The 71551-nt window shown below is 41.9% G+C and overlaps 3 protein-coding genes across 5 annotated transcripts; 1 reads left to right on the top strand and 2 right to left on the bottom strand.

The window, feature by feature from the left end:
- Positions 1 to 9099: 9099 nt before the first annotated feature.
- Positions 9100 to 16489, bottom strand: PDP1 (pyruvate dehydrogenase phosphatase catalytic subunit 1). The gene is made up of 2 exons (XM_084306894.1): positions 16411 to 16489; positions 9100 to 13125 (listed from the first exon to the last, which is right to left on the bottom strand). The coding sequence occupies exon 2, from the start codon at positions 13079 to 13081 to the stop codon at positions 11474 to 11476; it is 1608 nt and encodes a 535-aa protein (XP_084163020.1). The 5' UTR covers positions 13082 to 13125; positions 16411 to 16489; the 3' UTR covers positions 9100 to 11473.
- A 15960-nt stretch (positions 16490 to 32449) lies between these two features.
- Positions 32450 to 60163, bottom strand: TMEM67 (transmembrane protein 67). Its single transcript, XM_084306900.1, has 28 exons — positions 60000 to 60163; positions 57909 to 57997; positions 56311 to 56404; positions 54805 to 54904; positions 54188 to 54257; positions 54019 to 54093; positions 52993 to 53055; positions 51706 to 51860; positions 51477 to 51585; positions 48961 to 49047; positions 47510 to 47575; positions 46584 to 46740; positions 46082 to 46205; positions 44734 to 44839; positions 44345 to 44401; positions 44152 to 44250; positions 43538 to 43636; positions 43087 to 43173; positions 42595 to 42694; positions 42355 to 42494; positions 39823 to 39963; positions 39255 to 39335; positions 38054 to 38170; positions 36715 to 36831; positions 36515 to 36619; positions 36057 to 36159; positions 33146 to 33288; positions 32450 to 32729 (listed from the first exon to the last, which is right to left on the bottom strand). The coding sequence occupies exons 1-28, from the start codon at positions 60136 to 60138 to the stop codon at positions 32649 to 32651; spliced, it is 2904 nt and encodes a 967-aa protein (XP_084163026.1). The 5' UTR covers positions 60139 to 60163; the 3' UTR covers positions 32450 to 32648.
- A 2113-nt stretch (positions 60164 to 62276) lies between these two features.
- On the top strand, positions 62277 to 68584 carry RBM12B (RNA binding motif protein 12B). 3 transcript variants are annotated; one of them, XM_084282228.1, is made up of 3 exons: positions 62277 to 62362; positions 64995 to 65040; positions 65758 to 68584. In XM_084282228.1, the coding sequence occupies exon 3, from the start codon at positions 65786 to 65788 to the stop codon at positions 67895 to 67897; it is 2112 nt and encodes a 703-aa protein (XP_084138354.1). In that variant the 5' UTR covers positions 62277 to 62362; positions 64995 to 65040; positions 65758 to 65785; the 3' UTR covers positions 67898 to 68584. The 3 variants fall into 3 exon arrangements, with proteins under 3 accessions (XP_084138354.1, XP_084138353.1, XP_084138352.1); XM_084282227.1 differs by having other exon boundaries at positions 62281 to 63384; XM_084282226.1 differs by having other exon boundaries at positions 62281 to 65040.
- Positions 68585 to 71551: the final 2967 nt, after the last annotated feature.

The following is a 71551-nucleotide window of genomic DNA, read 5'->3' as shown; positions in this document are numbered from 1 at the left end:
GCCCACACAGCAAAGGATTACTGGAGTGCACTGATGAGAATTCCCTAACAAAGGTGACCATGTGCCCTGCTGGACCCCACACTTACAAAGAAGGAAGGCCTCATCAGGGATGTGAAGGTCAGGGGCAACCTTGGCTGCAGCAGCCATGAGCTGGTGGAGGATTCTGCAAGGAGGGAACAAGTCAGATTCACATCCTGGGTTTCAGAAGACTTTTTCAGAAGACTTTGGCTTCTTCAGGTATCTGCTTAGAAAAATCCTGTGCGAAGGATCCATCCCTAGAGCGAAGGGACCACGGGAGCCAGTTGTGGTGCTTTTACTTGGTTGGGCAGCCAAGTTCCACCACAGCCACTCTCTCACTCTCCCTTCTTGAAGGGGGAGAAAATAGGACATAAAGTGCTCAAGGGTTGAGATAAGGATGGGGAGATCACTCAGCAATTACTGTAATGGGCAAAACAGACTCAGAGCAGGGAGGCAGTAAGATTTATTGCCTATTACTAACAAGCTAGAGTGTGGTGGAAGGACTTCTACATGTATATCAGCAGCAAAAGGAAGCCAGGCCTGCTGCTGAATGGAGTATGAAGGACATGGAGAAGGCTAAGGTACTCAGCGCCTTCTTCACGTTGGTTTTCACTGGTAAAACCAGCTTTCAGTAATCCCAGGCTCCTGGAGCCCGTGAGAAAGACTGAAGCAAAAGGGGTTGAGTAGGGTGAAGTTAAAAAACACTTGGAAAAGATGGGACACACACAAGTCCATGGGACCTGCTAGGATGCATCCATGCCTGCTGAGAGCTGGCTGATGGTAGAACTAGATGATCTCTAAAAGTCCCTTCCAAACCAAATCATTCTACATTATGTGACACTGAAAGGTCACGATGACCAGGAGAGGTTCCCAAACAAATGAAAAGTGAAAATGTTTCTTCTATCTTCAAGCAGGGCAAGGAGAAAAACTCAGGAAAATACAGGCTGGTCAGCCTTGGAAGGCGATGGAGCAAATATTCCTGGAAACCGTTTCCAAGTGTATGAAGGACGAGGTGACTGGGTGCAGTCAGCATGGATTTTGTAACCACAAACCCTGTAATACTGCAGAATTGGTAATAGAAATAGCCCATAAGCTTTGTACTGAGCTTGCAAGGCCTCAGGCTGAGGCTTGCTCTCTCTAAACTACTCCTGACTTGCCTGAAGCTTGGCTTTATTTGGTTTGACTAATTTGTCTAATTGACATGGGAGGGTCGAACAGATTTGGGCTGGATGAACCCCAGCAGTCCCTACCAACCCCAACTTTCTGTGATTCCATGAAAATGAAGCCTAAAGAAACACACCCAGAGCTTTCTTCATGTTAACGATCAGCAAAGACAGTTCTTTTTTATTGTTTGAATTTTAAAGAACATTTCAAACCACAATTTCCTCCTTCTTCTGACCTTCCTTCAAGTGACTAATTACAAATCATGAAGGAATTAATGGTAAAGAGCTGCTATAAAGTGTTTGGGAGGAGCTTACGGATTTAGGGTCATTTATTCAAATTCTTTAATGACAAAATACTGTTTTAATTTGACTGAGTGTTTTAGAAAAAAATGGCAACAAAAGAATGTGAAAGTACTATTGTTCTTCTGCACTGCTTCTCCACACAATGACTCAGAAAATTCACATATGTGAATGCTCACAAATGGATTTAAGCATATGAAAATGAATGCACATTTTGAATCCAAGATGCCTTTTGCAAGCATCCTCACTTTGGCTGCTTCTTAGTTTCCTCCCATAAAAACAGCCGGAAACAATGTCTTGGGTAGGTCTGGTGTCTTCAAATCAGGAGTAGATCAAAACTAATGTCAGTTTGATCAAACATTTTCTATGTCCTCATTTTCTCTTCTTACTCCTCTTTGTATAAAAAAAAACCTTTGAATTTAGAGAGGATTTTTTTTCCAGATGAATTGGTATTTCTCTTCACATTTTACAAACTTTCATCCAGAAAACAGTGTTTTATTGACATATTATATATATATAGCATTGCCCATTAAGTTATTATGTCTAAGATCTGAGTCCATTTTGTTATTGACTGGGTTTTGCATTCCTGTTCTGCCTTGCTGCCAACTCTTGGCATATTGTCCATGTTGATCTGATATTCTAAAATGTCATTTTTCCTTTCTGCAGAGTACGAAATGTCAGTTTAATAATTCAACAATTCACTACTGCAAAGTCCAAATGTATTTTGGAGGTTTTTTGTTGTTGGAGTTTCTTGCAGTTTTCGCCCAAATTATCACATCCTCAATGCAGACTTACACACACTGTTCTGCCAAACACTCACTAGTGGAGTATTTTAGGAACTAAATATATTTCAGAGGGTGTGTCTGGAAACAAAATGTCACAGAAAGCTACCTTATGATATATATCGAAGGTCTTCCTCTGGGAAATCCCAGCTGCCAGGAATCACGTGATGATCCCAGTTTTGCAAACAATGCTATCACCTGATGGTTTACTGCCCTCGGGGTAGTAGATGACGTGGTCGTTTGATGTTCTCTGTGGGACTGGCAGGGTCTCTCAGTGCCCTCAGATTTTGTTTGAAGTACGCCCACAGACAACATGCTGTGAGCATGAGCTGGCACTTCCATTGTATTAAAGCAATTCAAGATGGACAAAATTAACTTTCTGTACTTTGTCTTCGGGACAATAGCTTCACCCAAGGTATAGAGAAGTAGAAAAATTTGGTGAACAAGGGAATGCCACAATTAGTATTCATTTGGGCAGCAACTGGTATGAGAATGTAAGAGAAAAACCTCTGTTTTTGCATTATGACTGTAAAAATGTCAGTGAATAGCTGCTTTTAACTACACTGCAAGCCAAGCATAGCTTTTAACGGTCTACAAGCACAGCCTAAAGGCACAAACATCTGAAATATACTGCAAACATTCAGATTAGAAGACTTTGGAGGCTGATGGAAAAAGAAAATGAAATGACAAGATGATAAACAACAGGGAATGGAGAAAAATAACCCTCACCAGGCTGTGACACGAAGACAGATATGACGGATTATCGACTGCGCACTATCATTGACAACGCAATAAAGAAGCTAAATGAACTCTCATGTGCCAGCTGCTTTCTGTATGTGCTTTTCTACTTTTCTTCCATCTTTTCTACAGGTGCTTCCCAGCTGTGATTTCTTTTCTCTGTTTAGTCTGTTGTTCTTCTTTCCCCTGAGCTTTCTTTCTCCCTTCTGCACTGAAGGGTCATAGCAATATAAAAACCAAAAAGTTATTATTCCTTGATTTGCACAAGCCGTGTTTTTTTAAGTTTCCTGCACTCATAAATTCATCTTGCTGACTTGTCTGGTTTCAGCTCTGGAGACAAAAGTGGTAATGCAAGCCTCATTAGAAATTAAAACAGCAGCACCTGTGTTTTGTTCAGTTTTGTTTTGGTTGGAAACAGCAGCTTTTTAGTCTTTGCCTTAGCCATTCAGCTATTTCTGATCATACATTCATTCTGCTCTTTTTTTTTTTTTGAGCAGGACCATGTCACCACTGTAACTGATAAAATCTCTTCTGACATTGTTATAGTTTGTGCTACATTTCTTTTGTTTTATAACAGATTTTATTTCATGTATATAATTTCAGCTTCAAAGACATACTATGGTGTTATTTCCCCCCTTAGGTCTGCCTAATTTACTTTTTTAAGGATTTGCTCTCACTATATTTGTGTACTATTGAAAAAACACACATTCTGCTGCTTTTCTGAAGCCACCTAACTACTTGCTGCCATTTCATTCACTGCCTTAGAGATTATGATGTGCTTTTTCTGTCTCTTCATTAGCTAGACTGTTTTTTTTATTTTATTTTTAAAGGTAAATAAGGCTCTAAGTCAGAGCTTTCAAGCACCCTCTGTGTTCGTACACTGGGAGGCTTGATCTCATATCAAAGTTTCATGATTGCCTGACTTCGGAACTGAGCTTTTAATCTCACAGCTGTGACGTTCTTCAAAGGCTCCTGCAAGAAGCTGCGTCAGGAAATTGGGCGCACAGCACTCAGATTTCTATTCCATACAGGTTAGCAAATTCAGAAGGCGAAGTTGTCTGAATCATCACTGAACAAATTCAGTAATGACACATTCCACCTGTTCAAACCCTTGACATACCTCAGGCAATTTTCCTTCGTAAAATATTGTTTGCTAAGGTGGCTTTAAAAATGCAAGGAATATCAGCTTGAATGCTTGCCAGCTACCAACCTGGAGGGGAGAGAGGGAAGTATTTGCTATTTTGGGGACCTAGCCTTGTATTGTTTTCTCTCCTCCTTGTACTTTCTGGTCTGTTGGCTTTTCACAATAGCTTCTTATCTACTTTTGTCAAAGTACCAGGAGCAGTCAGTAGCCTTCCTCAGATGTCAGAAATGAGCACCTCTGGCTTCTTTTCACCTGCCTGGAAAAGATTCGGATGAAACAGCATGAAGTTCACATAAAGGTGGTCCAAACCTCACAAAAGAAATACTGCCAGCTAGCTCATCACAAACACTCATTATGTATTTTATACTTAGCTGCCTTTCTGACACTGAGCTAGACAGCTCCTCAGACTCTTTCATGTCAGTGTTTGCTGCAGTTTCACCAGCAAGCCCGCCCTTCTGGGCAACTCCCTGCTAGAAGACTCCCTTCTGTACTATTAACTACAAGTCAAGGACTGTCGTTAGGGATTACAAGGAAGCCATGTATTCCTCACTTAAAACTGTTTAGCAGGGAAAATAAAGGGAGTTCGATGTAATAGCAGCCTAGGAGGAAAAGGGATGAAAAACCTACAGCCCAGGAGAGCCATGTCCTACATCTGTGTAGGCCAACATAAGAAATATTAAGGCAGTGGGCATGACAGGCACTTCCATTTATCTAACAGACCAAAGGGCAAAGGCAGAATAGGGCTACTTACAGGTACGTCAGGTACAACGCTGAATTCAAAAACCAAGATGTGTGTGTTGCTGTGCAGGATGGGCAGATGCAGGATCCGCAGACTGACCGTATCCTTGAAGGCCCTGGAAAGGAAGGCTGAGGCTTGCCTCCAGCGAGCACCTGATGGAGCTGCCTGCATGTGAACAAGGTGACCAGGCTGGTGCAGTCAGTGGAGTTGAACAGAGGTGTTTTGGAGTGGGCTGGAACAGCTCCCACATCAAACCTCCATGGCCTGTATTCAATACAGCTCCACCACCTGCAGTAGGAGCTCAAGACACTCAGTGTATTTGTACATACATGTGCACACAGATATAGGGGTCTTAAGCTAAAGCTGGTATGGATCTGTCCACAAAACTTGCACGTAATCCATAAAATCTTGGGAAACAGTAGTCCAGGTGGTAGCCACCAACATGGCAAGGCAGCACCAGGGATGGGCAACAGGGAGCACCTGCAGAATTAAGGGTTATGGGCTTGCAGCAGTTGTCAGATGAAAGTCATCGGGGGCTGACTCATTTTGTGAACTCAGAGTTTTTGGAAAGAGCTGGGCTTAATGCGTGGTTGTGTCAGCTCCTGGGGTGTTTTCCTGTTAACGTCACCATTTCCCTGTTTTTCATTGGGTTTTTCCTGTTCTGAAAGCTAGCCGAAAGGCATGTGACACCGCACACAGGCAGACTGAACTGGATTAACTTCACGATTATGTGAGGCACTAACAAATGCTACCCTTAAGCACAGATACAGGATATTAAAAACGGACTGTTTGATCATGATGCCACATAAATAGTTTGGCAAGTTCTATTAAGCAGAACTTACTAGTTAAGAAATTTAGAATGAGAAGTCAAGGACAATTTTCCAGGTCAGAAAGAAAGACCCACCATGACATCAAACAGCCAGTCACAACACCACCTGCAATCTGTAAAGCCAGTTAGCTGATTCAGACAGGAACAGATACACACCCAGCTGGTTTTCAATCTTTTTTTCCCTGCCCAGTGAGATGAAAGGATAAAGGCAGAACCATCTCAAAACAATCAGAAGTCTAAGGCCATCCTCCACATTGTTGCTGAAAGGGCCTGATTTATTTTTTGGAGTCACTTTTTAGTCTACTCCTTTTATTAGTTCACATCCAAGAACCCTAACTTCCTGGTAATTGCCACCAGAAAGTAGTTTGCCATTATCAGTCCAGTGCCTGAACTTCCTTATGGTGCATTTTATGTAATCTGAGAAAGTTTCACAAGCGATTAGGTGAGTCACTTGCAATAAATGCAGTTTTTCCAGAAGACTTGCACGCTGACATTAGCACACGAGACAAGGTTTGTAACACCACGGCCTTGCAGCACAGCAAACAGATGAGCATTTATTCATCTCAGATTGCTTTTGTATTCACAATGCAGTGCTGCTGCCAACTCAAGTTCCATTTGTGATCCAATTATGAAGGTCAGAAAGTTATCCCTGCCCATTACCCTGCCATCTATTGTTTAAATAACACATACATAGGGACAGAAGTAAGACAGAAGACACAACCAGAAGGAAAAGCAAAGAGGACAGGTTAATCTACTGCATCACAAATATGACCCTGGATTTATCAGGGCATTAACATGGGGGACAATTTATTATTACTGAAATCTGCCAAGTGACTGAGTTCAGTTCTTCTGATTCTTCCTTCGTTCAAGCACTGTTGATGTGGGTTCAAAGGATCAGAATTCAGACTGGACTGTGTGTTTAAAGGATGCGGTACTTACAAAATTTAGTCTATTTTCTCTCCCCTCCACCAGGAACATACTTCACATGATACAGGCAGCTTGGGATTAGGTCCAGACTTGGCTTTCATAAGACAAGAATTAAAATCAGTCATCAGTGTTTAATACCAGCTGGCTAGGATAGGAAAAAAAAAAAAGTGAACTTCACTGCACAGGTATAACATTTATCTCTGAACTACTGACTAATTAACAGGGTATGTTATGAGATTCATCTAAAAGAAATAACCCCCTAATCAAGATCCGGTAAATCGAGTTAATACAACTGAGAAATAGTGATAATGAGCTTGCATTTAGTTAATAATGTTCCCGATGAAGGGACATCTACTTGTTTGCAGAACAATTAAATACGCTGTAGCTGTTAAATGAATAATTTAATCCAGAAGGCATCAGCAAGCCTTTTTCCTACACAAAAAACACCTAAGGGTAGACAGCTATATCACTGGAATGACTTTCTGTATTCACTGCTGAGTAAATGGCAAAATTCTGGAAGTGAAACCATTTGGCAAAGGCAGGCTTTCAAATTAAAACAGAGAAGAAAGGACAAAACAGCTAAACCACCATTTTGAGGCATGAATGCATTCATTCTGAAGCCTGCTTTGTTTAAAGCTTCTTTGTATTAAGACAGGAACCGATACACAGCAATGAAGTATCTCATCAGCTTCTACACTTAAGCCTCTGAACATAACAGAAAAAGGCATCTCCCAAAGCACTATCACACTTGAAGCACCTCTCAGGAGGATGCAGATCTCTGCAAACCATCACTTTGGGCTCATTTCAATAAGTTTAGCTTAACTTCTTCGTTGTTCCGTACAGTAGGGTAACTACATCAACCTGCAGCGTGCCAGCTGGCAGGCTGCAAGAAAGCTCCTTCTCATCCCACCCCCAGGATGGGCTTCATTCGCAGCTTCCCCAAATTAAAGACAGGACATTTTGACTAGATACTCCATCTGCACAGATTGTTTCTATTTACATGTTACTGAACAGCAATGAGGAGCTTCCTGCATAGGAAGAGAACTATTAACTACAAGAACTATCCCCCTGGCATGCCCAAACGCCTCGTGCAGGTACCGTTCTTGGACTGCTGTGCAGCAGCACTGCTGCCTGTTGAGCAGCCACACTGATAAAGGTCACTGGTGCACATCAGGTGGCAGGGAGTTACTGTAAGCCATGAAACCAGACACTATCTGCATCAGGGAGCCTGGGATATTGCAGATGGGCTGGACTGAAAACCTGAATTGTCCATCGATGCCAGGTAATCTCATTACAGATATGCCTTCCCCCAGAGCAGCCTAACTGTTTTGTAGCACACTCGCTGGAAGCAGTTACCAGACATCCTTTTGCTCCAGAGCAGTTCAAAGTACAGGAACCCAAGTCTAAGAGTCCAGCTATAAACAGCACATCACGATGAGACTATGCTCTTACAGCATGCGTCACATTTTAGGAGCATGACACGCAAAACTCTGCCCTATGGTAAGGAAATGGAAAAACAAAATGAATTCTGAACTCAAGTCTTGCATACAAAAGGCAAAATGAGAATGTAGAAGCTCTCACAGTAACAGCTGTAACACGTTATACTTGCTTTTGGCAGAATTTTATAACACATACCATTTTTTTAAACACAAGGGAATGGAATTAGATCCTTAAAATGAAAGCAGATCACAGGAAGATTTGCCACTCCCCCCTTATCTAGGATTGTTACTGCAAAACAGTTCTGTTGGTATATTCACCTAGAACCATTTAAAGATATTGGCTTAAAGATGAATTTGAAGGCTTGGGAGCCATCCTTCTGGGTTAAGCCATCTACTTGCAGCTGTGAAACACGTATTTGTGTAACAAGCAATCGCTGCACCCTCCTCCCATAGAGCATAGCAATGCTCCCTGCAGTGCAACAGGCTTGGTGAGCAACCCAACAGAGCACATTCTCAGCCTGTGGTGCACGAGCTGCTCCTTTTTAGCTCACCATCAAGTCATTTTGACCTGCATGTGTAATAGATCATTTGCTTATGAAATATTGCTCTGTATAGGGCACAGTCCACAACTTATGTTGTTGCCTCGGATTTCTGTGCACTGATAACGCCTGTTTTTATCTCCAGCACCCCCATCTCCCTTCTCGAGAGAACAATGAGGGAAGGGGAACGCTCAGGAGGTACCAACAGAGAGGATTTAGGCTCTTTTTAAGCTCTACTGCCAGCAGGCGGCAGCAGCAGCACACCTGATGTAGGGTTCAAGCCTCTGTGGCATTTGGAAGCTTTGAAGCCCAGTTCCCAGCCTGTTTCCATTTATGCTTTGCATTGTTGAGCCATCTGGTCTATTCATAACTGTGACTGCACAACAGAACACACTTGAAATGAAGACAGCTCCATGAGCTCCACCCCTGGCAGAGCCACTGCTGCATTCTGTATCAAGCCAATACACAAGGATTTCTGCATAATTGATCATTTTATTTATTCTATTAAAAGACATTTGTTCAGATCACCTGTTCAGCAGGCAGTTATGCTGTTTCTGTTCACTGCATACATACTGAGCAAGTCTCCAAGCAAGACATAAATACTATTTTGTCTGACCCCATACATATGCGTCTTTTCTACAAAAAGCAGCTTCTCCTCAAAAGTTGTGTACATGGGACCAATATTCATTTCTTCTAGCCATGACTTGTACCAAATCCATATCAAGAATCATAGGTTAAATACATCAATACATGTAATAGAGCTTTAACAGTAAAAAAAAAAAAAAGTAAGAAAGTTAAATACTGTAACAGCTTAGATACATACTGCATTTGAATGATAGAACATGAAGTCTACTGACCTAGCTAAAGACAGGCACCAAAACACAACATACAGAAGCAATGTCAACAGCCAGTACTTGTCTAAGCATTTTCGAGTTCCCCTTTTCCCTTCGAATAAAGAAGGGCTGTTCACATCTTGGATGCAAACTGAAGATAGCACTAACCTTCCAGCAAAGTTGATCCTGGTATTTTCAGGCTGGGTAAAGGGAAGGCAGATTAAAGCTGCAGGCCACTAAGTACACCCAGCACTCGTGAGTCCGAGGAGCCAATGTTTACTATAGCACAGGTTCCTTGTTCAAGCTAAGTGTACCCTATGTAACAGTAAGCTTAGCTGGAAATATTTGCATTTAGTGGAAAGTGCCACATTACTCAACTAACCAAACTAAGCTGGGCTTTTTTTTTTTTTTTTTTTAAAGTGTTTGTGTTTTCTTTTCGTATTGGCAATGAAGGCTTAAGGAAGTTTTTAGCTGAAACACCTCTGTGAAATGAAGTATGCTGACCTATGATTGATCTAGAGTTTCTCTAGAACACATGACTCAAGTTACAAGTGTTCTCCCAGTCACCACGGACTGGCATTTTAGCCAGCATCTCAGTTTTTAAATTAAGGGCAGCTTAAGAGGAATCTGTACAATGTGACATATCTCAAACAGATGCAATGACGACCTTTAAGTTAGTTGTCAGTCCCTCCTTTTTACAGTTAGAGCCCAACAACTCGAGGCACCCAAGTTTAGTCCAGGACACTACTTGTTAAGTTCAAACTCAACCCCTACAAGCCAAACAGACCCATTTAGGAGACTGCCATGTGGTAACATTCTGGACTGTAAGAACATGCATACACCAGCTGTCCAGAGAACCAGAGCTGCTAATAAAGCTGCTAGAAAAAAAGCCACTAAACATACACGTGCATGCCAGTTAGCTTCCCAACTAAAACCCTATGTACAAGCCATACTTCATTTTTTGTAATTTGTAGTTTTTAAATCTGACATTCTTACAGATATGTATTCAAGTGCAAGACATTCATTATGTGACCACTTGAAACAGCCAAAGTAAAAACGAGTGCAAATTACAAAGCCACAATGAGGTTAGTAATGATTTCCTGATCTTTTCAGGTGAAGGTTTATCTTACCAGATAAGTAACACCAGACAGGGTGGAGTACATGAAGGACATGACCTTTAGGAAAGCCAACACAGTCTTGACTAGCAATACAGACTCTTTCTGAGGAGTCTGCAAGTTTCTTCATGCTGAAGTCCTCCACGAAGTTACTTGATACCTTAACTGCATGTTGTAATGTATTATTGCCCTACCAGTTGTGCAGAAACCCACAAGCCAAGAAGCTATTGATGCACAGACATTTAGAAGTCACTGCGTATAAAGATATGATTAAACCAGAACAGAATCTCAAGTATTGATTATGGCTTAGACCTGCATTGAAAGTCAACACTTAGACAAATATCCTTAAGCAAATGACATTGTCTATATGAGTGAGATAACTTTGTTACATTGAAGACCTACTCGGTTAAAGTCATCCTCCTACTTAGAGGAAAAGGTTGTCAATATATTCACAAATAACCAACCGCACCTTCTCCGCAAGAATTAGCCCTGTAAGAATTCAACAACATTCCTCATTACTCATCTTTTAAGACAGTGATATTTACAGATGTTAACAGGCTTCGTTTCTTGAACAGCCAGATGTTTGGTAGTTAATTCTTAATCCTCCCTTCCCTCCCTCATGCAGCTCTGCCAAATTCAAGACATTGTTCTAGCAGCATTCATGAAATCAATAGTGCAAAGTTATTACAAAAACCTCTTTTCCCAAACTGTGACTTCCTCTTCAAGTGACTTAAGGTCAATAGCACTCCCCCTCTATCTAGAGCTCTGTGGGAAGGCAGGAACAATGGATTATGTTGAATCTAGCAAGCAACCAGTTTGCTCACTTATTGAATTTGTCTGTTTTTTCCATCTGCTGCTCGTACTGGCCATCGTTACAGCTTTGGTAACCAGTTCCCTACGTACAAATTCACAGTTCTTCATTTTGACATGCACCTATAACATGCGAGTTGAACTGCACCACGATAATGGTAATGTCATCTCTATACATGCGAGCCAGCTCTTCTGGAAGACTGAGCATCTTGGACAGCCGCTCGTGATCCACAGTGCCAAACTCGTTATTGCCCACTGCGTGACGGATCAGGTGAGTCGCCGCGTTCTGGTCTTCGAATACTGAAGAGATCCTCGCTCTTCTTTCTGTGAGGAGACCGTGCATCTGCCCCAGAGTTACCTTATAACCACCAACAGCTATCGGCTGCTGGTGGTGAACCCCAGTGAGGTACTCCCCTACGATTCTAGCCACATCTTGCCTGTGCATAGTCTCCCACAGCCCGTCTGTAGCCAAAACCAGGAACTTATCCTGCGGCCTTAATTTGTGATGGATGACCTCTGGCTCAGCGGTGAGGTAAGGGGGAGTGTGATAATTTGGAGGAATAAACTTGGTGTATTCGTTGTCATTCAGCTGATCCGGGCCCGACTCAACCACTCTCTTCTGTAGTTCAATACTCCACTTAAACTTCACATCGCCAAAAGCTCTGAAAGGCATCAGCAGGCCCAAGAGGCGGTCTTGTTTCACCAGACTCTTCTCTTCAGATTTGGGATGCTCCGTTTTCACACGTTCCACTTCCCGTTCATTTTGTGCATTGTGGTCGTAGGAGAGATTGACTGCGGACCAAGAGCCGTCTTCTTCCTGAACCCCGAGCATGGCCCTGCTGTCACCTGTGTTTGCCACATGCAAGTCAACACCATCTACGTGGGCCACACAGGCAGTTGCACCAGAGAACGCTACTCGCAGTACTAGGTAGTTGAGGAAAGAATTTGGATCTCCTACTTGAGCTTCCAGAGAAATATCATTATCAAGCCTCTTAAAAGCATTAATTAAAGCTTCTTTCACATCCGTAGTCTCTCCGCTATTGAGATCAATCAGCTCCTGCCAGTAAGTCCTCAGACTATTGAAGTAAAGCTTGGAAGCTTCTTTGCTAAAGTAATCATTGGGATGCTTGTGCCACTGCAGAATAGGCAAGAGAGCTCTACCGCTTTCCACAGCATTTTCTATTTCAAGTAAAGTCTCATGAGGTAACAACGAGACAGCGATGTAGTAGAACAGTCTCTCACTGACAGCTTGAGCACAAGCACAGCCTGCGTGGCCATCAAACACACCCAGAAGCATCCCTCGTGTCTGTAAGCAAGTGGCAGCGCTTCTCCGGTCTTCGATTGGAGCATTAGCAGGCAACTGGTTGCTATCAAAGCCAAGGACAGAGCTCACATTCTTGCCATCAAACTCTGGGACTTTAAAACTGTATTCGTTTGCCTTCAGGATGCTGTTGACCTGTGGAGGAGTGAGGTAAAATCTCTGTGGTGTAGAAGCGTAATCCCTCGCGTGAATAAAATGATTGAAGTTCTCCTTTGGCCTATAAAGTGCTGCAAATCTCTTCTGAGGTGCATATCTGAAGTGACCGTGAGCAAAATGAGAGGAAAAGCAACACAGATGTTTATGGTGGCAGTAACAAGCAGTACTGCATATTCTGCTAATCTCACAGCTACGAATCAATGGGAACAGATGAGTTGGCGCTGGCATGGCATCAGACAGCAATGGCAGCCTGGAGCTTCGGACTGGAATTGCTGAAATACAAGAAAACAACTGTGCTTAGGGGGACAGCTAACAGATTTTTTCCCCCAGAAGACTGTGTTAAGACTTTAATAGCCCCTAAACAAAGTTGCTTATAACATGAAATAAACAGAAGAGGAAGAAGTGCTTGTTTATACAGTGCTGGGCTATAACAACAGAAGCTGTACCATACTCAGAAGCTCAGCATAGAGGCAGTAGCTCTTACACCCACTCAGACAGTAGTAAGGAAGTGACAGCGATCCAGACAGACAATGCAGCTCCATATAAGATTTCAGGCAGCAATTAGCACGCAGCAATGCAACAGAGCAGTGCCATGCTCCACGAGGCTTCTGTGGAGGTTTGGTTTCCTGCTGATGCTGAGATTCCAGCTCAGCAGAGCCGGATGCGGCACAGGAAGATGCAGTCTTTGTGAGACTGAAGAGATAACACGTAACAGCGAGCTTCGAGGAACAGCATCGAGACGACAGACAACCAGCACTAAGATGAAGATGCTTTAGATGATAAAAAGCAAGCAGCAGACAGCAGACCTATTTTAGGCAAACAGAAGCCAATAGCAAGGTTTGTTCCTTCTCCCCCCTTTCACATGCAAAACTGTCACACTTGTGACATCACGGTGTCTATATATACAAAGCAGCCACAGGAGTCTAGGCAATAGATTTCTAGTTCATCAGATAAAAATATAAGTGGTAGAAAATGTACATCTGCTACTAACAGCTGATCTACCTCAGTTTTAGGATTATAAATTGCTAAAAAAAAAAAAAAAAAAAGCTAGTTAGTTGAAAGATTACATACAACCTGTGTTTTCTTCCATCACTAGAACAGCGCCACACTAACCCAAAGCTATATCAGTGCTACAGTAAAATAACTAAATTTAGTGCCCAAGAAAAACACTAATGCTTTGCCATGCGTAAGTCTCCCTAATAATTTTTCATTCCTCTGGAGAAAACTTACTCAAACATCACTTTACTGGTCCCCATTACCACACTCATTCACAACACTAGCACGAGCACCTCTTAAACCTCTTATTCATTATGCTTCATTCTCAGGTAGTGTTTTAGTGTGAAACTTGAAAAAAAATGCAGTGGGAAGAGAGCAGAATTGCATTTTTTATGCAAAGTGTGCACAGTTAATGGCAATTCATTTTTCTTCTTCCATCTTTTATGATCAAGTTTCTTTATGATTAAGCTTCAGCGTAACTGCTTCTTCTAAAAAGAAGATTAGAGTTCTTGTACAAGGCTTCCGCAGCACTAGGTATTGTTGTTAGGCACTCGTCTCTCACCTATTCTCTGCTTCCCATTGATCAGAATTCTGTGGCAGTCTATCAGCAAAGAAGTATCTAGAATAAGCACATGAACACACCCCGCTCTGTGTTGGAAGGCAAGGAAGCAAGCAATGCTCTGCAAGCCTGCCTCTTCTTAGGAGTAGACCCCGTTGCTTTCAGCATTTTACATACTTCGTGACTGAGAAAAGTCGAATTTGTGTTTTACCATTCCACTGGCGTTCTCACATTGTACCTTCGTTCCCTGAAGAAGCGCCTGTCAATCCAAACTTGTATTCACAAAGATTTTTTTGTCCACTGACCTCTCCCAGGCCTCCTCCTGACAGCTATGATGCCTGAAGAGGCCAATTTGCTGTGGTTCAGCTACCAGGGAGAGCTTCGGTCATAGTCCTGTGGACCCCGGCCAGCTGCCCATATACTCAGCAGCAGTGCACTGGCTTGAACTCCCAGGCACATAATAAATTTATGCTAGCCACTGGCTTCCCAGAAAATGTCTTTCTCCAGCCCAGACTTCACATGCACACAGTATGACACAAGTGAACTGCAACTCCAAATATAGATTTTAAAGTCTATTACTGCCTTCTAATTATACAGGAGCTATTTTGGTAACAGTTATGTGCATTTCTTCACATGGCATTTGAAAGCCACAACTTTGATTACAGAATGGGATCCTCAGCATTCTACAGATGTGTCAGGTCTGCAGCAGCACCTCAGATCCCACGCTGGTCTCCTGCTAGACCCCTACTGAGGGGAGCTCCTCTGGCTGCTACATGCTTGAGTTCAGTGCTGACCCATGCATGGTTTACAGCTGTTCCAATAGCTTTGCTGTCACCCCATGATGAAGCAAAATTACAAGCATACTGCTGATATAGTGGCCCTGCAGTGCCACTAGAAGTTATTTTGCTTATTTTTTATCCTTAGTTTAGCAAACGTTTAATGAAACCTGTGAAGATGCATGAAGAAAATAGCCTCCAATTTTCCACTGCCTGTATCTCTCACAATGAATCCCTGCCAGCTTTTCCGAGTCTGCTTTGTGTGCCTGATTTTAGACCCAGCTGATCAAGTCAAAGAAATTCCAAGTCTACCAACATCAACTGAAACCATTCCAAGTCTCTCCCATTTAACCCTGCAACATGGATGCCCAAAATAAAAGCACACTGCAGCTAGCCCTGAAGTACTTTAAGGCCTTAAGTTAATGAAGATGATAGGACAAAAGGAAAAGGCATTAAGAAGAAATTTTACTACCCAAGCAGGATTTGTCAGCTGATTGGTATCAGGATAGATTTTAAAGCCTCTTCAGGCTGAGAACAGGGTACAAACACTACTTCTCAGGCCACAAACATGGCAAATAATGAGCCAGATGGCCAGTTTATGGATTTTGTAGTACTATTCTGATTAAACAGAAGTATATCACCCCTTCCTTTAACAAGGGCTTACTACAACTGTCCTACATAGGCCACTTGATGCTGCTCCTCCAAAACACCTCCTGAACAGCACTGTCAGACACTTGACCTGAAGGCAGCAGGCTGCCGGAGAGGAGGGGAGAAGGAACGAGGCAGGCTCGGCCCTGGGGACCCCCAATTCCCCCCCCAAACACCGGTGCGAGATACATACCGATCCGCCTGGGCCCGGGGCACACACACATTCTCCTGTCACAACAAGAAGCCGCCAACATCCACAAAGCAGAAGCCCGGGGCGGGGTGGGGGGAGGGAAGGGAAGGGAAAAGGGGGGAGGAAAAAAAGAGGGCGAAGAAGCAAAGGCGGAGAGGACGTTAGAGAAGACGGAGCGCCCGGGGGGGCGCCGGGAGGGAGGCACAGCACACACGCAGCCGCTCCGCGCACACACCGAGCCGCCGCCGCCCGCTCCCCCGGGGCAGGGCAGGGCAAGGCCCGGCCCGCCCCGCCGGCCGCCGCTACCCCCTTAGGTTGACACAGCCGCCCTCCATGCCTCCTCCCGGCCCTTCCTGCCCCTCTCCGCGCCGCCCCAGAGCTGGCTCACCTGGCTCCTGCCCGGACGGCTGCAGCCGGGAAGCCGCCGCAGGCACCGCCCCGCGCGCACACCCACTCACGCCGCCGCCGCCGCCTCACTGCTGGGGCCGCCGCGCGCAGCGCCGCCTTATATAGGCTCCGCGGCCCGCGGCGCGCCCGCCCATTGGCTGCCGGGGAGGGCAAGGAGGGGCACGTGACGCGGAGGCTCGGCAGCCGCTGAGGCGCGCGGGTGGAGAGAGGGGGAGGGGACGTTGCGTGCGCGCGCAGGGGCGCGAAGGCGGGAAGGCGGCGAAGCCACGCCCACTGGCCCCCCCCCCCCCCCATGAGGGAGGGGGAGATGGCGGGGGCGGGGGGCATGGCTGAGGCGATTCCTGAGGCGGTGCCCGTGGGGCTGACCCTGCCGCTGTCCCTGGCTCTTTCCAGAGCTTTTTCTTCTTCTTCTCGCCGTGTGTGCAGGGAGAGGCGTGGTGGCTTCCTCCCGGGTCGAGAGGCAGAGCCCCGTCGTTGCCAGCCGTTAATAAAGCCGCTTGCAGGGGCGTTGTTCAAAGTTGCCGTGTGGCGTGCTGGTTTCTGAGCCCGAACAACTTCAAAATAACGAAATGTGCTCTCTTGTCCCCCCTTGAAACGCTCCAGAGGTGCCTTCGTGTTTTATGAAGCCTATTAACGCTGCAGGAGGCGACTGAAGCCCATGCTACAGCACTGAGGGTTTGTGCTGCTCGTTTGCGCCCTGTTTTTCCACTGCCACCAGCCCCATTTCTGGGAACATGGGGTTTTGGGCAGCTGCAGCCAGCGAGGAACAGCCCGAGGGCAGCAGCTGTGGGGCAGGAGCAGCCCTTGCCCAAAGGAGCAGTGCCCATCGTGCCCCACAAGCAGCTCTCCCCCCCGTTAGGTACAGTCCTGTCCCCCTTCCACATCTCCAGGGCAACAGCCAGGTTTTTTGAGATGCTTTGAGCCAGCCTGGATTCTTCATATACATTTCTGAAAACAAAACCATCATAAATTCAGCAATGTTTCGATTTGCTCTGTTTAGAGGTGCCTGTGCCCTCATGCCTCTCCAATTCTAGGGTGGCCAGGCTGCCCGCTCTGCTGAGCATCAGACGTGCAGCTACCTGTGAAACATTGCAACAAGCATTCGTTTAACAGCTGTAACGAAACCTTAATTTTGACTATATTTGCACCTTTATCCAGCTTTGGTAGGTTGCTCACAGATGTAGACAGAAATGAAGAGAGGAAACAGGAAAATCTCTGTGTGTATTACCCAAAAGACTCAAGATGCCTACTTATATTAAAAAGTTCTTCTCAGTGACCCTATATATGAAAACCAGCTGGGAAGGTATGATGCCACCCTTGAATATACAGGTCTTCCACAGTGGTATCTGAAAGCACAAAATACTAAAATGACTGTTTATCGGTGTTCTGGGCGACTTTTGTGACATTTATTTATCTGAAAAAGTACACCATCATCCCTCTCTTTGCAGCCCACTTTAGAGTAAAAAGCAAGTTAATGGTGTCTGACACCGTTGCACATAAAATACTTCATTAAATGGCATGGGGGATGAATAATTTACATTCTTTTTTAACGGTAGCACATGGGTGGAAGTAGGTTGGCAGGGTGTGCTGTAACAACAACCACTTACATCATTTTGTATTTGCAAGAGTGATTGTAAAGCGCCCGAGATTAGAAAGGTCCTAAGGGTACGTAAGGAGGCACAACTGAGGCATCCTCATTCTCCATCAGGAGATAAAAGCTTGTGGGAAGACAGACCTGTGCCTGGGTCTATTTAAGTGATCATTGTATGATGAGGTTTGGTTCAGTTATAATGAAAGCTGGTTCAGGACTACGGGGTAACGCCTCGATTGATTTTATAGCCCTTGACTGCTTAAGGCTTTAACAATGTCTTTGCACACAGTGTTTCCCAAATGCCATCGTGCTGCTGCGCCTCGTAAAAAGAGCAGGTGCCTATAAAACCTGTCCCAAAATTTGGAAAGCCAAAAGAAAACCCTAAAAAAGGGGAAAACGGGGCAGAGAAACGTGGCACGTACTGAATATATAGGAAGGGTAGGACAAGACTGAATTACTCTTGTCACCTTTCCTGAAAGCACCACAGAAGCAATGACAGCAATGTAAATCTGTTCCCATCGTTTATTTTTAGCAGAAATCAAATGCATTACGTGGCAAAAAGAAATGTGTCCTTAGAGCTCGAAGCAGACAGCATACCTGCAGACAGCGATGGCCTGCGGTCTTCATTCAGACTGCTTCAAAGACAGGTTTTGACTGCACCTTTCTGTATCCTGCTGCCCTGATCCTTTCCAAAACACAGCTGTTGGGAGCCAGCATCCCAGAACCAAGATAAGCTAGGACAGGAGCTCGGTGAGGCTGCCCAGGGCCTCGGCCAGGCTGGTCCTGAGCACCTCTGAGATGCTCAGAGACTCTCCAGCCTGCCTGAGCCCCAGTTCCCATGCTTCACCGCCTGCTTTCCAAAGATATTATTTTCCTTAAACAGACTTTTTCTTGCTCAGCTTGTGTCTGTTGCCTGTTGCCCTTCAGGACTTCCTTGCACCATCCGATCATATTCCTCAAATCTCGTTAGCAGATAATTAAATGCATTTTCTTGCACTTGGTAGGAGCTGTGCTCTAGCTTACACACTTCATCTGGGTGGATCTTTCAGGATTTGGTATCCGATTTGGGGAATTGTGGTGCTTTTACCTCTTTAGGCAGCCGAACTCCACCACAACCAGCCTCTGCTGCAGGGAGGGTTAACTCCATCCCAGCCAGACCCAGTACAGGAACAAAGCATTCTGCTAACTTGCTGAAGTAAAGGAGACGCTGCACCAAAATGTCAGTGGAAAAGACTTTTTTGGCAAGCTTCAAGAATGACACTTTTGACATTATCGGTGCCTGTTCTGTGTGGAAACAATTTCAGGCTATCGGGAGGTTGGCTCCAGCAATCTTGGCTCCGGAGGGGCTGATCCCTTCTCCAGCTGTTGCTCCTGGTGTGCAGTTTTTACATTTGCTACAAGCATTTAAAAAGGTAACTGCATTTCCAGTCGTGCTGGCTGATATGTGAAAGATTCAGAAGGCTCCAGGGGAAATAGCAGAGAAAAAATTATTTTTTTTAGAAGAAAGATGAGTTAGGGTCCTGTTTTCCTTGGTTAATAAATAGGATTACTATCTCAAGCGAACCCTCCTACATAAATATTTGCTCTTTGCTTTATACGGTATGTTTAGGTTATATTTTTAGACAACAAACCCCAAAATGTGTTTGTTTTGTCCTCCCACCTTCAGCCTGGCTTGTCTGCCCGTCCTCAGGCAGCGGGCTTCGCAAAACAAGGAACATACTTTGCTGTTGGCCACCGAAAGGATCACCTTCGGTCCAGACACAGACAAATAACCGAGAATGTGCTCCAACTAACACAAACATTTTAAAATGTCTGAACTCTTAGGGCCGGATCCAGGGAATCATTTCGTTCTCCCGGGTTGAGTGCCCCAAGCAGAAGGTCACGGAGCCTGAGCCAAGGCGCGGAGGATTCCTGTGTGTCGGACAGCAGCCGGCGGAGCGGGGTAGGGATTACCCTCACCCCAGCTGACCGGGCACTCGGGGTGCTCTCCTGGAAAATCAGACCAGTTACAGGGAATGGGCTCTTCGCACGGTGGAAAAGGAACCTGTGGAGGGAACAACACCGTGTCTTAGGAGAGAAGCCAAGCTCTGTTACAGTGTTGAGGAACTGGAGGAGCTGACACCTCCCTCTGAGAGACCCCGTGGGTCTCAACACTACAAAGCCACGCTCCTGAGCCAGGCTTTTAGCTGTAAGACAAATCTAGACTGTGACCATTTCCACCAGGCTGGCTTTAGGAGTGCCTTTCTTGTCCTCGGGAGTTTTTTAGAAGGGCATTTTGGGATCCCAGCTCTGGCTTTGCCGCAGGTTGGCACCTGGGTCCGTCCTCGCCTCTGGATCCCAGCCCAGTGCTGGGCTTAGCTTGCAAGTCCAAATACCCGGCATATTCAGCTGCATGGATCAGCGACGGCAGGGGTCAGGGAGGTGGTGCAAAATCGCAGATGATTTTGGGCCTGCAAGTGAGCAATCCAGGCACCTTGCTCTTCCCCCGGGGTCACTTTACTCAACGTGTTTCAGATGGGCTGGAGCGCGTCCAGACTGCACGCTGTGTGTTTCAGAGCAGGGTTTTGCGAGGGAGGGATTATTTCTCTCCTGCTAGCTCCGATACGAAACGCTGGGGCGAGACCCCAGCGACGTCAGGGGATTTCTTTGAAACTTGTTGGAGCCGTGGCTGCATCTCCGAAGCCCACAGCTTTGTGTGACCGCAGGGGGGTTGGTTCGATGGGGCTGGGTGTTATATAATCAGCCTTTTCTTCTCCCTTTTGCTTGTGCTCACGCTATGTAGGCTGCCTTCTTGGATTTCAGCAACCCTACGGCAGCCTGAGTCATGTGTGCGAGGCTCTTTTCTGCACGGTTGTGTAAGTGAGCGAGTTGCAAAGGTCATGGGAATGAGTTATTTAAAAACTGAAGCATGCTGGGCTCCATCCAGCTTCGAATAGATGAGCTCGGAAAGGCATTTACGTTTTAAATGACAGCACTGGTGATCGGGAGCTGATTGACTCCGAGTCAGTGTTTCTGTTTCCTCCTCAAACTGCAGTATTGCAGTGCTCCCGTTTCTTCTAAAAGCGCTGCTGATGTGATTATGAAGCCCCACGTGAGACAGCGAAGAAAGGATTTGCTCTCAGCCTTCAGAAAACAAACTCGCTCCCAGATATTGCCATCACAGGCACCGCTTTAATGCTCTCTCATTTTCAGCGCGCACAGGAATTCATCTCCCGTGGCGGGCCGTGCTTTGAAGTGGAAGTGCTCCAACGCACCCAAAGAGCGTTTCCAAAGTGATGAGGTAAGATACGTCGTGGTGGTTCAGCCTGAGGAAGCGGCTGAAGGACTCTTTGATTACTAAAAAAACAAAAACAAACAAACAAACAAAACAGAATAGTACAATCCAGCACCCAAAGTATTGCACCTGTATCACAGTGTGAGGCAACAGCACACCCCGTGAGTCCGTGGAGTCACAAATGCACACATAAGGGGAAAAAAGGGGTTAATAAACAAATAAATTAATAAATAAAGCACCACAAAAATGAAGGGCAGAAATGCAAAGGGCGCAGTAAAACAAGCTCAGGGGCATGACACTGAAAATGTCAGAAAAAAAAGAGGACGCTAGGGCAAAGGGCTTCCTGGAAAAGGCTTCACAGGTAGGCTCTCGCTGTTTGCTGCTTCGCATTGACTTTGAACTCGAAGCCCACATAGCAGAATGAAGGCACCACAGCAGCCTGGAAGGGGGGTCTGGATGTGACTGAGTCACAGATAGATAATTCCTTCCCTCTCCATGGAAAGCACATACAAAAAAGTGCTTTGTGCAGAGACACAGCGCTGGCAAGGAGGCTTCTCCGCCTCGAGCAGCTCTAGGAAGTCATTTGGGGCCGCAGCCACGTTCCCGGGGCTGTAGGAAAGGTCAGCGCCTCGTTGTCCTTCACCTCTGCGGGGCTTGGCTCAGCAAATCTGCGCCGCCGGCCGCTCTGAAGTGCTTCCAGCTCGTGATAAATTCGGGCCCCACGCGCACACACGGTGAGCTCCCCGTGCCCAGCCCGTGCTCGGGGGCACGGGACCTGCTGCCCAGCGCCGGGCTCCAACACCCAGAAAGAAAATGCTGCCAGGTCTTCATCCAAAAAAAAAAAAAAAAAAAACCAAAAAGGCTGGGTTTAAATCCTGAAGGATGAGCTATGGGCACAGACCTAGCTCCTGGTCTCACATCCCTGCGTGCTGACGCCAGCGAAGGTGGGAGGGAAAAACATGAGCAGGAGGGGAACGTGGCTCAGAAAATATTTAATTCTGGAATTCTCCTCTTTTTTTTCTTTTTTTTTTCCCTTTGTGCGTAACCCTGCAGTGCATCTCCCCCAGCGTCTGCCTGTTCGGAGAGGACATTTCCCCGCAGCCCGCAGAGAGAGGGGAAGGCAGAGGTAACGTCAGGTGATGAACGCCAAAGTTTAATTTCGGTGAAAGTTCACGTCTTTGCAACATTTGCAAGCCGGTGTTTTAGATGATTCAGGCGGGCCTGCCAAGTGCACCATCTCCCCATACTCCCAGTGAAAGGCTGTGAGTGAAGGTTGCCATGGTTACAGCCGGGTCCCAAAATTGGCTTTATTATATCGTAATTCTCGTTTCTCCTCCCGCCCAGATACAATGAAAGACAGATCGCCAGTTCTGTAATTAACCATGATACAAAAGCTTTTGCTCATTTAGCAACGCTCGAGCAAATGTGTGCAGGGGGACGTTTTGCAGTCTCATTTCCATCAGGACCAGTGAGTGGCGTGGTATTTGCTGCACCCAGCCTGCAGAAATTTGGTACATAATTCCTCTTGTTTCCTGAAAGTTAGTTTGGTATTTTCATTTGTTGCAAAAATATCGCCCATAAAGCAAACAAGCACACCCACGACTTCCTTTTATAAAGGATACGTTGCGTGTAAAGACCCGCATTGTATGAGTTATTTTCACTGGGGAAGAAAAAAAAGAGCTTGGGGTGACTGAAGATGGTGGCTGCTAAGAAGAAATCGTCCAGGACTTCACGTTGTACCTGCTGAGAAGCAAACGGCTCCTCTAGGTGAGACGTGGCAGGGTATCTTCTGACTGTTTGCATAAGTGACACACGAATAATCAGTAATGATTTGGGAGCTTTTTAGGCTCCTGGGTCATTGCAAAGCAGATTTTGTGAGCCGGGTCACACCGCCCTGTGGGTGAGGGCTTGGCACGCCTGGGGCTGTGCCCTGGTAATCGAGGAATGCCAGAGAAAATAGGATGGCACATCAGGACAAGATAAATGTGGCACCAAAAGGCTGCTCATAACCCCTGCTGTAGGGTTGTCCCCAATGGCCAGTGGATCCTTTTTGTAAAGGATCAACCCCCCATCACCCAACGGGACCAGGATTTTGTCTCGAAGCAGCTGAACAAGATATGCAATACAAAACTGGCACAGCATTGAGGAAGACCAGCATTTGCCGTGCTTTAATCTTACTCTGAGAGCTCTCAGAGCTTGAACGCCTGTCGCCGAGTGGACGTAAGGCATACGTATGTCGTACCCACCGCGCAATAAATCTTTCGTTTGCTTGCAGCCCGGGAGCTGTGGAGGAGGCACATGCTTGGCTGAGCACCGCTGCTGACGGGGGCTGTGCAAGGATGCTCCGGGCTGCGCCGAGCGAGCGGTGAGTCACTGGAGTGGGACGGCACAAAAGCTCATTTCCCCGCTTACTCAGAGGTAAAATATTTCTGGAACCGAGCCTGGTTTGTGGTAGGAATATTAAGGATGTTTCTGTCTTTTTCTGATAAAGCTCCTTTTGGAAAAAAAAAAAAAAAAAAAAAAAAAAAAAGAGTGAGGGAGATCATTGGTTCAGTTAGCACCGAATCCTTTCAGAAAGCCTGCAGCCGAGTTTTCCTTTGCAAATCGGTTTGCACGGCTCTGTCTGAAACACGCCTCGGAACAGCACTGGCAGCTCCTGTACCGAACACCGAGCGCTGCGTTTTCCCTTTGATCTCTGCTTTGTGTTTAATACCCCGTGGAGAACCGGATTGAGCCCGCGTCTGAAACGCGGACCGTAGGAAATCTGTGAGTTTTCAAGCCTTGATGGAGTAATTAGAAGATGAAAAGCCGTATGATAAAAAATAAAAAAATAAAAGAATAAAGGCACGTTTAGCTCCTGTAAAGCCCTTCAAGTTCCACTAAATAATGAGTGGAATTTAAACCATTTTTTAATTAAAACCTAAGTAGTGGAAATAATTTTCCTGCAGTGAAAATCTGATGAGGCTAAGAGTGAGGTAACGCTGGAACTAGAGGTCCAGTGCCTAAAGGGGGCTACAGGAAGGCTGGGGAGGGACTCTGTGTCAGGGGGTGCAGGGATAGGGCAAGGAGGAGTGGCTCTAAACTAGAAGAGGAGAGATTTAGATCAGATAGGAGGAAATTCTTCACCCAGAGGGTGGTGAGGCCCTGGCACAGGCTGCCCAGAGAAGCTGTGGCTGCCCCATCCCTGGAGGTGCTCAAGGCCAGGCTGGATGGGGCTTTGGGCAGCCTGGGCTGGTGGGAGGTGTCCCTGCCCATGGCAGGGGGTGGGACTGGGTGGGCTTTAAGGTCCCTTCCAACCCAAACCATCCTGTGGTTCTATGACATATGGCAAAAGCAAAAAGAGGCCAAAGAGAAAGAGGTAAAAGACTGTTCAGTTGTGTCCCTGAGTTCAGTAAACCCATGCCCATCAGGGTGGGAAAAGGATGAGACATTGCACAAATCGTAACCCCTGCTGTAGGCACCAAGCCTCAGTGATGGGAAAACATTTTTCCCTCCAAATCGCTCGTTTTTCCTCATCTTCCTTTGTCATTGCCTGTGTCGCTCACTCCTTTTACTTTCTGCAGGCAAAAGAAATGAGAAGTATTTAATATATTTATTGTGTTTCCTCAAACGCAGCCAGAGCCATGGGGCACCTCCTCTGCTCTCTGCCACCCTTGGCTTGCAGACGCCAGGTCTGATGCTAAACCAGTGCTCTGGAGGAACGTGCGGGCATCTGATATGGATGTTAACGAGGAATTCAGCTCCGTGCTCATAACTAAGTGCACTCTTAACTGCAGGTAATCAGCCAGAAGCAGCAGTGGAAGCTCTTCACAGGGAGGTTATAAGTGTGTGTCTTGCCCCTTGGGCGCTGGGAAGTGTTTCTGTCCTGGACTTGAGGTCGGTTATGTCAGGTTTGGTGTTCCTATAACCCTCTTTTATCCCCCATTAACTTCCTTTTGTGTTACCCGTGCCCTCTTCAATATGCCCAGGCTCCTTGTTCCCCGGGGGTGGGCATGGAAACCCACCTGTCCTCGGAGTGAGATGGTGTCCTGTGGGATGCCCGACTGCAGCCTGCACTGCAGGGGGCCAAGCCCAATTTCCTGCTAGGCATTTCCAGCATCCCCAGCTCTGGAAAATAGAGTCTGAAATATTAGGAGTCCCCCAGACACATGGAGGTGGGAACCCTGCAGTTCAAGAAAGCAGCAATGAATGAGATGGTTTCTGAACAGAAATTTGTTTTTTGCTTTCCTCAGAAGTCCATTAGGAGCCGCTCGGCTGGTTCGAAGCGCTCTGATTCTGATGAAGTGGCATTTCCTGACGAAAAGCTGTTGTTTTGATGGAAAACTTCCCTCCAGCTTCCAATTTGTTTATTGACAGTGACAAAAGCAGGTTTTTACTTCTGTCAGCAGGGACAAGGCGGCCGTAAAACGAGCAGGCTGCCTTGCCTCACGCGTTATCAGCAGAACTGCCAGCTAAGCACTAATTCCTGAGCCCTGTGGTGGCCGATTCTCGGCAGTGATGTATGGAGCAGAGCAGCAAAACACGGTGCCTTTTTCCATTTTGCTGTGCTGGGGGTTAGAAAAAAAAAAAAAAAAAAAAAAAAAAAAAAGACTTTAACCAGTGAAGTGATTACACTGCAAAAAGAGGGGATGCGTGTGCCTGCAGGTGAGCGCGTGGCCCCAACATACCGCTTCATGGATGTGTATTTCTGATCGGGATTGATGTAAAATAACTGGAGGGGGTGGCAATATCTACCTGTTTTGACAGAATTCAGACTTTCTGGCTACATCTGGTAAGATGTAGATAGCAGTAACACGGAGCTGAGGGCAGTGGAGTGATTTGTGGTTCTCCATCTAAGAGTAAACATATCTAACATGAACGTATAACAATACAATAGGGCACACAACTCAGACTATTGTGAGCCTAGCACTGTAAGAATAACGTTTGCTTGAGATCTTTCCAGAGAGATTGTTTTTGATTAGCCTCACCACCGTGCTTTCTCCACTGGAAGCATCAGCTCTGCTGCTTTGTTCCTTCAGCCTCCTCCCTTGGCACCGAGGGAAGGAAAGCAGCGGGGTGACACCGCCGGCTGCACAAAAGGACCTGAGGGTGCCACGAGAAGAAGACACGCCAAAGGCACAGCGTGGAGCGGGCTGAACTCAATAAACACAAGCAAATGTGTAACAAGTAAAACAGAGAATATTTAAGGTCACTTACTGGCAGGGGGAGGTTTAAGCAACACATTTTTTTAACCCGATCTCTTGCAGCTTTTAAGATATTTTTTCACTGTTCTCTGGCCACAGAGATGTCTGTGTTATTCTTCACTTTTACCTCTCTCTCTAGTATTAGGTCCTGTTCCAGGCTTCTTGTTTTGAAGCCCTTTGAAGGAATTATCACAGAGATTGTCCCAGGCAGAAATGGGAGGTTTGCTCTTTGGCTTCTGCCTCAAAATCACCCTACAGCAGCCAGCAGTGACAGCACCTGATGTGCAGGGGTCGGGTGGGACGCTCAGAGGATGTCACAGCTCTGTCCTCTTTGAAGAAACTCATGTGGTTTTAGTTCACGCTGACCAAGGTGTTGCAGCTTGTGCTCAGCCTCCGAGGAAATGCTGGGTGCAGCTCATGACGTGGCCGTGCAGAGCACCAAAGCTCCTGAGACGAGGCAGCACAGCCCTCCACACCACCAACCTCAAATGGCAGCAGGGAACTTGAGCTCAGCCTCAGCGCTGAGCCCAGCTGGCAGCGCTGGGGCAGCTTTTTGGGAAGGCAGAATTTGAACCAGGGCTGGTCCCGGTGCTGCTGCCCTTCGAGCATGAGCACGCTGCACAGGCTGGCTTGCACCAGGGGCCTTCTGTGTGTTCCTGGGCGTTTTTGCCCTCCTCCGCCCAGCAGCAGCAGCTGTACAGGGGGAGTTTTGAGCCTCTGCACAACATCTTTGACCCAAATGTGCCGGGTCAGTGCCAAAAATGCCTTTTCGGAGGCGGGTCGGGGGGTGCGGCGGTGCTGCTGGGATTGTGCTGGGAGCAGCAGCTGGAGGAGGGGGAGAAGGGCTGCCAGAAACACCCCTCCTCAGCCTGCACCCATGGTTTGTAGAAACGGGTCCTTCATCCTGCATTTTTTTCCTCCCTGCCAGCTCCCTGCTGCATTTGGGAAGCGCCGGAAGGGATTTGAAACATTCCCGTCCAGGGCTTGCTTCGAGCGCAGCCTTCATCACGCCTGTGCAAACCTGAAGGAAAATTGCATCTCATTCACCGCCGAGTTCGTCGGGACCGCACGTGATGGCCCCGCTCCCAAGTTAATCACAAAGTAAATATTTTGGGAGCAAAGCGGGTAGGAGCCGGTGCTACCAGGCAGCCATGGGAATCGGCCACCAGTGGGGTTTCAGCACGGGCTTGGTGCTGTGGGGTTTTTTTTTTGACCGAAGTGCTGACAGGCACCAGCGGCCCCGGCCAAAACAAACACGAGGATTTTTCTTCCTCCCCTCTCCCTGAGCTAGCAGCAATCCTTGGAGACAGGGAGCTGCAGCATCGCAAGCCTTTGGACCGAGATGTGAGCTTGGGGAGGTTTTTATGGTTGCTTACAACCTGCCTGCAAACTCTTAAGCAACGCCTTGGGGCCACGGGGATTACGGGGCCCTGCTGCCTCTTGGGCTGATGGTCATAAACCATTTTTTTGTGGAAATGAAGTGGTGCTGGGCTGGGGGAATCCACCTGCTGGCTCCTGGGGCCTGCAGAGCCGCTCTCTGCCCAGCTCCACCTCAGCGGCCCTTCGTGGGCGAGGTGGGCCAGCGCGGAAAGCAGAAGCTGAGAGCTAAAAGCCTTGGGAAATAAAAGCTGTTCCCCAGAAGGGATCAGCTCCTCTCTGCTCCTTTGTCTCGTTTAAACTCCTCTGCCAGCCTGGGCCCTGCGCCTCAAAGCCAGACCCTGGGATTGGGATGTGACCATGAGCGGCTAAGAAAGCCTCGCGATGAGAGAGGTTGGACGTGGTGCTTGGGGACACGGTTCAGTGGGTGACACTGGTGGTAGGGGATGGTTGGACCAGGTGATCCTGGAGGGCTTGTACAACCCTAATGATTCTGAAAAGAGTTCTATGAAAAGAGTAAAACTGTTGCAGCACTGCTCGGCCCATGGATCAGGCTAAGCCTAACGCAAATACCTTAGTTCAGCATTGCAGGAAGAACCGGTGACTGATTTTGTGAATGATTAGAGGGGAATTATTTCCCCCTGGTTGTAAAGCGGGGTGAAGAGGTCACGAAGAAGATGGCATTACAGCTTGTTTGTTTTTCATTTCAGCTCCTTCCACACCACGTGAGCTGGCCAACTTCTTCCTTCACTATTTTCAGTGATTAAAACCAACCGAGCAACCCAACCAACCAACCTCATTCGATGGCTTTCTGCCACCCTGACGAAGAGAGCTGTAAAGTGGAAATTCAATATCCATTATAATAGGAGGGGTTTCTGTGGGGTTTCTGGGGAACATCACTTCATCTGTGACCCGTAGCCTCAAGCAGGTCTCCCTGCAGGCACAAGAGCACAGATGCCAGCCTGCAGGGCCACAGCCACGGCCTCGCTCTTGCTGAAAGTACCATTTTGCGTGTGATTCCCTGCAGAAACAGGGCTTAGCAGCTGATTCCCCAAGCAAGTTGCCAGCTTTGAGCAAAGTGCCAAGTCCCCAGGCTATGAAGTTCCTGCACAAGCAGCAGCTGGTACAGCAGAGCGGCTGTGTTCATTTAAATTATTAATGCCTTTTGCTGAGAAAAAGGCGAGCAGGGCACCTGCCTGACATTTCTGACGATGTGGGGTGAAGTACGAGGCTGCGGCAGGCACTGCTGGTGGAGGATGAGGTGCAGGAAAGAGGGACGGGGGTTCGGTGCTTTCAAATGGTGAGAAGGCACACTGGAAAAGGCCACGATACTGGCTAGAGAAAAGCAGAGACGCAGGGGAAAGCAGGTGTGGTTGCAGGAGGCTGGCTTTGAGGGCTTTGCTGGTTACCTTCTTCCGCCATCCCAGCTTCCTCATGATTTTCTTAGGAGCACGTTGCAACGTCACCCTCCCCAAGTCATCCACTGGTCACGCTTTGCAAACAAAGAGAAATGTTTTGGTAGCACTGCCACCTCGCCCATGCTGCAGCAACCTGACGGGCAGGGTGGAAGTTTGAGCCTCACGCCAGCTGCACTTCTCCCCTCTTGTATGATTTACCTCTGTGCCATGTCCCTTTCTTACCCTTGTCCCAAGAGAGCTTCAGAACGAGCAAACCACAGAACGAGCAAACACCTCCTGCCCTGTTCTGAAACCTCTCGTGGTTATGGAAGGAAAAGAGTGTTGTAGACTTGGGTCAGCTGAGTGAATGAGTGCAAAAAGACTTCTCCAGTCCTTGAAAACTTCTTTATTGCTCAGAGGGACAGGTATGAAAGTTTGATATGCTGTGGGATTAAAACATTTATAAAGTTAAAAGACATTCAACACACAAATGACACATTGTAGCTGCTGACTAATTTTAAAAAAAGAAAAAAAGAACACACATTACATTGGAAATACAATCATAAGAGCTATTTCTTGAACAAATACCAACCAATAGGAGAACATAGCACAGTCAACCCATTTCAAGCATTCAATAGTCATCAGGAATGAAGAAAATCTGTGAATTCCTGGAGCTTTTGACTCCTGTAATTATTTTCTAAATCATGTACAGCAACCATGTTAGCTATATTAACATTTTAGATAAATGGCCTGGAAAACTGAAACACAACAGAGCAGTGTGTGCACTGAGGAGAAGTAGGGGAGCAAGTGACTCAACTGTTTTGACAGGACAATTTCAGGTTAATTTATCATTTATCTGCAACAGGAGTTGCCTTTACCAGTAGTTCTTTCAAACCACAAGGCCATTAAAAGCTTCCACATGCCCTTCTGAACAGCAGTTAATCAAAGGCAAACTCAAAGTGTAATTTTTGCATGGAAAGATGTACCTGCTTAGCAAAAGCGTTGAGAATAAGGTAGAGAGAGGGAGAGCCCACATGCTGCCACGTCTCCATTTCTGCTGTTCCCAGACTGACTAAATTAATGCTACGTGGCTGTGTCTGCAGATGGCACAATCACATCTGCATTATGCCTGCAGACATTCCCTGGTTTAGCAGGGTCTGATTACTACCTTTACTTGTTCTGACTGAAGTCAGTCACAAACCAGGACACTCTGGAGGAGGTGTGTTTGAAGCACAGCTCTGCTCCCTGAAATAACTAACTTCTTGACTATGAACCCATCATCGGAATTTATCTTCTGTTATCACTGACAACGATGCTCAGTTCTATCACGGGACGTGCCAGAGTTGTAAGATCTGGGAACTGTAGTTACACGTGGGTAAGCTATGCAAAAATCCTGCCCAGAGAAATGCATGGGCATCATAGGACTTTGCCTTGCAAATGTCCTGTTGCAGACCATTTTTCAGATGGCTCCTTAGCTTAGTTTAGAGGTTTGGCACTCAGTACATCACTGACAGGTGATATGATAGAAACCTCACAACTAGTGAAGTCACGTCATGGTCCTCAGTGGGAATACGGTTTGGGGCTGTTTTTATAGATCCAGAACCTAAAGGACGCTTCTACTTACTATGCTCCCTACAAAGGCATTAACCTTGATTTTATGCAGTGGACATTTTGCTGCTGCAAATTATATATTCTCAACTTTTTTGTGGCATAGGGTGCACCAACAAACTAAGAATTGCGCACAGTAGTAGACAAAAATAAAGAAAGCATGGTATAGAAATGCTTATGCTAAGCTGCATATTAATAAATGGATGTCTTGCTGAAAAATCAACCTTTCAGTTATCTCCCTTACAGCCTTACTTGGCAAATACACATCCTATCAGTTAATGGCAACCATATTGGACAAGAAAGCTACACTATTTTTGCAACACCAAAAGCAAATGCATCAGAACAAGTGACCCTGAGATTTACGTCCATATTCCTGGACATAAGTTTAAATTTACGATATGGTATTAACAACACCTTTCTCTTCGTGAAACCAAGAAACACCTGAAAAACAATGCTGCTCCAACTCTGATAAGCATGCCTGCATTTAAAATCTGCTAGGTGCAACTAACCATGTCCTTAATCTCTGTTCTGAATAAGGATGCTAGCCTCGACTTACTCCTTTATGGTGTTTTTGCTGGTGAGAGTCCGTTGTTGAATAATCTAAAGACAAATGACAGTTACAAAAACAGCAAACAATATTCGTGTTTAATCATTTAATGAAAAATATTACTTTAAAAAAGCAGGGAGACTTTTCAAAGATACAAATGGGAGGTAGACACCTCACTTTGAGGTGTTTCGAAGGCCATTCGTAATCTCCCTTAATACTTAACAAATGGCACTTGAACAATGATTAACTTGGCTAAATTTCAAAAATATGATAAAGGTATGGTTGTTAAGTCCAAAGACAACAAAGCCAGAAAATTAGAGAGCCTGAAGTATATGAGCATATATAGGCACCTGTGAAGAACACTTTAAGAAGATATGAATAGTTGCTTGTGTTTCACTTGTGTGGAAACAGCACAGAATTAGTCCTATTATTATTTCCCTGAGCAGCTCACATCAGATGAGAGAAGATCAGGATCAAACCCAAAATACCTACAAACATCTCCTCCGTGCAGTTATGATTAGCCTGCTTTTCTGCATTGCTGTAGTGATGTTGTATCTCAGACATAAGGAAACTTTGTCATGTATAGTCTACACACAAAAAAAAACAATGATAAAGAAAAGAGACAAAAGCATTTACTACTATGACACAACGAAGAAAAGTTAAAATTTCAAGATGGAGTCACTATAAATAAGTGGTTTTTAGATAGTCCTCTTGAAATATTAATTCAACTCAGAACAAAGCCTGTGCTGAATAAAACTGAAATATGTTTGCTAAACATTATACCTCAAAATAAATTAAAAACAACAAAATGTAAAAAAACAAAACAAAACAAAACAAAAAACAACATTTAAGGTATTTTCAGAAAACTTAAGAGTTGACAGCCAATCTTGCCAAAGAGAATGCTCAAATTATTTACTCAAAATTAGTGGTCCATATCTTATCAAAAGACATTAAATAATCTTTACCTTCTTCTAATAAAAACAACGTTAAGTTTACTTCTGTCTTTTTTTAATTTATCTTTCCTTTTAAAGGCCTATGGCTTAGTGTTCACAAAGTAAAAACATTTGTAAATATACAAAAATAAAATCTAATACCAGACAATATAAAAAATGACAAATTGCAAAACCATTACATTATGATTGAAAAGTACACCAGAATTAATCTGTAGGTCAGAAGAGATGCTTTGGTCCTGGACACAACTTCCATGATTAACTCCTCACCAAAGTCTGTAGTCGTCTTAACTAAATGAGAAATCGCTCATCCACCAAGGTTTTGGATGTCAAATTCTTCTGCCCAACTGTATTACGAATAAACCTGAATATCTAACAACACAGAGAAACTGTATTAATGAAGAAGTGCTTAGAACAGCAGGTTTCAATAGCCAACATAAAATAACTACATATTATATTTAAATAATAAATAGTGAATTAGGTGCCTTTAGCAATTTCAAAGTATCTTCTGATATCTTTTCACCTCAAAATATGATAAAATTGTGATTAATTTTAACAGATATTTGTGTTTTCTACTGAAAGCTACTTGTAGCCTCTTTACTCATGACATGCATGTGAATAAAATTAAGCCTGTTTTCCAAAAAGAAAAAATAATGAATAACTTTATAAGCTCTCAGTATAATCTTCTGTCACCACATACTGCCTACAGGGTTTAGTTATCTAACTATATAAGCTTTCATGCCAACCTCATTTTAAAGATACAATTGTATTCTTAAATTGAAATTTACCTCCTGTTGCAAGTACGTTAGAATAGCTGCTAAAACAAAACTTTGGGAAGCCAGATCCACAATGGAGAAAAACAGGATATCAAAGATGAGCAGTGTTGTCTCATTGCCGCAGTAGAGAACATCATCGAAAGAGTGTCCTTCATCTACAGAAAGAAAGGAATTTTTGAAAAAAGGATTATTTCTGTGAATTACAGGTTTGCGAAGTTCATCAGTCCACACTGATAAAGCTGGTAAGAAAAAGTAAACTTACAGCAAGGGTATTTTGTAAGGTAGTTATGGTTTTCCATTTAAGCAAAATACTAGAATCCTTTTCAGTTATGAAATGGTTTTAATACTGACAAGAACAATAGGAAAAGCTCACATGCCACACACAACTTTGTGCACTCCAGAAGTCTCAATCAAATTGTTAAAAAAAAAGTGGCCTTGAACAAGAGGCAGACAAAACTTCCTCATCACTGAGATTTTTAACAAGTGTTAAACTCTGTGCCCAACTCAACAAAACAATGACACACATGCTTAAAACCTTAATCATGAGGAGCTTCAGAGATTAGTGTTATCTTTGCTCATCTGCTAAACAGTCTTCCAAAAAATGGGTCTTTTAAGCTTAAATTACCTTTTTCCATTGCCAAAACAGTTTAAACCACTTATCAACTTCTTTGCTTTGTTACCAAGCACCACTCTCAAAAGATAAAACACTTAACTACTGAAAATAGGTTCTTTTATTTCTTTCTGCTTTTTTATGTTATTATGTTTAATGCAACTTTTATTGGCAACAGTTTATTTTCATTACAACCTGAATATACCTGACTTCCATGAAATCCTGACTTGTATCTAACCTTCTACCTCGAGTACTGTGTTCAGTTTTGGGCCCCTCGCTACAAGAAGGACATCGAGGTGCTTGAGCGGGTGCAGAGAAGGGCGACGAAGCTGGTGAGGGGCCTGGAGAACAAGTCCTACGAGGAGCGGCTGAGGGAGCTGGGCTTGTTCAGCCTGGAGAAGAGGAGGCTCAGGGGTGACCTTATCGCTCTTTTTAGGTACCTCAAGGGAGGCTGTAGCGAGGTGGGGGTTGGTCTGTTCTCCCACGTGCCTGGTGACAGGACGAGGGGGAATGGGCTTAAGTTGAGCCAGGGGAGTTTTAGGTTAGATGTTAGGAAGAACTTCTTCACTGAAAGGGTTGTTAGACATTGGAACAGGCTGCCCAGGGAAGTGGTGGAGTCACCATCCCTGGAAGTCTTCAAAAGACGTTTAGATGTAGAGCTTAGGGATATGGTTTAGTGGAGGGCTGTTAGCGTTAGGTTGGAGGTTGGACTCGATGACCTTGAGGTCTCTTCCAACCTAGAAATTCTGTGATTCTGTGATTCTGTGATTCTAGGAACTATGGCTGTCTAAGCCATCTCACAATATATTCAGAGCAAATCTTGTGATGGTGATGTTTGAAACAGTGGCAGTCAGGAAACTAAAGCAGAATATTATATGATTGTCCTAGATACTGGTTACCTGGTAATACACATTACCAAATACTGTGCTTTGCCTTAATAGGGAAGGAGAGCCCGATCCTTTGCTGAATTATGTGTAGCTCAGACATCTGGGATGAGAAAAGACCTCACACTACAGCCATGGCTTCTACTTTGTCTGAAAGCATGTACTGCATTCCAGACTATATAGCAAGGCTTTTGATTCAAACAAGGGGGTCAGCTTTTGCAGCCCTGGTGTCTGAGAGAGCAGTGTAAGTTCTGCACAGCTCAATAATCAAAAGTGGGGATTGCTATTATAAAAGACAACGATATATTTAGGATGCATGATGGTCATCTGGTAATACCAAAGGATTGGATTATGGTTCTGATAGAGTTTAAAGATTCTGAACAGTGAGGCTGGAGAGCCAAGGACCTAAGGGACTCAAAACGAGGGGCTGCATTGTCACAGATCACTAGTCAATATTTAGGTTTCACAAAGGTGATGGCCATATTTATGATTAGGGGTAGAATAAGGGTCTGAACTAAGTCTTTCAAAGATGAAGCTTGGAAAGCCTTTTGATGGATTCCGAACAGCTCAGGGACTGAGGAAACAGACTGGCATCAGGCTCATACTCCTACTGGTTCACAGCTCATATTGCATTGCAATGTGGACGCTGATCCCCAGGCTGTATGTTAGAGGAGACCACAACTCAGGATTTCAGAACCTTGAAGGCTGAAACATGGTTAAGAGCTTTCATTAAACCTATTCTTACCACATGCAGTTGGAAATACTTATGGCTAGGTTTAGCATGGGCTTGGGCTTCAGGACGGTGCATTGGAGAACCCAAGTGTCTGATTCCGCATAGCCCCAGGGACCAGAATCAGAACTTGTGTCATCCCTGTGCCTGCTGAAATACTTGTTTTGGTGTAGATATTGGCAACACTTAAAAAGCTTTGAAATAAGATATTCAAGAACCTCAATTACTCCGTACAGTCTGCAAAGATGTGTGGTACATTAACATCAACTATTCCACTAAAGCGTCCTCACTGTGATCAATATCCTCTTTAGAGAAATTGTCTTTCTGTATGTTTAGCTGTTTCAAAAGCAATTTATTTCTATACAAAACAAAACACTGAGCTATTTAAATATTGTGGCTCTTCCTTCCATTTACAAAGTGTATATTGGATCTAGATAGCAAGTCAAGGTAGCACTTCCTAAACACGTACACAACTCTACTCAGTATTTTCAGTTGTCTAAAAGAATAAAAAATTGCAATTAAGTTGCATAATAGAAATAGAATAAGAAAATAAGAACACCTGTTAAATAATTCCCTTAGAAACTATCATTTAATGACACCTCTTGCTGTAAAATCCAGTTTATATTGTAAATCCTGTGAAGTAAATCTACATTGAAACCTACGTATTATAGAAGTACAAATGCCAAGTCACAATTTTACCGTTGTAAAAAATACTCTTCTCTATTGGCTCCATGAACTCCATGCCTAGAATCCGTTCAAGCAGCAACTTATCTTTAACAATATAATCCATTTCTTTATGAACCTATAAGAAAAGGAAAGACAAAACTTGTTTTATGATTACAAAGAGAATGTACTTGTTACAAAGTGGAGTACAGCTACTTAGACCTGTACAAATGAAAAAAGCACCAGTCTATTTCAAGACAAAACCAAACACATAACAAAAAAGGATTTGTCTTTTTTAAGAGCAGGCTGTACTGCTGGACAGTACTCCAATTTTTTACTTGAATGAACCACTGTTTCGGTTGCCATAAAGCCTTTAACAAGAAGTTTTTAAGCACAAATGCTTGAAGAGAAATTACTGTCTTTCTGATTTACAGTTTTAAGTCTCTACTTATTATATATATAATTTTCCTGAATATATTAATGTCCATACATACGTGATCAATAAAAGAACTGAGAAATTTGTTCATGGCATTGTATGCCCTTGTGCTTTGTTCAAAAGTATTTGCAGATGAGTCCAAAAACCTAGCAGGACCACGTCTCTGAAAAAAAAAAAAAAAAAAAAAAGACCATGATTTCAGTGGAAAAAAATTACCTATTTTAAATAATATTTACAGAATAAAAACATCTCACTTACTCTTGTTAGGGTTTCATGAATCCTGTCATATTGCAGTCTCATTTTTCTTGAGATGGAAATCTGAAATGTCTGGCCATCTGTGTTTGGTAACAAACCTCTCTGACTACACAGGTTTTCCTACACAATTAAAACAATTGTTAAGTGACATAATTAATGTCATACATAGACCAAAAAAAGTCAAAGGCTTTTCTTTTCCTCTCTTTCATGTATATAAAGTACTTGATATCTCTACATATTTGAATCCATTGCACCTTGGCTCTGTTATAGCAAGATTTTCTTAGAACATGAAATCCTGACCCCTGCTGTCACAAAGTCATTCTTCTTTTTACTCATGTTCTTTTCATTACCTTCTAAAACATCTTTTAATGTTCATTCTGAAGCCTTTTGTTTCATGTTTATCATTTGTTCTGTATTTTTCTGCTTTTTCTTGTGCTTTGGATTTCTGACTTTTCCATATCTTTACCAGATCATTCTTAATAGATCTCAGGAAAACCAAGAACAGAAAATTCAACATCTCCATAAGGGAAAAAATACACCTTTTCCCAAAATTATATTAAAATAAACAATTCAGAAACAAACAAACAAAAAAAACAACATCAACAAAAAAAACACAGGAATACAATTAAGTCAAAAATTATATTTAAAAGATTCCTTGACATTTCAATGTTAATTTTCACACAGCCTTTTTTCAGTTATCAGTAATAATCACATCCTTTGCCTAAAGTAATTTCTTCCTACTTGTCCATACAAAAGTGCAAGATGTCACGAAATTTCGTGCAAAGTGCTCCCATCATGCACCAATCATATTAGACATTTGCTTGATCTTGCTAAAAAGATGCAACATACAACAAACCAGAAAAAAATACTTATTCAAATGAATTTCTGTAAAGGTCAGGTTATGTCACCAGAAGAGGATAGATAGAATAAAATAATTTATTTGAAGAGTAGATGATTCTTTACTAGGAGTTTTTCAGATTTGTCTCTTTATGAAATCTTCTTTGTACACGTATTGTTGCATGTGGCCATGAGCTTATGAAAGGCTTCAAGATTAAAAAGCTCATGTACAAATACATGAAAAAAAATGTTAGAAAAACAGGAATTTTGTATCTAAGAATTGTGAAGAAGACAGCAAGTAGTGAAGAAAGGTGAAGAGCTAGTTATTAAATCAAAAGCACTACTGAGTCACTTATTTGCCAGCCAACAGCTGGTATCTTTGAAGTACAACTTGGTATAATGTAATGCAAGAAGAGTTGATCCATAATGGAAACCTTTTTTTAATTACAGTTAGAATTAAATTAGAGGAACAGACCAAGTGTAAAATTTTGCTGCTTTTACTTACTGCTTCTCTCTTTAGGTTCATATTCATTTCCTCCATATTGGTATCTGCATGTCCGTGCACAGAGCGACCATGGATGTAATAACCAAAGCAGCTGTGAGACAGGATAAACACTGAAATCTAAAAGAGGTGGTGAAGAGAAGAATACTGTCATTAAATACTATTTTTTCACAGAGATTGGTAATATCAGCCCTTCTAGAACACGAAATAAGTAGGTAGCAAAATACATACCACAGAAAAGTATTTAGAAACTTATCTGTGTTTAACCAGAGACAAACAACAGCTCCAAGTTTAGTTTATCAACAGCAAGGATCAGCATCTAATTCCACAGAACCAAAAAACATTAAAACAAAGGTATTACCTTTTATTTCAGTTCTGTGATACATAACACATGTGCATGATTTCAGTTGAGCTCCTAGGAGACTGTATGTAATAGAATTTCATTCAGTGTGATTTATTGCTTATATATCATGTAAAATACGAAATTAGCTCTTTATACAACCCATGCACTACATGGACTTTCCATGGGAAAGGAATAACCAAGGCTGAAAAGGCTGATAAAAGGGGTTAAATCCTGTATTTTTAATAAGTTCTGGCCAAATCAACTAATTCATCCTGTTCTAACTGTACTCTTCTTGGAGTACAGAGCTCCAAGACTCATATTTAACCTAATGGAAGTAGTTCAGCTGTAAATGAAAGTGTGTGAGAAAGGTGGTAGCTATTCAGGAGGGATAACCATGAAGTTCAGCATCTGAGGGACAACCAGAAGCTAAGAGCAGAAACTGAACATATACATATTAAACAAAGCCAATGCAGTTGTGCCTAGAAGACAAGTAGTAAAGAGCATACCAGTAGAAAGAATGGCAGTAAATGGTTCCATGCCAAATTTCTGTCACAATTTGTTACTTTTTAATTCTGTATGAGCAAATGTAACTAACATAATTTGAAATGGCAACCTAAAAATCAGGTCTAGAAGTACATATTGATATTTAAGATTCCAGGATCTTTTTTCAACTAAAATTTAAATGAAATTTTCTTGTAGATTGCACCAATGAAGTGAGCTGAAAGAAACACCACCTTTGGCTGTTAGCTAGTGATCTCTGAATAAATTACACAAATAGATATTATTTAATATTCTTTAAACTATCCTATGCTTTATTGTGTTTAAAACGTCACTGTACAAATAAAACAAGGAAATACTTACATTGCTCACACAACACAAATCAACAAATTGATTTAGCTTGTCTTCAACAAATCTTTCATAAAACACAGCAAAAAATATAATCTGAAATAAACCAGACAGATTTTATTTTATTAGTTCATCAGATTTGACTTTATTTTATGAATTGCAAAGCAATTAACTTCAAAGTTCAATACCCATAAATTAAAGACTTCTGTAGTGGCCATCATTGCATGGGGGTCTATGAAATGGGATTGACATTCTTCCCCTGTGAAATCAAATCGTAGCAATAACCTGATTTTTATTTCAAATGTGGGAGATGCTCCATGGTTGATTAAAACAAAACAAAGTAGCTGCATAAATTCTCCCCTTTGGGTGATCAAAATTGTGACTAACAAAGCAAGATCTGTCATAGCTCAGAAGATTCATTTTTGATTCTAATTTTGTACCACACTAAAGAAGCTCAAAGTCTACATCAAGAAAAAAGAGTTAAGGATTTACTCAACACTATTGTAGGTAGCATGGATGGCCTAGTGATACATTTTAGTTTCCAAGAAGCAGTCTGAAAAACTGTTACCTATGGATGTCATACCTGTAGGAAGGCAATGGCTAACCACAGTGCAGCAGACACACCAAATCTTAAAATGCGGCTCCAAGGTGCAATGTAACTATCACTGCTTCTTGTAAGGCTGGAGGAAGAATCCATTAAAGCCAGGTTTGAAAATCCCACCACCTGAAGAGATCAGGTCAATACAAAAGCATGAGGCAATGAATAGCATTAGTTACAACTCTGTTGTTTCCATCATAACAGGAAATAAAAAGAATAAAAAATCGAGAGAAACAGAGCTGGGAAAAGCAGCATGTTCATTTTGATACAGCCCAGTTGTGGGATCCAGTATTATTACTGAAAAATATAATTAAAACCAAACTGTACATACCTATGTTGATGTATAAATATACTAACATACACAGCTAAATCTTATGACAAGTTAACACTGATTTTTGCTGAAAAGGTCCAAAAGATTCTCCTGTTAGACTGCAAAGGGATCTTACTTCAGCCAAACTTCTATCTTCTGGTCCTAGATAGTCCAGAGTTAATAATTTTTTTGTTTTCAAATATAAGAAACTGAGGATTTTTTTCATTGTTTTTATTGAACATAAATATATTTCCCTCTACTGTCCTTATAGCTGAATCTATTTTAAATAAACAATCTAGAAAAAGTTCCCAAATCAAAACGATGAAAGAAAAATTAGGCATTGAAACACTTAAGAGGTGAAAATTTGTGAAAATCATTCAGAACTAAAGCTGCAATAGATATTTGTGGTGGGTTGACCCCACCACAGCAGGATGAGGCAAATAATAGGGTGAACAAAAACAAGACAACTTGTGGGTCAAAAGAAAGATTTAATGAGCAAAGAAAATGGAAGGAGAAAGGAAAAAAGACAAACACTTACAAAAGTAAAAAAAAAAGTGATGCAAAGCCAGTCACTAACTACCTCCCACAGGCAGACAAATGCTCAGCCAGTCCCCAAGCAATGGCTACATACCCAAAACACCTACCCTAATCATTTTTATTATTTTTTTATTTTTTTATTTTTGCTGAGCATGATGTTATATAGTTCCTTTGATCAGTTTGGGTCAGCTATTCTGGTCATCCCCTCTCCCCTACTTGCTGCAGGGGGGCACAGTGAGAGACTGAGGAGACCTTGATGAGACCTTGATACTGTGCTCTTCAGCAGCAGCTAAAACATTCCTGTGCTATCGCTGTTGCAAAAAAATCCAAAACCCAGCTCCACATGGGTCGCTATGAGGAAATTTAACTCCATTCCAGCCACACACAGTGCAATGTTCAAAACCTCAGTTTTGCTGCCAGTGTTATCTTCTCTACCCTTACAGTCAACACTGCAATGATGACCAGTGCCAGCCAGAGGCTGCTTTGGTGCCAGAAATAAGGCCTAAGGCAAGGGAGACTCCTTCTGCACTTTCCTGCTTCCTCCAACTGATAAATTTCCAGGCTTCTTTTTTACTCCTGTCCAGCCTGTCACCATGGTGAATGAGAGCTGAACTGCCACATTATCAAAACCGGTAACTGGAGTATTTTTAGCCTACTATTTAGGCTAAAATCTTTCATGACTTCCTCTACTATTGGTGACAAGAAAGGGACTTTTCCAGAGGTAAATTCATAGCAGGAATTACTAAGCAAGATGTAAAAATGAGACTCTCCCTGCTAGTAATAACAGGAGCCTTAGAAGATTAATGTGAGGATGCTAGTTAAGTTTTGGGAATACTTGCTCTCTTTTCTCCCATTCTTTCCTTGTGTCATGGCACTGACATTGGTCCTGTGCTGTATCTACCGAAAATGCTGCAGTATTTAAAGAGAAATTAATATTTTAACTGTCTTTAATTTAAAAGAAAATAGGAAATTCAAAACCAGAAATATTAAAATGAATTAAGGTATTCAAAAATATGTCAGAGAACCTCACGTGAACAACTATACGCTTTAAAAGTGCTTGCCAAATTAAACTGCTTTCCAAACAGTCCAGAAGAAATAAAAGAAAATGATTTTGAAAATATAAGCACAGTTTATCAGATATCCTTGAGTTGTAACTAAGGCTTACAACAGCCTTATGTTAGGACATCAGAAACAGAACTGGCACATTTCATTTCCTGCTTCATAGAAGGTCACTACAGCAAATTAGGAGGAAGGAAGCTCCTGTCCAGATAAATATGGAAGCAGAAATAAAGCTGCAGACTGTGGCAGGAGGGAGCAAGTAGGCAAATAAAGATGTGAGTGTGTACACAAATTTATCAGCCTCTTAGGCCATTTAGGGTAGCTCATTAGCTTAAAAAAAAATAAAACCAACAAAGGTCTATAAGGTAATTAAAGTTGTGTTTTTTTGTAATCTTCCTTAATGAACTAGTGCAATGACACATACATGCATACACATAAAAAAGGTATCAAAATAGTTATTTCACCAAGCTACATCTTATCAAGTGAACTTGGAAGGTCATCTACTATTACCACAAAAACTGCAATAATTAAAATACAGACCATTATGTTACAATTCAGATGTGAAATATAAAAAATAATAAAAATAACAATTGTAAGTGTAGTGGTAATACCTCCAGGAAAAAAAGAACTGCAAGCACTTGAAAGACGGGATTTATCTTCCTCACTGTCTGAATTTCATTCCATTCATTGGCTATAAAGTATGTTCTCCATATGCTCACAGGTGCAGCAGCGCTTTTTACTGCACCTTTACCTAAGAAGAATACACATAATAAAGCTCTGAAATTTAACACTTGAGAGCACTATGAGAATTTAACAGAGTTTTTTATACAAACAAGCGTAACTGGAGTTACCTTCAACTGCTTTAAGAACTTTGCCCTTAGGTCTTTCCCAGTCAATAAAGAAAATATCTACAGTAAGCTGTGAAACCAGTAATTGTAAAAATTGCAGAGCCTATGGAAAAAAACAGGAAAAGAATTCAAAATAGGAATATCAAGAGCATAAAGGCAAAAATTAAGTAATTGTCATTGCACATGTTATTCATTAAATATAACAATACACTTGACTACACTTGAAATTGCAACTTCATCACTAAGATTTGATAGATAAATATATATGCATTTTAATTAAAGGCCTGGAATAATGGTAAATCATGTGACAATGTCTAGAATTATTAACAAAATATATATAAATTCCTATGGAGAAACTGACTTAATTCTTAATTGTCTAACTTTTCCCATTCAAGCGCTAATGAAATGTACTGTTCAAGATGCTTAAGAAGCCTACTGAAAATATACAGGAGCATATGCTAACATTTCTTTAATGCCTGAGGAAAAAATACTTACCTTCAGACTGAAAGCACATGCTATGTATGTAACAAAAGCTTTTTCTTGAGAAGGAAGTGGTAAGAAGACAGAGACAAATTGCTGAGCCTGTAATTGAGAAGCTACATTGAAACACTGTGGAAAGCATAGGTAACAACACAGTAAGTGATTAAAAGAAAATATTGATATTTTTTCTAAAAAAGGTGTTTAATGTGCAATTGTTTCAAATTATAAAATATTTTAGCTAACTATTAATGTGACTGCAAGCATAATGAAACCTAAGGAATAGAAATAAGTGATCACAAAACCTTAAGCACACAGAACAGAATATTGTATATAACTTGCCTCAATAGTCTGACCAGAAAGGCAAAGAAAAAAAGAAAAAAAAAGAAAAAAAGAAATGAATTTTTGTTTAAAAATGAATGCAGTATTAATACGTATTTGTAACAGCAAAATCTGGTAGAACACTTACTTTGAAAAACACAAGCCAATAAATCCCTGTGCCCACTGTGATGATAAAGAAAACGTTGGCAAGGTCTCCAGCATAAAATAGTAAGAACTTCAAAACTGTCTGCAATTATAAAAGCACACTGTACAAAGTAGTTCAGTAACATATATACACACTTCTATAAAATGTTATGCAGCTCATACTACAGGAGCCTCCACTATTGAAAAGTAGCCCCTGACAACATTTCTCTACTGTGGCCACATATTTACGGTATATTCAGTATCTGAAACTCTTACTCTAGTCTTTGTTCAGAGAAGAATGAATAAGAATGAAGATGAAAACTACAGCTCTATTTATAAATACCCTTCCTTGTGAGTTGTTTTTTTTTGTTTTGTTTGTTTTGTTTTTGTTTTTTAAAGCAAAGCTATTTCCTGAATGACAACATCAGAATCTAAGAAAATGGAAAAAAACTACTTCCTCACGTGATCCCAACTTCAGGTCACAGTTCCATGCAGACAGGCTAGAATTTACTTCAATTTCCATAAGAAACAGAAGTTATATCACAGGGAATGACAGCAAAGGTCTCTAACTTAAAGAGAGGAAAACATGACTCTTTCTGGTTTATCAGCTATTTATACCTGCAAGTCAATAACAGAGCTTCCTGTACGCCTCTTCCAGCCCGCAGTCTTGAGAAGGGACCATAACACTGCGAGCCCACCTAACACACCCAATGTGATCTGAAGAGAATGGAAAATTATTTGTAGGTATTTTTTACAAAGACAAGATATAAGCAAATCATTACATCAACAATTAAGGAGCAATACAACTTACGTCAGTCTGAATCTGAGCCTCCGACTGATTCATCTCATAATTGACCGAGAAGGAAACCTGAATATTAAAATACAAAAGGTAAATATCTACAGAAAGTCTTAAATGCTACAACCACTATAATCAGTAGTGGTTTTCACATGTTTTAGTTGGTGAGGATTCCCATTCAGGGCTACTATCCAGATGCAACATACATTTTTTACTGTATACCTCCTCACTTGGTACGTGCAGTACTAGCATGTGTTTTCCTACATTTAGTGCTGATTTTACCAGCTGAACTATAAGCTGCTTAGTTTTTTTACAGCCTCCAAAGTGTTCACTCAAGTGGAATTCCAACAAAACTAAAAATATGATTAAAAACCAGTTCAATTAAGATAGCAAAAAGATCTCACCATCACACTCTGGGTGTCAGGGTTTTGGACAAGCACGTCTGTGTAAGCAATAGTAATTAGAGGTGGGTAGATATTTCCTCTCTGAGTATGGGATACCAAACGAACGCTGCAGAAATACAAACAATATTATTTAAAAACAGAAAATGGATGAGCCGCTTGGAAGATATTGACTGAAACTTGTACTAATAGGAAAACACTAAACAAAGAGAACAATCTGATCAATAAAATGTGTGTTTCAAACTCAGAGACATGGCAATTCACATTTTAAAAGCAACTCAAAAGGGACGTACACAAACAGATAAAACTAGAAGCTCGGGAGAATTGTTCCTTTGTAAGAAAATGCCTGAATCAATCTTCACCTACTATTACAACACTACAACAGTTGCAACTGAAGTCAATTCCAAAAGGTGACTTTTTCCAAAACATTGCAGAATGACCTTTTCTATATTTATTTTGAATTTCTGTCATTGTTTTTTTCAGGGGGTATGACAGATGACGACACGGAGGATGATACAGCTCTCCTAAGGTAGATAAACTAATCCTTATTTTTTGAAATAGTCTAATCTGTAACTCATAGCAAACAGGAGTTAGTACTTTAAATTAACCTTCAAGATGTTTACCTGTATGGATGAGTACACATTGCTAGTCAGCAATCTTCTTAAACTACAGCTTCACAATAAATTGTGAAGAAGTGCTGATGGACAAGAGAAATCTCAATTTTCTTTAGACAGTGATCTTAGAGAAAGATGTTATATAGAGAAGGAAAAAATATGTTCTAAAACATATTCCACTTCAGATTAACAAGCAGTAATGACCCTAAAAAGCAGTCTCACACTTTCAGCTGAATGACTACAAAACCCTTCTGGATTGTGTGACAGCATTTATAGGCAGCAGTTTATTAAAATACTTCAAAAAAGAATATGAATATTGAAAGCATCCTTGTATAGTCCGCAATATACACATCGAAAAACAACTAGCAAGAGACCTAAAAAGGTCTCTTTTTAGACTAGATTAGAGACCTTAAGAAGGTCTTGCCAGATGACAACTGCTAATAAGAGTTTACTGAACGCTTTCTAACTTGCATTATGCCTGCATGGTCTGATCTGTCTTAACTGAGAAGTAACCACAGTAATCTTAACCCTCACGAGTCAGTGTTAGGTATTCTCACTCATCAGAACAACCTATGGAAACTCTTGCTATTTCCAATTAAACAATGGAAAAAGCAGCGTGGGACATGCTAGAAACAACATTAAAAGAAACAACTTTCATTTAGGAGACCATAAAATGCAGATTGCACAAGATTAGCTTTGTTTTCTATGTACTACATATTTTATATGTATTTACTTACCTTATTGAAATTTTGCTAGCAACTCGAATTACTCTTGGTAGTTTTCCCATGTCATTCTCTTTTCCACTTAGTGCATCCACCAAAAAAAATCGACGAGTCAAAAGCCAGTTGTTCATATTGCTGCCTTTGAAAAAACATGACAGAGCCACGTAATATTTTAAAAATTAATTCAATACATAGAAGGAATGAAATCTACTAAAAGCAATATGTATTCATGTATTCAGGATGTAAAATTATTTATTTTCAACTTAAAGAAATGTATAATAAAATTAGATAACCTTTTCGTGCATAGTATTGATTGGGCCAGTGTATTCAACCAAAACTTGCACATACCACTATCAGAACCCGCTCACAAAATGATAAATTCTTAGAGCAGAAACAAGTTATGGTGAACTGAGTTATCCCAAAAAACAACTAAGTGTCTGTAATTAATACAAATTCTTTGTAATTGAAGTTATTCAGATTATTTAAATTCAAATAAATGTTACTGTGATATTCGTACCTTGATTCACATACATTTCCCTGTATTGAAGGTCCAAATTTAAAACTGGCACAGCCCAAAGATATTGTTGTCCATTGTCACCATTATATTCAAGGAATAGGTCATAGAAGATTGGATTAGGAAAATCCAGCAATATCTTGGAAATAGAAATCTTGCACTATGTGAAAAAAAAAAGAAAAAAAGAATAAGACCACTTTCTGCCATTTAATAATTTTATCAACTTGTGGGTTCTTCCCCTACAAATTTACTGTGAAATTTGTCCTATGCCCTTTGCAAAAGACAAGGCATTCCAGCTACTTGCAAGCGATTGTGAAGTACTAATGATTTTATACAAACCTCTGAAAAATGACTGCAATTGACCAGAACAACTAATGAGGAGAATGAAGCTCTGCTAACATTTCTTCTCTTATTTTTCAACACATTCCGAAAAAATATCCTAGCAGCTTTCACAGACATAAAATTTGAAATGGCATGAACACTAAATTCATGGAGCATTGTGTCTGGTCCTGAGCTCATCAGTGCAAGAGAGATATGGAGCTACTTGATATAGTCCAGTGCAGGTCCACAAAGATGATGAAGGGACAGTTACACCTCACCTATGAGGAAAAGCTGAAAGAGCTAGGACTGAGAAAAGAAGGCTGAGGGGAGATCAGTGTCTACAAATACCTGAAGGCAGGGTGCAAAAAGGATTCTTTGCAGTGGTGCCTGGTGAGGCAACAAGAGGAGGCTCTGTCTGAACACCAGGAAGCACTTCTTTACTGTGCTGGTGACTGAGCACTGGCCCAAGTTTCCCAGAGAGGCTGTGCAATCTCCATGCTTCAGCTTATGGCTGAACTCCAGAGGTCCTTCAATATGCACTGAGTTACTGGTGACACATAAAACAACTTAATCCAAATACTCAGAAAAGCATTTTATCTCTTACTTACACTTTGTTCATAAGTTGTTCCAAACACATAAGCTGCATTCAGTTTAGTCTGGGTATCAGGACAGAGCTGAACAAAACATAATAATGATTAGGGTAATTCAAAGCTATAGTTTTCTCACATGAAATATTCACGGGTACCCCAAGCAGTTTATGTATTCACAGTTCTCATAAAAGATACACTGAGCTTTATTCTATACTATTTTTTAATAAGAGAAGGATTAATTTTAAAGAGTAAACAGCATTATTTATAGTAGCGATATAGGTGTTCTTAAAATGCTGTTTTAACTTATTCATGCTTGCATAGTATTTTCCAATTTCATCACTAGCTTAGTAACCTGTTTTCTCAGACACTACTGTCCTCAGAATTTGAGAGGCTGAAGCAAAAGAATTCATCCTGAGACAATAACAAAAGAAACAGCAGTCGCTATCTAAACCCAGAATGTCAACTGTTCTTCCGTAGACTGGAGCATTTGAAGTGACATACTCCAAGGGTGACATGAACAGCCGAGAAAAGTGGATGGACAATTCCCAATTGTTTTTGCCAGTGTTCATATCGTTGCCAGCCTAGGGAATTGCTGAGAATGCCTAGATCATCACTGGTCTGCTAAACAAATTCTGCTCTGTAACATTTCACAGCAACCAGTTTCTGCTAACTCTTAGGCTAATTGCTATTGCACTTTTACTTGCTTCTTCCTTGCATTTTTCACACTCTATACAGCGTGGTACTGCTGAAGTGGAATGTGTGTGTGTGCTACTGAAATCTGAGGGTAGAGTGACCAAGGGTACCTAACCAATGCTCCCTATTTCCTTGTGAAGTCTCCCAGAGACTGTTTACAACTTCATGTTGTAAAAAAGCCAGGTAGACAGTGGCCAATGTGTATACTCTGTATTTCAAACAAACAAACAAAAATCAGCCAAAAGAGTATGGGGTGCTAGATCTGTTTTCCCTCGTCTCTTGGCAACGGACATAAGCACTGATTTGCTTTGCACTCCCATAATGTGTGAAAACAGTAGCAGCATCCAACAGGGATATACACAGGGACATACACAGGAACATTCTATAAATGTGTGTGGACTTACAGTTAATGAATACACATTTCTCATTAAGAAAAAGGAAGCTAGTAATAAATATGCACAGAGATAACAGTATGATGTTGAATGGAAGAAAGAGACAGTTGGTTCTAAACGACTGCTGCTTCTCAGAACTTTCTGATATTCCAAACTGATACTGGTCTAATGGAAGAGGACAATGTTGCTGAATTTAAACTCTTCAATTTAGAGATATCATTGTGAACATGAATCTAGGGCTATGTTCCCTAATCTAACTCTATGATTATCTTATGAACTGTCATTACTGTAGTAACGAAACACTTGGCTTTTCTTTTAAGGCTCTGGCTAAAGGCATTCAGAGTATTACACTATCCAAAAAAAGGCAATTAAAATGAAACCTACCTGTAGGATGCCTCCTTCCAAACTTTGCCACTGAAGAAAGTTTCCTGCTGCATCATATGAAGCTGCAATAAATCGCAGTTTTATATCCTGGTGATGAAGAAAAAAGACAAAGAAACAACAAAACCAGAGTGTGTATACACGTTTTAGGGAATGCATTTTCATTGTTTGATGCTTTACATCCCTAAAACTTTCAGCATAATGCTTTATTTTCCCCTCTTTGATTTTATATTTTTAATCTTGCTTTTGGTATTTTATTTTTTAACCTAGTTTTCCTTTCTTCTACAGTCTCACTTTTTACTTGGATTTTTTTTTGTCCCCAAAATGACAGATTCTAAGAGGATGACTTAGTTTCACTCGAGTGCATATGCACAATTGCAGACAATCAGACATTTGCTCTACTCAAATTCAAAGTCAACACAAAGTATCTACAACCTAAAAGCCACAGCACTGTAGTACTGCTGTACTACCACCTGGCCTATATTGATTCAACTGCTTTAGCATTTGGTGTTGATTACACTGAGCTTTTTTTAATTTTACAGAAAAAATTGTATTTGAACATATTGCTCGACACAAATGAACAGTGGCATACACACTAATTATTAAAAGTCACCCTAACACCCAGAAAATTGGTTCTGCTACTGATTAAGAGGAAACAGAAAAGGAAATAAAGATCACCCTGGTTTGCCCTTTTTTTTTTTTTAATATGGAAATGTTACTACAAAATGGAATAAGAAAGCTGGAACAACATCATAACAATGACAATTTTGACAAAAGGGATGCCTGTTTTTGGTATGAGATTTATCAGTATGAGCTATACCTTAAAGTGTTTGCATGTTTAAGAGATGCTTAAAAACTGGACACATAAAGTAAGGTGCTGAAAGAGATAAAGATTCAGCGTTCCAGGTGTGTCATTTTTGGTTCACAAGGGATCCTGCTTTTGTAGCCAAGTGAGTGTAAAAACCACTGCTTTAAACTTAGTGAAAAACAACAAGAATCCTACTTCTTGATTTCTGCTAGGAGAGGCCTGTGACCTTCTACATTTATCTCAGTGTTGGTACTCAAGGGAAACCTACCCAAACTAACAAATACCGAGACATTTTGTTTGGCAGTGATGAGACAGCTCGGTCCTAGCAGTAACAGGTCTTTTTCTATCTGTGAGGGATGGATTTAGTCCATCACACCAACCTCAAATTTTCATTTCCTGTAGGTATATAAAAAGCATTTTATTTTACAGGCCTTTGTTATTAGAATTATTAGGACTGGAATAATCTATTAAAATTAAGTAAATGTGTACACAGATAGACATGCCCTAAATTAATCAGAAGTCTAGGTAGATTTCTAATATATACCAGCCTTTGACCTTCAGCATTCGGGAGAATAATATTTTTTAAATTGTTAAAGCAGAAGCTGCACTGCAACACTGCAACTTGGTTTAATTTAAAACACAACCTTTTATAGCTTGTCTGAAAAAATGCTTATTTTATTTTTCAGCCAATAAGAAGAAAAGATATGTTTTTCAATATAACTGACAAACAGGTTACCATTAGCACTACTTACTTTGTGCGATTAATTTAATTTGAATTAACTCTTCCAGTTCTACTAATTTTACAGTGAATCTGTAAAATAAACTGAAAATGAAAATTTTGGGCGGGAGCTATAGACTGAATCCACCTCTGATATAACTCAGCTTGTTGAGATTTGTAACAGTAATATTAAAGTTGGTATAACTGAAATATGAATAGAAATGTGTGTGTAAGCACCAGAAACAAGAGAAGGAAAGTGCTAAATAGTGTGCAGCAAGAATGAAGCATACTGTTCCCTGCAGTGAAACTGAGGAATGAGTTGTGATAAAACCACAGATCAGACGATTTGTCAGCAATAATCCTGCATCCTGGCACCAGGAAAATGGCAGAAAAGTTATGGCTTATCCCGTTTACCCTTCTTTGTCCAATTAGCTCACCAGGAAAACTGAGAAAAGCTGTAAGGATGCATATATTTTAAACAAGAGAAAGACACAGAGAACCGCTTTGCCTCAGATTTATGGAAACTGAAGTAAACAATACCCCGAAGCAAAGGACAATGCCAAAACAACTATTAACTTCTAAGGAGCATAAATGATCTGTCTGAATACTCGTTCATCACTGACAATCCAGAAGAATCCTGTGGACATAACTAGGACTTAATAGCTGGCATCCCTTGTTCCTGTGTCACACACAATTGGTCCTGGTCAGATCACACAGGCACAAACATCCTTGACTTATAAGAATGTGGGTATAAAAGTGTGAATGAAGGAAATGTGTGTGCAAGTGAGTGTGAATCAGTAAAATCACCCTACTTAAGAGATTTTGGTTTATATAAATACACCTTCCTCTTCCATTAGATCTCTGAGTTTTTTTACATGAGCTGCCTAAAAATGATTTTCCGTGGACCTGCATCAGAAACAAGACTAAACATTTTTATCCAATTATGTCCTTTTCCTGATATCTGCTTCCCTGTGTCTACTGCCAAACACTTACCTTATTTTTTCCTTTAAAACTGAAGACTGTGGGGAAATGATTTGTCTCAAGCACTTGGGATGCTAAACCTGGTTGATCACCGTAATACAGCCATGGAAGATTGTGTCTCCTGAAAAAAATGACAATGCTGTCTCTAAAGAAACATAACGTTTTAAATCAAAGATCACTTAGAATAATAAATTCCATAAACACTATTACAGATTGTACCATAATGGAAAAGGAAACTTACCAGTAGGCTATCGAATGAACGATGCCTAGCCTTGCTGTATTGGCATAAATGTACTGAAATAAACCGCAGGCATCCGTACTTGAAGAACTCAGTGAGTTCATATTCATCACACACATATTTCCAAGAGCTTGGCATGCGGTTAAATTAGAGTGCAACTGTAGTGGAGAAACACAGGAACACAGAAAAGTATTTATGAACCTCTCCTTTTGGTGAGGCAGTCATAAAACTAATGTTATCTTTAATAAGTCATTCCTGAACACTCGTTTTTACTTTAAACAGATTTTGTTTTGTCAACACCTAATATTTTCTTCCATTTATTCAGGTTCTACATTTTTAAAGGTCTGCAGATGGCAGCACGAGAATAGAAACTTTTTCAGAGTTTATTTTCACTGCATCAGCTAGATGATATGATGTTACAGAAATGTCAAAATGTGTATTTGAAAAACACAGAATCAAAATGTTTAAAACCTCTTAGGCTGTAGGACAAAGATGACTCCATCAAAGACCTAAGACTGGCAACAGTATGTATGGAGTCGTATGTATCATAAATATTCTCTTTTCAGTTTTAGTACTTACTCTAGCCTGCTGTTACTAAACTATGCTGTATTTATACCATTGTTCAGTTTTGGCAAACAAACTGCTGCCATGTGAAACAAATCTGTATGCAGATAGATTGTGGCACTAGTATTAACTATTATTATCACCTATTGCCTTTGTGTGGGTCAGATGAGCATCTGCTTCAAAATTGTGCGTGATTCTGTTGCTGCACCTACACTTCCATGACAGTTACAGGTACCCACAGCAATATGATGTTAAATAACATTTGCATACATAAAACAAAGCAAACCTTAAAAGGATGGTACTGTGATAATTCTCCATCACAAAACAGAATTGTCAACTGAAAGCCGATTAAGAGATAAAGACCAGATGCCAATCAGTACTGGATATGTCAGAAAGTAATTCTGAGTGTCCCTTATGCAATATACTCAACAGTTCATGTGACTATGACTATTGCAGGACATTTTTTAAACACAAGATTTACTCAAGGTAAATATCTTTGTGCAGATTCCAGCCACAGAGACTTGCATTACCATTGACAAAACTGCTCACTACTCTTTCTAAGCGTTATGTATATATATTACTTTCTTATCTTCTGTCATCTCAAAATAAGGTTCTTTAATAATACGCACAACTAACTTCCACAAATTAAAGTCACTTGTTAAAGGGGCTTTTATACAGAGTACTACTTCTGAACAAGAAAAAAATGGAAACATTAATGAAACTCACCCAACAGGCAGAGGCTGAGGCTTGCAGGTTTTTCAGAAACCAGGCTGATGTCAATGTTACACCCTGTAAATAAGGAATGGTTTCACTGTCTTTGTTCAGAACAATAACCCATCACAAAACAATCTGAAAAATTGTCAACTAAGAGCTGCTACTTATTTTTTCTAAGAGACTTCAGTCCTTTGTAAATGTCTAAACCAAACCATCTCCTTTCAAATCCCAACCATTATGAAATAATTTGTTTCACTTCATCAAGTTAGACAGAATACACAGAATAAGAATGGAAATACCGACATTTTTTAAATAGAATCTGTGACAAAGGAGTTTTCTTTACTGCACAAGGGAAGTACTAATGATTTCAAGAGGAAAAAGCCGACTGGGCGGTACATTTAACTCAGAAACAAAATTACCAAATTCATTATTTCACAACTTGCCTTTTATAATTCCTCATACTTGTTGAAAACACGGGTTTCATACCTACTGTAAGCAACTGAAAAGACGTGTTTTCAATAAGATATTATTTAGAATATTGCACTTTCAAAAAGCACTAGTATGTGTTGTCAGGAAAACTGAAAATTGCTTTTTTTTCTGGACAGGTGATATAACTAAAAATGTCCCCTCAATCTTTTAAAACTCCTTTAAAATACATTATACGAATGTTAATTTTATATTAAAAAAAAAAAAAGCCTAGAGGCTCTCATGAACTCTTCAGCATTTTTTGTGATACAAGGATGTGTTTTAAATGCATACAGTAAATACAATAGACCACATGATACTTGTTTTGATCCCAAATTCATGTGAATTACCTCTGTTTTTCAGTTTCCAAGAGGGCACAAATTTTCTTAAGCCTATTCCATTAGAGCAATGCCTGCCTGGTCTCCACGTCTACACTCTCTGTGTTGATGCTAATTACCTTGTGATCACCATGATAGCAAACCACCACCTTCGGTTTTCAGCAACAGAATTAAAAGACTTACTGAAAATAAGTAATGAGATAGCTTGAAAATGATTCAGAATAAGCATACATACTATTTGTCCAAACCGAACAGTTGCTACGGCCTTTGGAGGTAAGCTTTCAGTGGCACTGAAACATAATCCCCCAGTCTGAAAAAGAGAGAATTATTTTTTTATTATTATTTTTCAACATAACTTTTATTTTTTTTCTGAACTTCATTGAAATAAGCGTTCTTCTACTTACTAGAATGTTTGGGCTGCTACAGTCACAAGACTTGCTTACATTGATGAAAGTTTGTTCACATCTTACACACCTATGAAGCACAAACATGAAGAAAATACTTAAAGCGTAGTTAAGTATGAGATTAAGTATTTAGTGAAAATTGATTATATAGTTTGTAATTCATGGAGGTAAGGCCTGATAATACTGTAAGCTTCTTCAAGAGTTCAAACTAAAATCCAAAATGCATTACCAATTTTTCTTGTCAGTGAAGTTGTAAAGAAATGAAATAGGTGATTATCAAAATAAGAATTATGTTTCTGCTTCCAGTCCAAATCCTGCTTGTAGTCACGCTGAAGGAAAACAAACAACTAAAAAACAAAAGAACAATGCTGATCATATAAGGACTTCAATGAACACAATACGTATTGAATTTGATATGGGCTTGAGGACTTCCAACTCACTGCTTTTAAAACTGTCACTAAGCTTTCAAGACGTATACAGATGAAGCAAAAGAGAATGCTTCTATTATCCAGAAATACTTATATCCCACAGATATAGGCTTTACCTCAAGAATATTCAATTTAAACAGAATATGGCACTTTCAAAGTTGTCAACACACAAGGAACGAAAATACTTACCTATTTCCTAACACATCTGAAGCGGAGAATGACGGCTCACTTCCATTACAACGTATGCACAAAGCTTCGTTTAGCAAAACACCATCAACGCTTCTTTCCACTAAGTGGAAAAGAAAAGGAAGTGTAGTATAATAGTATGATGCACAATATGTCACTATGGCTAAAAAAGTGTTAAAAGGGAAACTGTCTATGCAGATCTCTGAAATAAATGCAAAGATTTCATTTCCCAAAAATCAAGCACAAATTGCAAAAAACATCCCTATAATGCACATATCTATATTCATGTGTTGTTTATAGCTGTGCACATGCAATATTTCATGTCCAGTATTGCTGTTCCTTTGCTATTTATTCAGAACCAAATTTCAAAACAAGGTTTCATTGCAAATATAGAACTCAAAACATCAAGTTTACAAATTACTGGGAAAAATAATAATTATTAATTTTCATCTGAAATGCAGATGTCACAGATTTGAAGTTTCAAAACTGCATCCTCCAGCAATGAAATCATTTGGCAAGAGATTTTAAGTCTAACTATGAAAAAAAAATAATAAAAAAAAAGCATTAAAAAATTTCAGCACTGATGTTTTGGAGGTTAAATGACAGAAGGAGCTTTACTCTCAATATTTTACCAAAGTGTTTCAGAATTTATATTTTTTCAACTCTTATAAAGCTTGTGGGAGAGGATGTGGTATTAATATTTTTACAGATTCCAAGAAAATTTTATAAGTAGTCACCTGGAAAAGAGTGACTCTCCAGCACACTCAGTTAAATAAATACCTAAACTGTACATTAGCAAATAATTAATCAAAGAATTGCATGCACATGGAAAGTCTTTTCTGTCCTGTGTCTTTGCAAATGAGGAAAATCAGAGCTCCAATGAGGTAATTTTACACCCTTGATGAAAATTATTCTTTGCTATTATTTTTTTTACTGTGCAAGATAAGCAAAAATATACTTAATACCACCACTAAAATTAACAGCAAAAATCATTTCCTGTGTTTACTGAAATGAGTCTGCAGCTTTCCCAGGGCATCAAGTAAGCGTTGCAGATACAAGCAAGTGTGTCTCAGGGATTCAGAGATACAGTCGTGTTTTAGGGAAGCATGAAATCCACAGACCTTAATGCACAGTAGCTTGCTGGGCTTGCTCACTTTATAACCTTCAAAACTTTCAAATGTTTTCTTAGTCTATATTGATACTGTTTTTATGCCCATTTCAACCCTTCCTCACCAATGCCAACCAGCTTAAAAGAAACGATGTAGCAGTATTCACAGCATTCATTTCTAGAATGTTTGCATAGTATTTATCATTGCAACCAACAGTGGCACAGATTCACCTGCTCTCTTTGAGGAATGAGGTTTGAAATCAACAGCAATGTTGAAATGTTATGTTACAAATGTAAACAGATGTTAAATTTCCTTTCTCATTTAACAGAAGTGCCTGGCTTAATAATCTCTAATATCTAAAATAAGCACCAGTATCTCACAACTTGCATATGTTCCTTACCTAGTACTTCATTAATGAGGCATTTACATTTTCCTTCAGAAGTTAGGCCCTTAGGGCATTTAATACAATTCCATCCATCTTGAGTAACTCCACTCTAAAATAAAATGTAAAGCCATTATATTTTTCAAAAATATCAAAATCACCAAACTTCTGTGAAGAATTCCTGATCCAGATGTTATTTATTAGAAAATGTGTTCATGTATAACAACATTGATAGAATTCATGAAGCTGTTAAAGAAAAAAAAAAAAAAAGCTAAACAATCTGGCAAAAATGATTCCTATGCAGAGATAGACTAAAAAAAGGGTTCTTCAGCTTTTCTGAAACATTAATTTTAATTAACACCTGCAGTGAAGATAAGAGTTTACTGGAAGTGCTAGGTTTAAATAAGATAGAGGCTTTATGCTTAAAATCAACAACAACAAAAACAATAATTATAGCAACGCATAAATAGCCATATTTACATACAGGTATACAGAAACAATGGAAGTCTGACATCAAGCAGTTTGCATAACTGCGTGCAATTTAGCATGTATCCAAACCAGTCACATGCACACTTCTGTTATATCATGAAGTAGTTGTACCACAGATCAAAACCAATGATGAAAATGAAGATATATGTTCATCCTCAGGTGATAGGGATGTTATTCCCTTCTCCACTTCCATGGGATTGAAGACGAATGCCACCATTACAAGAAAAAGAAACAGTGGAATGACCAAAATACCAATGGATATTTGTCAAAAGCTTTGTCTAGTGTAACAAGAAGATGAAAAGAAGCGGGAAATTACTTGCATTACCCAGTTAGCCACTAAATATGTAACTGATCCAAATAAACTGGCCTCTTGAGAGTTTTTCTACAACTATTGGAGAGAAATAAATATTCCAGAAGGCTTTTTCACAAGTTGTTTTTGCTGGAGAAATGTTATTTTTTTATTTACTGCAGAGGGAGAAAGCTGGTTGGTTAAGTCTGGTGTCTCTGGTTCAATGCTGCAAATGTGGCTCAAAATTACAGCTTAATTTGCCAAGACAGGTAGAAAGAATTGACCAAACTACAAAGGTACATAGACATAATTAAAGAAACATAAAAGCAGCAGTTAATTTAAAAGTAAAAAGATGAAGTATAAGGGAGTAGGATGATACAGATTAAGTATTCCAATAATAGAAATTATATAACTTATCAAATAAGATACTTATGAGCTGCATTTCTACTTTAGCATTCTGTAAAAGAATGGGCAATGGTAACATAACATGAGGCAGAATAGAAAAGCAGTAGAAGAAAACTGAACATTTAAAATATAAACATAAATATTGGAACATTTATTTGAACAAACAAAATATTGAACATTTAAAATATAAACTTTGTCTGTGGGGTCAAATTTATTACGAAAAAATGCCTGCAAAATAATAGCAATAAACAGCTCTGAAGAGAAAAAAAAATACTACAGATAAACGTGGACTAATATTTAAAAAATCCCAAGTAAGGACTATTTTGGAAAATAATTTAAAATTAAGGAAGAACAGCTTGCATTCAGATGGAAATTTGAATTTGAAAAAAAAAAAAGCATTATTATGGCAAAGTATTAAAAGTGCAATACTTACCATATTTTCTGGGCATTTCTCACAAACAACAGAGGACCCACCATTATTAGAAACCATTCTGAATCCTGGCTGACATTCACATGAACTACCTGAAAACAAGAACAAAACCAGTTTTAATCTATGTAAAAATGTTTTGTTTTTCACAGAATACTACGAACAACCGTTATTGTTCTCAAGAGATCAATATATTTTTTTAGATACACAACTAAAAGACCTGAGTAAGATGGACATGAAAATCAGCTAGCTTTTTAAAAAATGTTCATGTTACCGTTTGTAGGAAGGTTTTCACAAAATGTCACTGGGTTGACTGATATACCAAGGGCATCAAGGGTAAACCCACAGAGCTTGTGTTTTTGTATTTTTTCTTTACCTCTATCTAATAACAGACAGAAATATCTGTATAAATCTTGCCACAATGCCATTCTCAGGCCATTCTCTCTACACCAACAGCATTAAATGTCTATATTCATTTTTTATCCTTTGAATAAGAAGTCAGTCTTAAAAACATGTTTGTATGTAAAAGTTTTTCAAAATATAAATGTAGTTTTAAAGATATTTTAAACTCAATGCCTTTAAAATTTTGCATGAGGATCAAGCTTTCTGTTGGTTTTCAATGAATAACAGAACATGCCTATTATTTACTATGAAATTAAACTCAACACTACTTTTACAGCACCTGTTAGTGGTCAACAATATTTTTTTCCTAAAATTTTTCATTCTCACTATCATGGAATGTATGTTTAAAACCATACTACAAAATAAAATTGATTCTAAGTACTAATGAACTATGTTTATTATTACTTCAGCTCATAGAACTGTGCACTTAAAAATCATGTAAAACTCTGTGAAAAGTTCTCTAACCTTAAAGCACCTTAAAGCTTCCTCACCAGACCAGTTTTACAGAAATGGCATTTCTGAAAATGATCAGGGATTGAGTCAGGGGACACCAAACTGGTTCTTAACGATACCGAAAGAAAAGCCCAGTAGGATCAGATCAAGGAAGAGGTGTAAGGAGCTGTTGCTTGAGGGAAGAACCCACAGCCATGAGCTTATCATGAAGCGCATGGCCAAGGAGGCTGAGGGAGGTGGGGTTGTTTGATCTGGAGGAAGCTCAGGGGAGCTTATTGCTCTCTCTAACTACCTGAAAGGAAGGTGTGGGGAGCTGGGGTCAGCCTCTTCTCACAGGTAACTAGTGACAGGACTAGAGGGAATGGCCTCAAGTTGCCGCAGGGGAGGTTCAGGTTGGAAATGAGGAGACATTTCTGCTCAGAAAGAGCAGTCAGGCACCGGGACGGGTTGCCCAGGGAGCTGGTGCAGTCACTGTCCCTGGGGGTGCTCAAGGAGAGGTTGGACGTGGTGCCTGGGGACATGGTTCAGTGGGTGACATTGGTGGTAGGTGATGGTTGGACCAGGTGAGCTTGGAGGGCTTTTCCAACCCTAATGATTCTATGACTTGTGCAGTCCCAAGCAGATTTCAGGCAAGATTCAAGGCGCAGGCTGAGTGGCATCTACCTGCACAGCTCCAGCCAGGTGCTGGGGAAAAGCTCAAATCCTTGACCTCCCCCGGGAATTTACCTTTCCTTGAAGCCTTGGAGTTAAAGGAAGAGTCAAGGCTAAAAGAACATTATGGATTTAAACACATTCATTATGAAGGCTTTGAAAACTATTAGAGTGTATTTTTTCAGCAAGTATGGAGTTACTTTTGTAAGATACTGTGCTGGTGGGGGGCAGCAGTTACAGAGAGAGACATCTGCATCTGACCACTACCACTCCTGAGGAAGGAGGCTGTCAGGTATTAGGGTCAGGCCTGCCAGTGCCTGAAGGGGGCTACAGGACAGCTGGGGAGGGACTCTGCGTCAGGGGGTGTAGGGATAGGACAACGGGGAATGGCTTAAACTGAACGAGGGGAGTTAGATTAGATATAGGGAAGAAATTCTTCGCTCAGAGGGTGGTGAGGCCCTGGCACAGGCTGCCCAGAGACGCTGTGGCTGCCCCATCCCTGGAGGTGCTGGGGGCCGGGGGCCGTGTCCCTGCCCGGCCTCCCCCCGTCCCGCTGCCGGGGCCGCCGCCGCCGCCCCCCGCCTCGCTCACCGCCGGCGCTCGGCGCCTGGTTCTGCCCGCAGGGCCCGCAGGCCAGGCGGGAGACGTCGAAGTACCGGGATCGGCCGCACTCGGCGGGACGCTGCAGGGGCAGCGAGAAGCCGAGGCCGGGCGGCGGCTCCGCCACCATCACCACCAGCAGCAGCAGCGGCAGCAGCGCCATGGGGACCGGCGGCCGCGCAGCCTCACGGCGGAGCCGCCCCCGTACGGAGGGAGGGAGGGACCGGGAGCCCTGTGGGCAGGCTGTCCCCCTGCAGCGCAGGGGTCCCACATGGAGCAGATCTCCACGCTGCAGCCCGTGGAAAAGCCCCTGGTGGAGCAGGGGGATGTGGCCTGGAGGAGGCTGCGGCCCATGGAGAGCCCCCGCAGGAGCAGGGGGTCTGGGGGGAGCTGCCCCCACCCGTGGGGGACCCGTGCTGGAGCAGTTTGCTCCTGGGGGATGGACCCCGTGGTGTGGACCCATCTGGGAGCAGTTCTTGAAGAGCTTTTGGGCAGCCCACGCCATGAAGGAGTGGCGGAGACGAAGCATCAGGGACTGACCGCAGCCCCCGTTCCCCTGCAGCCCTTGCGGGGAGGAGATGGAAGAGGGTAGATGGGGTGAAGGTGGTTTTAGTTTGCTTCAATTCTCACTGCCCTAGTCTTGTTAATTGGCAACAAATTACACTGATCTTCCCCATATTGAATCATGTCGCCCGTGGTGGTAGATGGTGCACAACCTCCCTGTGCTTATCTCAACCCATGAGGTTTTTCAAGGGGAGTGAGAGAGCAACTGTGTGGTGCTTGGCTACCTGCTGGGGTTAAACCACAACAGAAACATGTTATGTTTTGGTCTCTAACACCCCTCCCAGGGACAGCAAACATTTGTCATAGGTATTTCCCGTCACAATGTTACGTGTTTTTTTTAAAACATCTCCAGTGTTTTTAGTCAGGACAGACAGCTTCCTCTGTACCAAGACATGCCCAGGCAATGGTGCCATAAAAGTTGGTTTTAGAGAAAAAAAATACAGAGAAAAAGTAGTTTCTTCCTGTGCAAAAATTATTACTCAAATATCTTAATCCTTTAAAAGAAATAATATTATTATATATTAATAATAATAATATTATTATTTCTTTATATATTATTATATATTAATATTAATTAATTATATATTAATATATTTATATATATTATTATATATTAATAATAATAATATTATTATTTCTTTTAAAGCCCTTTAATCCAAAGGGTTAATGATTTCACAAAAGTCCTACAACCACCAGCAAGCTGCTGGCTCCTAAGGAGAAGGCAGCTTCACTGCTTGTGGCCAGCCACCTGTTGTTTTCTAGGGATTTTCTAACACAGCATGGATACTGGCTTCCCAAAACTCAAAGCAAAAGGACAGGAGGACCTTGTTATACTAGTTGCTCAACTACATCTCACTGATGTCTCAGTTACACTGTGTATTTTTACTATCAGGAAATTTATTTCTGGAAGAGAACAGGCAGTCTGCTTTCAACACTGCTCTGGGGACGGCTCTGTCAAAAACACTGGCACAAATTCAACTTCTTAAGCTCAAGTTAATCTTAGAAAAGATAGATAAGGGCCACTCGGATGATCGAGAGGGTGAATCTGCCATAAATATTTATTTTTGTCTAGCCAAAGTGTTGTTCTTTATCTGGTGTAACGAGCTGATTAATGGTCAAGATATTTATAATTTATATATTTATATATTTATATATATACATATTTATATATTTATGTATTTATATATTTATGTATCTGTGTAGAGATGGGTGCTAGGTGGTAGCTCCACAAAGCTAGCACACCTCTCGACGCTGAAAATTCATTTTTATACTTTCCAGTTATACACAAAATTACTACAATTGGTGGTTAAGGGAGCATAATGACTTATGCATAATGTCATAATGTCAGCTAATTCTTTCTTGTTTCTCTTTAAAGGCACTGTGACCCCTTAATTCCTTGTGCACGCTCCATGAGCAGCGGGCTCACAGCGAGAAGGGGGCTATTTCTGCCCAGGAGGTGTGTTTTTTAGTTGTAAAAGAGGATTGTTCAGCCAACAAGGCATTGTATTTCCTATTTCCTCAGCTATCATTTACCCATTGTATTACTTAACCCCCCCCCGAAGAGATGAGGGACGGACAAACGGTCGCTATGCGCACGCGCAGCCCGCCGCGCGGCTCCCCTCAGCGCCGCCCGCTCCCGCCAAAGCGGCGGAAGGAGCCGCGGGGGTCGCGCAGGCGCACTTGGCCTCCTCCTCCGCCGGCGGTCGGCGGCGGGCGCCATCTTGGCGGAGCCGTGCCGGGAGCTGCGGGCGGCGGGGCTGGGCGCGGAGCCTGTCCTAGCGGCGCGGCCGGTGGGTGATGGAGGGCGTGAGGGGCGGCTGAGCGGCTTCCCGGGCGGCCTCCGCTTCCCGAGGGCCGCCGGGCTTCCACGCAGCCGCCTCACGGCAGCCCGGCCCTCGTGGAGCGCTGCGCGGCGGCGGCCCGGGCCCGCGGCCCTGTCACGGCAACCCCTTCCCCCCCCCCCCCCCCCTTTTCCTTCCCTCTCTCTTCTCCTTCTCTCCCCGCAGACGGAAGGATAAGTCCTGCTGGGAACCGCCGGGGGTTGGTGAATCCCGGCGCTTGGTCGCTTTTACGCTCGGGGTGTTCCCAGGGGTGCCCCTCCTGGCGCCGTTTGCTGCATGCGAGCGGCTCTGACCTCGCTGCGTTGTGCTAAAAGGGCTGGTCCGGTGCAGGCTTAGCTTCCGTAAAGTGTTTGTTTAGTTATTTACCTGTATTTTGAGGGAGGTGTTTCTGGAGCGAAGCGCTAATGGTGTTCAGAGTTCACTGAGGCTGTGGAGGTATAGGTGTAGTACTGCTTTCCGGCTAACTGAGGCAAACGCAGAATTTCTTAAAGCTTTAACATGCACACCTCTGCTTTTAAACTTGCCATGAGGTTGCCAGTCTGTTCATTACGTAAACCTTTGTTCTCTGAAGCCTTTGCTCAGTTCATGAACGTGCATCCTAAAGGCCACTCGTTTTGGTCATTCATTTAACAGTTGGATGGCTTGTCTGCAGTTCCTACCGTTTTTTGGTTGTTTAATATATGGCTCCTAAAAGCTTACTGCCTGGTCTTACGCTTCTGTTTGTGGATTTCTTGAATATCGCATTAGGATCTGGAATCAGTGTGCCTGGTTTTAAACGCAGGAGGTTGTATGTTGGCACATCGAGGAGAACTTGCCGTTTGTCGCCGAAGAAGTACTGAGGAGATCTGTTCTGAATGCTGTTTAAAAATGGGGATGAGAATGCAGAATTGCGAAATTCAGAACAACTACAGATAAAGTGCATCATCAAGTAGCAGGGCAGCGGATTTGACTTCGCAAGACACGAAGGCCCTGTAAGAAAATCCTGCCCTTGAATTCTCTCCTTGCTTTTTTGGCATGGCCATCTCATCTGTTGAGAAGATAGATTAAAAGGTGCAGAGGGTCTGGCTGGGATGGAGCTAACTTTCTTCGTAGCAGCCGCTGTGGTGCTGTGTTTTGGATTGGTGGCTGGACAGTGCTGACAACACACGAGTGTTTTGGCTATTGCTGCGCAGCCCTTGCCCAGCGTCAGGGCTCTCTCTTTTCCCCACTCAGCTACTGCAGCCAGCAGGCAGGGAGTAGGCAAGAGGTTGTGAGGGGACGCAGCCAGGGCAGCTGACCCAGACTGACCAAAGAAATGTTCTGTGCCACGTAACGTCGAGCTGAGGTAGAGGAAGAAGAAGGTTTTTGTTTGGTTTCTCTAGAGGGAAGTGTATTTTTGGCTTCTAAAGTGGCCGTTGTTTGGAGGCAGGCTGGGAATCGGCCCACCCCTGGGAGGTGGTGAGTGATTTCCTTTGTTTTGCTTTTTTTCTTCACCTCTTAAAGTTTCTTTACCTTGACCCTCAAGTTTTCTTGCCTTTCCTCTGATTTTCTTCCCCATCCTGCTGGTGAGGATTGGGTAGAGTCAACTATGTGGGTGCTGGCTGGGGTCAATGCTCCCCAAAAACACACGGAGAGCTGATGGTCTTCAGTGCAGGTATTAAACAAGCAGTTGGTTTGGGTTTGTTGTGCTTACAAAGTGCTGATGTAGAAGTGACTCAGAACTTGGTCTTTGCTCTCGTTTTGCTGGGCTTACGCAGAGTGACTAGGTACTGTGATCAATAGGTAACTTGGCATCAGGATCTAGTGCTTCAGTTATTGAGCAAGGGTTTTGTACGGGGCATATTCCCAAACGCTTGTCATCAGGGCCTTGGACTCTTTGTTTTTTTTAGAGGGATGTAGTTAGTTGTTCTGGGAGCTTGTCTTTGTTCTGAGGGTACTGTGCTCTGTGTTGTGTGACATCAGATGGTCATGTTGAAAATCTGGATGTGGTCAAGTCAGCAGATGAAGCAGTAATTGTTCTTACTTGTGAAAGGCAGTTCACATTTAGGGAAAATACAGTTTCTGCTTTGTGAATTGAAGCCCTGTAGTTTCTCCTCGCTGCCTAATTTTGTTCTTTTGATAGTCTTTGCTGTGGACGTTAAGTGCAGTGCTGGACTGGTGAGTAGTGTACTCCTGTTGTGAGCTTTGAAAGCAGGTGAATTTTGGAAGAACGGACACGTACTGTAATCTTGAGATGGACTTGAACGTCTTTCAAGGACTCAAAGAATTGAGGGTTTTCCCCTCGATTCACTGTCAATCTGTTTGATTTCAACAGTTGGGCATGGCACAATCGATGACCAAATAACCTCATCGTGTTTTCATCATTTGCAGAAGTCAACTTAACTTTTGAATTTCCTTTGCTTCTAAAATGGCAACACAGGGATGCGGTGCATAACATGTTGGAACGCGGAAGGAGTTCTTCATTGTATCCCAGATTGTGGTTTCATTACATGCCTGGCTTTAATGTTAGCCACTGCTATGGATGAGCTGCAGCAATGTAGCACAGTTTGTAAACCAAAGTACAGATATCAGCCATTAATTGTGTTTCATTTTCTTTCCACAGTTAAGTTGATTTTACAGAATTTATCAGGTCTTCCAAGCAGAAACAGGTAAGCTGCCCAAAGCTTAACACTTCTCACTGAGTATTGTGACGAGATCGTACACAGCCTTTTTTTTCTCACAGTCTTGTGGCTGGGAGCTAGGATATGCTCTCCTGAGTGCATGTGGCTGCTGCAATTAATACTCTGACTACGTGAAAGAGACAACAGTTTTGAACACTGAGAGAACGCACGGTATTGATCAGAACCGATCACTGGTTAGAGCAACTTGTCAAAGCAGTAAAGTCATCAGTGTTGGTGAATTACTTCATTTCCCAGTGTCACAATTAGTCTTTTTGCTTTCTCCTTTTATCATCTAGCATTTTTGGTGTTTATGTTCCCAAATGTCCTGTTCAAAAGCAAACAGGATTTTATTTTGTTCCTCGGGACTGGGCAGAGATCTCTGGCATCCAGCAACAATGCCACGAAAGACTACAGGTGTTCTTTGGGTACCGTGGATGGTGAGGAGTGACTGAGGTGGATTTTGTTGCCCTTAGGATAGGGAATACTGATAGACTTGTCCACGTGTGCAGGTGGAGTAGCTAATTGTTCTGACTAATCAACTGTCAGCGAATCTTCTTTTAATCCCATTCTTGTGAACGTGTGAGTTTTTTTCGTGCCTTCTCTCTTGATTGAGACAAGGGCATTCATTAAAAAGGCTTAAGTGTTAAGATACTGTTACAGCTGAGTACTAAAGACGTGCTATCATGTGTACCTTTTTGTCTGCAGGTGATTTTTGCTGTGGGTTGAGCTCAGCATGGCTGTAGTCATCCGTTTGCAGGGGCTTCCTGTTGTTGCGGGTCCTGCAGATATTCGTCGTTTCTTCTTGGGATTGAATATTCCCGATGGAGGTGTGCATATTATTGGAGGAGAAATTGGGGAGGCTTTTATTATATTTGCAACAGATGAAGACGCACGGCGTGCCATGAGCTGTTCGGGAGGGTTTATCAAGGACTCCCGCGTAGAGCTCTTTCTCAGCAGCAAGGCGGAGATGCAGAACACCATAGAAATGAGCCGGAAACGATTTGACCGAGGGGGCCGAGAAACTCTGTCTGGGTCTAGACGAGCAGGTGCTAATGGTTCTGGTGCATCGGGTGTCGGAGACATCTCGCATTTAGTCGCGGCTATTACGAAAGGAATAAATAAATCTGGTTACGGTCCGCCAAATCACCCGGAGGCTGGGTTCCATGCCAATGGCACGCGACACGGTGATGTAGGCATGCCTAAATCAAGCTATCAGTCGAGAAAGGATTCCCACGCGTTTAACCCAGATGATCTGTACTTGTTCCTGCGTGGCATTCCCTACTCTGCGACAGAAGATGCGGTGCGGGCGTTCTTTTCCGGAATCCGCGTGGACGGGGTGATTCTGATAAAGCACCGTAACGGTTTAAATAACGGTGATTGCTTGGTAAAATTCGCTACGCCTGGCGATGCCTTAGAGGGACTGAAACGCCACAGACAGTACATGGGGCAGAGGTTCATAGAAATCCGTCCGACCACGGAGGAGCGGTGGATCGAGTACGGCGGGCGGGTAGACGTGCCGAATGAGATGGATCACTTCTTCAAAGAACGCTCGCCGAGAGGTTCGGGCTACATGCACGCAAGGAAGCATTCTCATTCGAGATCACCAAGGAGACAAAGAACGCGTTCTCGTTCTCCCCCCAGCCAGGAATATTACATACACTTAAGGAATCTTTCGACTAACGTGGAGAAGAGAGATCTGAGAGATTTTTTCCCTGATCTGGATATAGGCAGCAAACAAATCAAGCTTCTAACGGACAAGCATCAGAGGAGGACTAGAGATGCCTTTGTGATGTTAAGGAGTGAGAGAGATTATCAGGCTGCTTTGGAGTGCCATAGAAAGGTTCTTCTCAATCGTCCCGTTTACATTTTTCCAATTGCAAGAAAGTCTATGTTGAAAATAATTGATTCTTACGAGAGGAGAAGATCTCAGGAAAGAGATCTTCCTGGCCAGGCCATGACAGAAAAAAGTTACCGGGAAGGTCATTCTGGCCCTAAGGTGTGTGCTTATGTGAGGAATTTTCCGTTTGATGTGACAAAAGTCGAAGTGCAAAAGTTCTTTGAGAGATTCGATATCGATGAAGATGACATTTACTTGCTCTATGACGACAAAGGAGCTGGGCTGGGAGAAGCCTTAGTGAAGTTTAAATCTGAAGAACAAGCCATGAAAGCGGAAAACTTAAATCGTCGGAGGTTCTTGGGAACGGAGGTGTTGCTGAGACTGATATCTGAAGAGCAGATGCAGAAGTTTGGTGTCACTGTTCCGTTCTCTGCCCCAAACGAGATGCAGGGGCATTCGCACACGTATGACAGAGGTGAGCTCTCCCGTCCGGCTGGTTCCCCACCTGGACCACCGCAAGGGCCACCCATGCACTCGTTTGGTCCCCCTGGGAACTTCAGGCATCCTTCAGAATTTAGGCACCCCCCTGAGAACTTCATGTGCCCTCCTAAGGATTTTAGAGGCCCGCCACCCCTCATGGATTTTGGGGGTGACAGCGAACACTTTGGCAGAATGGAGTTTGGGAATAACAAAATGGGAAACTTTCCAGAAGGCAGATTTATGCCGGACCCAAATTTCAGTGGTGGTGGTGGTGGTGGTGGTTCTGACCGGGTTGTTCCTATTCGATTGAAAAATTTACCTTTTAAAGCGACTCCCAATGAGATTCTGGATTTTTTCTATGGCTACAGAGTCATACCGGAGTCGGTTTCCGTGCAGTATAACGAACAAGGGTTGCCTTCGGGTGATGCCATTGTGGCGATGACAAACTATGAGGAAGCGATGGCTGCTATTAACGAATTGAATGATAGGCCAATTGGTCCCAGAAAAGTTAAGCTGAGCTTGCTGTAAAGGAGGAAGAGATGCTCTAGAATAAAACATTCTAGATTTGACAGTATTGACAGTTGTTTTTACGTTTTTAATGACTAGAAGTTGAAGAAGAAATGGTTTCCATCAACGGTTGTAAATAATACCTAGTTTGGGTGTTTAGCTCTGGGTTGAAATACCTTGATGGTTAAGATTTGAGAAATGTATTGTGCCTACTTCTTGTGGCAGAGAAGAGCCTGAAATTCCGGAGGACATTGAATATTTTACAGCAAGGTATAAAAGCATGAATTTCTAATGCTTTTTCTTTTCTTTTTCCTTTTTTATTTTTTTTTTGTTTGCTTTAATTCCCTGTCCCCTGACTTTGCATCAAATAAAATTGTAAGTGCTGGTTGACAAACCACGCAAACGGTTCAGACAAAAACTTCAGTGCAATCTGCATTAGTCAGTAACCGTTCTTACTGAGGTTAGCTTAATGAAATTAAAAAAGACTGGTTTTTATTTTTTATTTTTTTGTGTAAGCTGTTCAGGTTTTGTTCGGTTTCATGTGTTTGCAGGCATCCCTGTTAGAAGAAAAAAAGATCTGTTCACATTAGCTGGCTTTGCTGGCTCTGCAACTTTTTTTAAATAAAAATGAAATTGTTATTAAGTGTGTGTCTTATAATTAAAACTTGTCTAGCTACTCACGTCAACTATTATCTGCAGCGTACCTGGGTCTTAGAACAATGCTGGTTGCTTTCCGTGGAAAGATTGAACTGTTCAAAGTTTGTCAACGTTGCAGTGAACACGCAGCTCACAAAGACTCCGAGATCTCCATGAATCAGGTGGATAGGCTTTCTTGTTCTCTTCACTCAGTGTAGTACCTTTGAGGCAGAAAATGAATGCTAAAATTACAGCAAGAATTTTGGCTTCAGCCTGAACTTTCAGTGGTCTTTAGTTCATCTCCACATGCTTGTTACATGAATATTAACTTGCTAATGGTGGCTGGATGCATTCCAGGTCAATGTATAATCAGTTTTAACTAATGTGTCCCTGGCAACCATGCTCACAAGGAGCTTTTTTATTTTTTTCTTGTACAAGAGAATAAACTTTCAGTGTTTGGAATGCTTTGACTGGTTTGGTACCAGTGTACACAAACTTCAGTAAGAAATAAAAACTATCCTGATTGAGGAAAATCCTCTGCATCTTCAAAATTCAGGCTTAGTAGGAAACTGGTGTGAATACACTGTGGCAATTGCAACTGGAATGAGGTAGTACTTGGATTACTAAAGAATTTTAGGGCATTTTTGTAGTTGCCTCTGAAATGAAGATGGCAAACTTGCTACTTGATGACGAAAACTACTTTTAAACTTTGCGTGGGCAATGCCAAAAAAATTATAGATTGATAGAGGAGTTGAGGTTGAAGAGGGTCCTGGAAGTCTCCCATTCAGCCCCACTGCGCAAAGCAGGGTCAACTAAAACGTTAATCAAGGTCTTGTGCCTTGGCTTCCCAATATCTCCAAGGACAGAGACCATCACTGCCTCTCGGAGGAGCCTGTTCTAGTTCCTGATCACCCTTGCTGGAGGTCACACCTTAGTTCTTTTATGTAAAGTCATCATCATTACTAAATTTCATGTAAGCTCTTTAGAAATTAACAAGGCACCCCCCTTTTTCATCTATAATTGTTAAAAGGCTAATGTAGCTTCATTTCTTGTGCATATGACTTGTCTTCTGTTTGAAGTGCTCAGAAAAAAGCATTTTAAATGAGAAGGGTAATGCTGAGTTCGTAGGTGTGGATTCCTCAGCAGAAGAACTTTGATATGGCCAAATTAAAAAAGCCTGAATACTTTTTTGCTGACTGGTAGGAACTTCAGAAGTGTGTTGTTCTGAATGCTCCTCTGAATTTAAATGGAATAAAAAAAACCTGCTGCTTTTACTTCAGAGTTGCTATAAGAGTGATCGAAAAGCCAACAGACTGCAGGGAAAATAATAGCACGCCAAAGGGATCCTCAAAATAAAGTTACATGTTCTAATCATGCCGTTGAAAACTGTTTTTTTCTGTAAGCTAACATTTTTACTACTAATTCCTGCCTCTGTTACCTGCTGTTGTTTTGTAAAGAAAGAAAGCGCCTATTTTCTCCTTCAGGTAATGTGGAGTAGCTGGAAGAATTTAAAAACACCAAAATAGGGGGTTGTCAAATCCTGAATATAAATCGGTAAATTTTTTTACCGTGCCTCTAGAGCAGCGTTGCTCCATGCACAAGTGCACATACACGCATTTTTGGAAGAAACAGGATTTGGAGACTGGAAGGACAAGGTAATTTAGTGGGTCATTCGTTGGTTAGGTGTGAGATTGTTTTGGGAAAAGCCTACTCCAAGGGCATTGTCTGCTCTCAGGAAATTTTGAGTAACTGCTGACAAAGAACTATTAATTTGGGGAATGCTAACTTTTTTTTTTTTTTTTTTTTTACCCTAGTGGATACATGAAAAGAGTCCCAAAGCTTATAATGCCAGAGATCTTAATTAAGGTATTTTAAAGCATTCCTTGTTTGCCCTGTGGCTACTTAATCTTAAATTACAGATGAGAGGTAATGACTGCTCTAGGTTAATCTATGAAATGTCTAATTGATAGACCAGATTCATTTTTGTGAGGTACATAAAGCTCTGCTTCAAAGGATGTGTAGATGATCTGAAGCCCAGGGAAATTAGAGAAGGATGCCAATACATCAGTTAGTAAGGTTAATAGGGTAGTTGATTCTCAATTTTTACCCATTTTCCAGTTAGTATTTTTGTTTTTAACTGGGACGTGTGTATCTAGTTTGCATTGAATTCTGTCTCTGCTTGCATAGGCTGGTACAAGTGCATGGTGTGGTGATTGATAGCGTTCCCTGCTGCAAATAGTTCAGATGTTTAAGCTTTGGAGGCACTCAGAGTAAAGGACACACCAGCGACAGCAGTGTGTAATTACACGGTGTGAATTATTGCTCTTCCTTTTTAAGCACCATCCATCCAGTAAAAGAACAAAGGAAATGCTGCAGTTTGTGCTGTTGATCTGGAATCCATCTAGTTGCCTTAGTTACACTTAATCTGTGGTTGCTTTTGCTACCATTGTCCAAAAGTTATATTTAAAGAACAGTCTGTGGCTTCAAAAACTAGTAATACTGATCACATAGGAAGCAGCTTGAGGCATTCAGGAAAGCCGTAACTTATGACAGTCTGAAAAAAACCTCTTCATAAGAGCCTGCATCATCTAGGTGTCGGGACAAAAATGTGCATGAACAAAGGGAGTACTGAGTCTTGAAGTAAGCACTTAATTCGTCAGAATAATCTTTGCAAAAGTATCCTTAGGTAATGTTTCATTCTGTAGCTACATTCTGAATTCTTGTGGTTTTAAAATGCATTAACTCGTGTATTGGCTTTTATGTCCCTAGTTTCTAGCTCACAAAGTTTCTGTCCATCATTCAAACTTCAGACATACGTGTAGGAGAACAAAGTTGCCCGACACTGATATTTCTCCCTTTCTGTAGGTCTTAAAGTAAACTTCTTGTGAGGTAGAGAAGCTGCTCAGGAAAGAAGAACCCTTTCTGTATCTTAAAACCAATCTTTTAGTTGGAAGTTGATGTAAATGCTATTTCATTCTTTATTAAGAGTCCCTTTTTCAAGACACGGTACAGAAATAATTCCTATTCGCACATACCTAG

Source organism: Netta rufina (genome assembly GCF_964035555.1).
Source record: "Netta rufina genome assembly, chromosome: 2".
Lineage (NCBI taxonomy): Eukaryota > Metazoa > Chordata > Aves > Anseriformes > Anatidae > Netta > Netta rufina.
This window is presented reverse-complemented; position numbering and strand designations above follow the sequence as displayed.

Coding starts and splice junctions, on each gene's coding strand:
- RBM12B (XM_084282228.1), top strand. CDS start 65,786: ATGGCTGTAGTCATCCGTTTGCAGGGGCTTCCTGTTGTTGCGGGTCCT.
- PDP1 (XM_084306894.1), bottom strand. CDS start 13,081: ATGCCAGCGCCAACTCATCTGTTCCCATTGATTCGTAGCTGTGAGATT.
- TMEM67 (XM_084306900.1), bottom strand. CDS start 60,138: ATGGTGGCGGAGCCGCCGCCCGGCCTCGGCTTCTCGCTGCCCCTGCAG. Junction 56,405..57,908: donor AGAAATGCCCAGAAAATATG/GTAAGTATTGCA, acceptor ATTTTATTTTAG/AGTGGAGTTACTCAAGATGG. Junction 44,251..44,344: donor AGGCTCAGATTCAGACTGAC/GTAAGTTGTATT, acceptor CATTCTCTTCAG/ATCACATTGGGTGTGTTAGG.